At 30.4% G+C, this 58,031-nt stretch overlaps 2 protein-coding genes and 1 pseudogene across 2 annotated transcripts; 2 read left to right on the top strand and 1 right to left on the bottom strand.

The window, feature by feature from the left end:
• Positions 1-1,675: 1,675 nt before the first annotated feature.
• LOC105636273 (uncharacterized) lies at positions 1,676-2,536 on the bottom strand (annotated as a pseudogene).
• Positions 2,537-14,377: 11,841 nt separating this feature from the next.
• On the top strand, positions 14,378-18,999 carry CHX20 (cation/H+ exchanger 20). The gene is made up of 4 exons (XM_012219512.3): positions 14,378-14,624; positions 14,963-15,976; positions 17,452-18,381; positions 18,522-18,999. Exons 1-4 carry the CDS (start codon positions 14,445-14,447, stop codon positions 18,828-18,830), a joined length of 2,433 nt encoding a protein of 810 aa, XP_012074902.1. The 5' UTR covers positions 14,378-14,444; the 3' UTR covers positions 18,831-18,999.
• Positions 19,000-38,051: 19,052 nt separating this feature from the next.
• On the top strand, positions 38,052-46,274 carry LOC105636369 (cation/H(+) antiporter 20). The gene is made up of 4 exons (XM_012219628.4): positions 38,052-38,342; positions 38,865-39,878; positions 44,336-45,160; positions 45,795-46,274. Exons 1-4 carry the CDS (start codon positions 38,121-38,123, stop codon positions 46,143-46,145), a joined length of 2,412 nt encoding a protein of 803 aa, XP_012075018.1. The 5' UTR covers positions 38,052-38,120; the 3' UTR covers positions 46,146-46,274.
• The last annotated feature ends 11,757 nt before the right edge of the window (positions 46,275-58,031 follow it).

Below are 58,031 nucleotides of genomic sequence, written 5' to 3'. Positions count from 1 at the left end.
TGACTATAGAATCTATCTCCAGGTCCATTGCCTTCCTCCATTTGGCATACTTAGTTGCTTCTTCATAACTCATAAGGTCTGCGTTAGAAGCAAATAAAGCCAAGTTTCCAAGATTTTCAGCTAAATTCTCCACATCTTCTTCTTCCGAGAGTCTTTCCCCACTTTCAAAATCCGCCATCCAAACTGGAGCTCTTCTGTTTCTCACTTCTTGAATAGGTTCTTCTGGTGGACTTGAAGTGAGTCCATCTACTATTTCTTTGTTATTACCAGCAACTATTTCTTCCTGTGTTTCACCTGCCTCATTGTCATTTTCGATTTCTTCATTATCTCCCCAAGTCAGCACATCAAGCACTACCTCTTCTTCATTTCTTCCCCAGTCCCAACTCTTGTTTTCTTCAAATACAAAATCCCTACTAGTCACAATCTAGTTCTTAATTGGATCAAAGAGTCTATAGGCCTTTGATTCTTCGCTGACTCTAAGTAACACAGCCTTAAAACTCTTATCTTCAAGTTTTGTTCTCCTGGCATCTGGAATATGCACATGACAAATGCAACCATAGACCCTAAAATAATCAACATTGGGTTTCAAGCCACTCCAAAATTCTTCAGGAGTTTTCTCTTTCACAGCTACAGTAGGACTTCGATTCAAGATGTGCACAACCCACCTTGCTGCCTCTGGCCATAACTTCTTTAGCAGTCTCCTTTCTGTTAACAAACATCTCACCATATTCATAATGGTACGATTCTTCCGCTCTGCTACTCCGTTTTGTTGAGGTGTGTAGGCAGTTGTGAGTTGTCTCTTAATGCCATGACTTGCACAAAATTCGTTGAAATCATTTGAGGTGAATTCATTACCTCTATCTGTTCTAAGACAACGAATATAACATCCTAACTCCTTTTCCACCTTACTCTTAAACAGTTTGAACACTAAAAAGGCTTCACATTTTTTAGTAAGAAACTAAACCCAAAATTTTCTACTATAATCATCAATAAGACTCATGATGTACCTTTTCCCACCATTTGAAGTAGGTGTTATTGGGCCACACAGATCAGTATACACGAGCTGAAGTCTTTCTGTAGCTCTCCACCGACTTTTTCTCGGAATTGCATCTCGGTGTTGTTTACCAACCATGCAGCTTGAGCACACTTTGCTAGCAGTTTTGAGTTGAGGTAGTCTATCCACTAGATTTTTAAATTGCAAGGTTCAAAGATTTTTGTACCTTAGATGACCGAATCTTTGATGCCATAAATCCATAATGTCTTCAGTTGCTGTGTTGAGGCAGGCTGACTGTTGGGTTGTTATGAGGGCAAATACTACAAACATTCAATTAGTTGTCATCTTTGTTTCCATGATAAGACCTCGCCTCTTATGATAAACCTTGCAAGTTCCATCTTGGATCAAAATAGCTAGACCCTTCTCCTGTAATTGTCCAATACTAAATAAATTGTTTGTTAGATCACGAATGTAATACACATTGGACACCACTTGCTTCACATCTCTAATTTGCAATCTCACACTTCCCTTTCCCATTACAATCATTCTCATACTATTTCCAGGTTTAACTGAGTGTCTAAAACTCTCATGTAACTCAGCAAACGATTGTTTATTCCCAGTCATATGGTTGTTGCAACCAAAGTCAAGAAACCACATACCTTCTCGACTTGCATTGTTGCTTTAAATGTAGGCCATTAAAAGCAAGTCTTCTTTTTCATCTAGCTCGGTGTAGTTTGCTACTTTCTCCCATTGAGGACACTCGTATTGAAAATGTCCTAACTGATGGCATTTGAAACACTTAATCAATGCCTTGTTAAAGACTCTATCTCTGCCTCTTCCCCTTGCTGCACCTCTGCCTTTCATACTTCCTCATCCTCTTCCTCGATTGCCAGCTTCATATGAGATTTTAAGTGCTTGCTCATCACCTCCATCCTTTTGAAACTTTTGTTCATGTACCAACAAAGAGCTTCGTAGTTCATCAACTGAGAGTCCATTGATATCTTTAGACTCTTCTATCAAGCAGACTATGTAATTGAACCTTTCCGTGAGCGTTCTCAAGATCTTCTCAACTATTTTTATGTCTGGCATGTCTACTCTGCAATTTCTCATCTCATTGGCTACTGTCATTACCCTTCCAAAGTAGTCATCTACTGTTTCTCCCTGCTTCATCTCCAAGACTTCAAAATCCCTTCGAAGAATCTGAAGTTGTGCTCTTTGAACTCTAGCATTTCCTTGATATCTGATCTTCATGCAGTCCCATATCTGCTTCGATGTTTCCCTCTGTTGCAGGGTCTTTAGTACACTCTTGTCAATGGACTGAAGTAGGTAATTTTTCACCTTCAAATCCTTTAGCTTCAACTCATCTAGAATTTTCTTCTGACCCGCTGTCACGGCTTCTCCTTCAGCGGGTTCTCTATACCTTGTCTCTATTAGGTTCCAGTACTCCTTGGACCTTAAGAGATTTTCCATGAGCAAGCTCCAATATTCATAGTCTCCATCAAACTTGGGAATACTCAACAAGTTCTGCCCTTCATTGGACATCTCTCTCTACACTCACAGTGTTTCTCTCTCTAAACTCACAGTGTTTCTCTCCTCTCAATTTCAGGCTCTGATACCACTGTTAAGAAACTTAAACAAACAGAGGTAAAACAAAAGTGTTAGACAGAAACAAGATAAAAGCACAGTGTTAACTTAACAGTGGCTCAAAATGAGTGTTTATTAAATGACAAATGACCTTGCTTAAATAGCTAATACAAAATAGAAATTCAAATTGACATGTCTCAATATCCCTGAGATCGTGCTAAAGAGATAGTCTATCTAAACAAACTTGATTAAATATTTAACTGTCCTAAAACATAGCAGTTTTATTCTGAATAAGTAAAACAATCCTAGACCAACAGAAAAACTTATCTTAACAGGTGATGCAGAAAGAATGATAAATCCCATTATAATCTCCATTTAATGCTTCTCCACCTATCTACTTCTCCTTCCTCCTCAAGCTCTCACTGCCAATCAATAGCTCGCGATTGATTTAGAACCAGAGCCACTTGAACCGGCTGAGCCGATGAGGTACTTAAAAGTTTCCATCACTTTTATGTATTTTGCTTTAATTTTTTTCCCTTTCTTATCTTTTCTTTGGTTGTGATGCTTTGGTTTCACGCTCTCCCCGCTGTGTCCACAACTAATTGCAAGCCACTGCTATGTTGCCTAACAATGGCTTGCGGTGGATTTAGAACCAAAGCCACTTGAGATAAAGAAGAAGAGTCTGATGGATACGGAATACCGGTGATGGTAGAGGGACTAAAGGAGTTGGAATTTTATAATAGTACAAAATGGAGAATCCATTGAAAAAGGAGATGATTAACCATTTGTCATTATTGTATGATTGGAGTTTGGTGTTTGTCTTAATCTCTTAATTACTACAGTTTCTTACTTTAATTAATCATCAGGTATGGAATAAGATCTGTTTTTATTTTTCTAATATTAAAATAGTTAATTAGAAAATATCGGCAATTGATCAGTTTTTTCTTTTGTTGATGTGTATCATACTGTGTCTGTGGTTTTACCATTTTCTTTGTTGCTTATAACTTTGATAGATTTTGAAAACGAACCATTGATGGGCATTGAGAGCTTGAGGAAGAAGGAGAAGGAGGTAGTGGGAACCATTAAATGGAGGTTATAATAGGGGATTTACCATTATTTCCATGTCATAAATGGCTTATTTGGCAACTAGTCCAGCTCATTCTCACCAAGTAAGCTGCCACATCATATAAATTGGGTTTTATAAGTGCATAACCATTTTCCCGATTCGCCTTGTCATCTAGAGACACTAAAAAATTTTATAAATTTAAATACTCAATTATTGTCATTATCTGTTGAGACACAAAAATGAAAAAAAGGTAAAAAACTGGGTCACTAAAAGTATAATTATCCCTTTTACACCCCATTATGGATTAATTTTACCCGTATTAGGTGGAATCACATTATCTTACTTTAAATTTAATTTGTAACATAAATATGTATTAAATTTTATTAACATAACATTAAAATGAAAATGAAAATGACATGATACCGGAAATCTAACATACAATATTTTTGAAATAAATTTAACATTTATTGGCAGCTCTTTTTGCTTTCAAAAACATAATTTTGAATGGGATGGAACCCTCTTGATAATATTATTCCCTTTTCTCTCAATATTTTTCTTATTTTTTTATTTTTATAATTTCAATTCTCCTTTAAATGAAAATTTTATTTTCATTTTTTAAACAATAAAAAAAATCCTCCAATCTCAACTAGGGGTGAGCAAGATTGGTTTGGTGCAATTTAAAAAAATTTTCGAACCAAACCATAAATTACGGTTGATAAATTTTTCAATCCAAACCAAACTATTTAATAAACCAAATCAAACCAAATCAAACCGCAAAAAACGGTTTGGTGCGGTCTGGTTTGCGGTTTAGCATTAAAATAATTTAAGAATTATTTTAAGTATAATTGAACAACATAATGAATTCATATATGATATATAATATATAATATATAACATATGGAAAAAAAATATGACTAACAAAAAAGTGATCAGTTGTTTGATAACATAAAATATAACATATAAAATAAAACATCAATTTTTACAATTTAAATTTACAAAAATAATAAGATTATATATAATTAATATTCATGATGCACCAAAAATGTAACCTACCAATAAGAACTTATTTATAAAAAAATAAATTTATTTTAATACTATACCATTAAGAACATAAGAAATAACATCAAAAAGAGATTGTCATGTTCACAAGGTGTACTTTCAAAGTTTCAAATTAGATAAAATATATAATAATTAAATTAATAACACAATGACATGTTTGATTTGATTTTATATGATTTAATAAAATAAAAACCAACCCAAATTGTTTTGAAAGCGGTTTATTAAATTATAAACCAAATCAAACCATTTAAAACGATAAACCATTTTAAACTGACGGTTTGGTGCAGTTTGATTTGATTTTGCAATTTAAACCATTTAATGCTCACCCCTAATAACAATGCATAAACTAATTTTTTTTTCAAAAATTTTGTGTTCTTCTCCTTCTCTTCTCATTTCCATTATTGAATAATAATAAAAAAAAATGATAGTTGTAACACCATTGAACTCGATCACAAATCCGATGGTTGAACCATTGATCGATTACTTTAACAATAAACCAACACAACAAAAGGTCCCCAAATTAACAAATATAGAAAATAGAAAAACTTCAACACAAATATGCAAACAAATATAATGAAGAACTATCTTCGAAAATTTTCAAAATACTCTGAGTTTCTTTAAAATCTTTGGAAAGAGAACAGAGAGAAAGGAGGAAATGATCCATGGGATATGAGAAGAAAGTAAAGAGAGTAGAGACAAAATAGAAGGGAAAATAGAAAAGAGAGGTTTTGAAAGAGGAAGAGGATTTAGAGGGAAGAGAGAAAAAGGTCTTCGTCTTATTGGGTTAATGTTGGGATTGTAGAGTGATATGAATAGATAGGTGGTGGTCTACCATGGAGACTGTGCTACTAGTTATGATCGATGGTGGTGTACCATGGAGAGTAATAGTAAAAAAGAAAAAAAAAAAAAATCCTTCCAAAGCGTTGTTTGGTTTTATGAAAAATAAAAACTTAGGTGAATGAGAGAGAAGAGACGCAAGAGAGAGAAGGCTGTTCATGTAACATTACATAAATGTTTATTTTACGTTAAAGCTTTCCACATAAGAGCTTCGGTAGTTTAGGTTACTTTATGAGAATTGCGTATTGAGCTCTTACCAAACTTTTGCTTCCTATTAATTAGCCCTTCAACTTCGTCAGTTGTATAGACAACGCGCACCTTATTTAGCCCTCTAAACGTTGCGTTCACTCGCACAAACAGAAGGGTGTGTTTACCTTTTACTTATTAACAAAACATATTCTTTTGTCCAAAATGAAGCTGTTTTATTCCACTTAATCCCTAAAAGAGAAAAGAATAAGGAAAAAAAAAAAAAAAAAATCTTAACTCCCTCATTTCACCAATTCCATTTTTGCGTCCAATTATCGAAAAGCTTTTGAGAGCAAGCATGAATATTGCTCGATTTAACCTCTTTTATGCATCTCAGAACACTATCAAGAAAGCCTTTATAACCTCAGGGCCTCTATGGTTAATGCTGGTATTCTCTGTGCTGTTATGCTTGACACCAATCAATCAATATATATGTATATATTCATTTTTCTTGTGTTTGACTTTGTTTAGGATTCTTACAATTGGGTATACTTGTTTGTATGACTTATCAATATTGCACGTCTCTTTTTATCTCCAAAAACATATAAAAACTACTCTAGGCACTCCACAAGAATTCATCTTCTAGTTTTGAAGATGTTCTAGAGCTCTCAAATTGTGGAGAATAGAAAAAAGACGGTGATCTTCACTTAAACCTTTTCTTGCATGTAATCTCTTGATATTTTCTAATGTGTCAATATCAGTGGATTTCTTTTCCATTATCCTCTTTTTATTTTATTTTATTTATTATTTATTGTGTTCATTCAATCTAAATTTAGATGAAGAAATAAATAGAAGGAAAATAAGGGATTATAATTTAAAAAAACTTGAAATTTTGTCTCTACAAAAAATGCCACCAGCCATAGCTACATAAATTTGAAAAGGTGGATCATGAAGGTCGATTACAGACTGAGGCTCAGACTCAAACTCTAAGCTAAACTTGGAAATGAGGTATATCAATAACGCCGCAGAGATTCACTCAGACAAGTTCTCTCTATATTATCTTGAGTCTTGTTCCACAGTGGGCTTGTAGCCTTTCATGTTTTCCTTCTTCGGCTCAAATGAGTTTGTTGGGTTCGAATCCATGTGAAGTATGGGATATGTTGAAGAAAGTCCGATCCCTTTTCTTTTTATAAGAGCCAATAGTTCGAAGCAGGCTTGATGGTTGAGGACAAGATTGATTGCAACATTGGATTTTGGTGGTAGGATAATTTTGTCATTAATAAGATCTTGGATCTTATTCTTAGAGTTTTACACAAATTTATTTTGTGCCCGTCTTTGATGGCATTCGCAATACTCAGCAATATTTAAACCCTTAGAAAGATGAAGAGAGAGTACTTTTAGCACTTCGAACTTAATCAAGTTAGCCTTTAATACTTTTTTGTATACCGTGCTTAGTGGCAAATGCCCAAATCAGTAAAGGTCCTAGTAGAATATTATTGAGTAGGGGTAGCTTGATTTTGTTCTGAAGTGCAATATTTTCACCTTTTAACGAGAATTTGGATTAATGAGTGTTAATGACTTGATCCTTCACATTTACGAGGTTAAGACCATAAAGTTTCCTTAAATATTTATTAGATCATATCTATTGACTTCTTCAAAAATGGAAAAGTGTAATTTACTAATTTCTATTTCGATATTATTACGAGCCATTGGTACCTTTATATAGCTTAGATTGATTTAAAACATGTAGGATGGTGGGTGCTTTCTATGTAAGGGCTTATTAGACAAAATTGTCTTATTACTGTATATCCTTTTGAATTTATGACATGGTTTCAATGCGCAGGAGCTTGTCTCATTCTACATCTCGCAAAGAGCTTGACGATAAGAGCAGCTAACAAAGTGTTAAAGATTACCAAAAGGGTATAGATAATTTAAGTGATTTACCTAAATGGGCTTTGATATTTTAAGCTAGAGTTTTACTCAAATGGATATTGACAGTTACAGTTAAGGCTTAACTCAACTGTTTACTTAGTGAACGTTGACATAGTTCAAGCTAAGGCTTTACTAATAGGTACATGTAAGCCCATAATATTAAATTGAAAATTTCACAAATAAAATTTACAATAAACTACAAAATATAATATATTTAATAGAGCAACCATCTCAAAGCATAGAACTTGACCTAGTCCCATTGGAAGAAAACAACTTACACGTACCCCAAAATAATTCCCTGTAACAATTTTGGGATAGTACAAATTGTTATTTTCACAAAATAAAGATAAAAATTTTATTGTTCTACTACATATACGTGTCAACCGTTTTAATGGGTGGAATTAATAAGTACTATTGTTTTTTAAAATTAATTGGTGACTATGGAGAGTGTGGTCATTGCGACTACTAGTAAAATAAAGTAATACTATGTTAAAATATTGATTATAAGCAATTTAAAATCATTTTTAGGATGTATATTTTATTTAACGTATTTCAATATATATTTTTCTAAAATAACTAAATGAAATTTCCAAGGATTCTTTTTAAGAGAATACACGAAATAGATACACATAAATATATAATTGATGATGCTTTAAGTAAAACTAATTAAACTTAAGTTGGATTGAGCAACAAGCTTTTCGATAAGCTTTTATGAAAGCTGAAATAAAGAGAAAGTTTTAAGGATTCTATTTTTTTTTTAGAAAATTTTAAATTTTTTTTTCATTTTTTTTTTTATTTTGGTTGGCTAATTTTTTCAATTTAATATTTAATATATAATAATGATAATTAATAATTTTTTAAATTTAATCTAATCTAATCATCTAACTTAATCCAACTAAAACTTTAAAATCTCTAATCACCTGCATGCCTTTTGGGATTGGAACTTGATAGCCATCCACTTCTCTCTCACCTCTATCATCAATTGGTTTCCAAGAAAATTATTTTAACGTAATAATAATATTAATGTCCAAAGTAAAATAAAATATTTTGAACATCAATGATATGATAAAATATAATAATTATCCTTTTGAAAACAAAATCATTTCACAATCTTTTATGCATTAGCTAATGAAATTTATACATAACAAAAGTGTATTATTTTTTATTCTCAAAAAAGAAAAAAAAAAAAAGTGTATCGTTTTTTAAGATTCACCTTCTGTCCAATTCCATTCCAAACAATTGGGGCATTTACATCCGACACAAATGTATTGAGTATGGTCTTAAAATTACACAGAAAAAGTAGAAAAAATTCTCCAGCCAAGAACTTAAAAGCTACCATTTTCCATTCTAACCTTGAGAATGCAGTACCTCAACCAACCCAACAACGAAGAAGCAGCAGAAGTAACAGCTTGCAAAACTAAAATCCAGAAGTTTCAAGAAATGAAAAATCACCAAATAGCCAATTAAATCAAAGCTAGCATCGATGATTCTAAATCCACACTTTTCCTTGCTAAACTGTTAGCAAAAAATTACACCTATGACTAACGTGATTAACACTAACATGAGGATAAAAGGACATAAATACATCGAGTTTGTTGAACGGACTCCACCACCTCCAAGGCTTCATATCATTCTTATTTACCCAACAAATTAATGGGAGGTCATTACATGAATAGCACCTCTATCCCAAACTGCATGCAAAAGGGTTGGATTTTTTTCTTTTTTTTTTTTTTTTATTGAGTTGTTACTAAATAGTCAATGGACCCTCTTCAAATTTTGTTTTGGTGTGTGAATGAAGAAAATACAAACTACCCACAGAGCCTGGAATAGGCTACACCCTTAATATCATGACTGATCCATTCCTTCAAACCTACAAGACCCTCTTCAAATTTTAATATACTTATCTGTGCCGTAGCTACACTTGGATAACGAAGTCAATGGACCCTCTTGAAAATCGGAATAAGAAAAAAAAGAATATTTTAATTATTATTCCTAAAAAAAAGAAAGTTAAAATCATGCTTACTTTCTGCAACTTTTCTCTTTTCCAATTATTAGTTCTCATAGCCGATTAACTCTTAGTTTAATAACTATTGGCTTCTACTAATATATTATATATATATTTTAGGAAATTTAATAAATTAATTTTGAATTACAATATGAATCACGTATGTATCAGAAAACTTAACATGTACGATGTGTGTATAATCCGTATATATATATATATATATATATATTATGTTAATTTATAATTGATTTCAAATTGTTTAATATTTTATGAGTCAGGTTCACTAACATCAGAGTTGGTGTTTTCTTCTATTATATTTACAGATGCTTGAGGAGTGTCAGAAGCTATTTGTTGAATAGTTGCAGAACTAACCTGAAGTCTACTTAATTGATCTTTTAATTTATTTACAAATTCTTTTTTACTTGACTGAGAAATTTGGTAAGGCTTAAACATATGAGATTTTACTATTTCTTTACCTTTTATATTTTCCATAACTAAAGGTTTATCTTCGAGCATATGTTCTATGCGTTTTAATTGTGAGTTTAAACAAATTAGACTTGCATTACTAAAGTTATTTTGTTCAATTACCTTTTTATTTACATCATTATCTTGAGCAATTTTATAAGGTGCACAATTAATTTCATTGTCTTGATATATATATATATATATATATATATATATATATATATATATATATATATATATATATTATGAGCATATTGTTTTACCCTTAATTAAATGGTTAAATGAGTCGATCTTTGAAATGACTCATTTAAAATTCGTCTTATATACAGATTATCTCTTTACGACATAAATCTATTTAAACTGAACTCTAACTCTTTTAATTTTTGTGTTAGGTTAATTATTCTCATATCATAACCCATTTTGTCATCTCTAGACATTAGTTGGTTATGTATGAAATCCACATTATTAATTTAATGGTCATATCAGCTGAATTAAAACGATAATTACATTTAGAGTCAGAATTATTGTGAAAAATAAAACTATTGAAGGAATTGGGCAAAGTTAATATTTTTTATTTCTTTTTACTGCAAGATCTCCAAGAATGGACGTGGATAGAACAAGAACATTTAACGTGCCAAATTTCAACTGCAAAAGCAAATTGCTTCACAGAAATGGTGATGATATTGTACTTTAGGTTACGAGACTTTTGCAAGGTTCTTGTGATTAGTTAGCGACAGGTTTGATTTTTATGTTCAAAACAATTCATTTTATCATGTGTAAAGTTTTAGTCACCAGATGAATTCATATTGCATATCAGTTTGACATTTCGCTTCCAACTGATAGTCAAAAATCACGTTTTGGCTTTTCTAACAATTTTTTCTTTTTTTGAATTTGATTATTAATTATTGGTGAACAATTATTTTAAAAAAATGAATCATAATTCATTAAAGAACTTTATAAACCCTTTCTCCCAAAAAAAAAAAACTTTATTAACGTGTTCGATTTGATTTTTTGGATTAAAGAAATTTAAATCTCAGTATGTCTGCTTAGATTCAGAATCAATCATTAAAATAAAATCAATCTGAATGCATACTTAAGTCCAACATCCAAAATAGTAGTAATAATAATAATTGTAGTTTTTGTCTATGCATTTGCATTTATAAAAAAATAATTTAAAATTTAGATAGAAAATTAGACCATATCGTAATTTCGGGTTACAGAACATCAATTGAAAACTAAATTAAATTTCGATTTTAGTTTCAGTCAATTTTCAAAAATTACAATTCAAGTCAATCTCAGATAAGTAAGTTTAAATCCAAAATTATAAATATCAATATTTTAACTTCAGTCGACTTGATTTGATTTCAATTTAAAATCGAATCATGGCAGGTTCTATATACTATTGGCAATTCAACACTCTAATATAGTATTATTTAACCCAAAATAATTGACTTTATATGCATTATTTCTCCTTTGGAAGGTGAAGGTAAGTGATGTTAATCTGAAAAATGGAGGCTAACCTCCGATCCAACCTACCAAATCCACCTACACATCTGATCACAGGTAGCCCTTTAGTATGGCAATAATGGATAACAAGTGGGAAAAAGAAAGCTATCGCAACAATCCAATTCATAATTATTTTAATAAAAAAATAAAAAGCAGAATCCCTCGAAAATAACAAGAAATTTCCTCAAGATTCACCAATTTCTTTGTCAGAAGTCGACTGGAAACACCAAATATACCACAAGCTGATGTATGGAGAGGTACAGAAAATATATAGAAAAGCACCAGAGATCGACAAAAGCAATAAGAGGAAGAAAGATACTAATCCTTTCTCCCAAAAAATAAGTCGTTTAAGATTGTTGCACAAGGATTAAAAAATCTATTAATTCTCTTAATTATAACAGATTCAAGAGTAATTTGACCAAATTATTATTTATTTCAAAACCAATAGTTATTTTTGGAAGTATTTATTGTAACTAATTTAAACAATGGTAATATTGGAAAAACATCATTTATTACTCTTTAAAATATTTAAAACAACTTATATTTTAAGACAAAATAATCACTAAAAATTGCTTATATTTTGAGACAGAGGGAGTAATTTAATTCGATTAAATTACTTTTTAATTAATATAAAATCCATGTATCTAATCATATTTAATGGTATATTTAGTATATTCATGTTCTAATCAAGACATGTCCAATATCAAAATTTTGGAGAGCGTTCAAATCTTAAATCTTAATCTTCATAAATTATTTAAGATTCATGATTCATACAATTATGATTCATGACATATATAACGGAAGAAATTCATCGTCTCTTAGTTTAGCATTACGCACTTTGTCGTGTTTGTTGTAATAAAAAGGAAATAAGTATTTTTAAAAAAAAAATCGGAAATATGTATTTTTTTGCATTAACTTGAATTATAAAAGGCTTTTTATGGAAAATGGGGTTTAGAAAAAAAAAAATTACGGAAATGGTATTCCTCAAACAATATTTATAGATATGATGTTTTGTTGACATTTTAAAGACACTTATTACGCTTTGAATGTAGCAACTGTATTATTACATACATTATGGCCATAACAAAAGTAATAAAAATTTATTTATTTTTAATATTGTCCATAGTTTTACCAAATAAATATTCTATCTCACTCTCTCCTTGTTAAATGGTACACTTATAGCGTAACAATATCAGAATATATTTCCTGCTCTTGCATAGTTAAAATTTCCAAACAAATTCATTTGTGCTAGGTGCAATTGTTACGCTCTAAGTGTAACAACATTAAAGAAAGAATCTGGGAAAATGTATTATTGCTATTGTTACACTATATTTATATAGGTGCAAGTGTAACCTGTAAAGAAAGAATCTAGGAAAAATGTCTATTGTTACACTATATTTATATAACTATGAATCTTCAAATGTGATTTGTCAGACTTTTATGTGCTGAGAATTAGAGTAGTTGTAGTGAAAAATTATAATATGTAGTCTAAAGATATGACAAAGAAAGAAAATTAACAAAGTGATACACAAGAGTAGAGCACCCTTATAAGAGATCGGAGAGGTTTTTTTTATAAAAATTGAGTGTGATTCCCTGCACGATTCTAAAATTTTTGTTTCTGCTCAATACAATTTCCTGCATGATTTTAAATTTTTGTTTCATAGATTGTTATACTTATTGTGGAACAATATTATAAATATATTCTTCTGTTATCCATGTTTGACATTGTTGTATTGTAAGTGTAACATTTAATAAGGAATGAGGAAGAGTGAAATATTTGTTTGATAAAGCTGTTGGCCAGCATTAAAAAAAATATTGCTTTTGTTACAATTACAGTGTAATAATGTACTTATCACATTCAAAGTGTAACAAATGTCTTTGAAATATCAATAAAATATCATATTCCTAAATATTTTTTGGAGGACGCAATTTCTGTAATTAGTATTTTCTTAAACACCATTTTTGTAAAGAGTAATGCTAATCTTACTGTGTACTCCACAATATTTTTTCAGTCTATTGATGTTTCGGTGAATAAAATAAAAACCATTTATTTTTACAAATAAAAATTTAGTGTGTTATTACTTAAATTAATAGAGTGACAATAAAACTAACCCCAAAGCATGAATAGATTTTATTACAATAATTTAAGTCTGCTTCTCATAATATTTTAATCTCTAGGCAAAAAGTAAGGATTGAATTTGTGGGTTTATATCCCTGCTCATAGATCAAAATGAATGAAAATAAAATTTTTTAAAAATTAATTAAAAAAATTTTTTCCTCAAAATATAGTCATAAATATACCCGTTTCAATAAAAATACTCCCTTTATTTCCAATTGTTACATACATGATCTATTTTTATTTACAAGAATTAAAAAAAATTAATTATATAGTCATAAAATAAATTGAATATACTTTTTTTCTAATTACCTAAAGCGTAGAGATAATATTATAAGAAAGGGCATTTATTGTCCATAAGCCAACTGGAAACAAAGCATTGTAAAAATTCAATGTATACAGGAAAAGGAAAGACAAAACCGACTGTTGGAAATATTATCTTCTGATCGAATGTAAAAACACGTGTAAAGAAAGAAATAGAAGAAGAAGGAGGATAAAAAAGAGCGAATGTAGGATCTTTTGGACACCCGAAATACGTGAATTTACTGTATTGGCCAATCAGTGGTGACAAGTATTGAAAAGTAATCTTCTCTAGATCTCTATAAATTGCCAACTGGTATTAAATTTCTGTATTCTACAATCATCGCCTTCCTTTTATGTCAGGTCATTATTTCCATCTTCAGATCAGTTAATCATGTCCTTAAACATAACTTCCGTTAAAACTTCATCAAATGGAGCTTGGCAAGGAGATAATCCTCTTCACTTTGCCTTCCCATTATTGATTGTCCAGACTACCTTAATTCTTGTCGTCAGCCGCTTTTGCGCCTTCCTTCTCAAGCCTCTCCGCCAACCTAAAGTCATTGCTGAGATGATTGTATGTTCTCTCTCTCTCTATATATGTATATTTAAGGATTTAAATTCGAAATTTTAAGTTCCATTTACTAAACCGCAATAATATAAAATAGAATATAATGTAATTAAATAGATTTCTAAGATTTCAACATTATAAATTTAAAAACATATTTTGTGTTCATGTATTATATTAGCTATTTTTATATTATATTAATTAATATTGCGAGTCAGTTTTATACATGAATTAATCCATTTATTTTTTGTTTGAATATTGAGGGAGAAAATTTGAATCTGGCATCTGTGGCCACGTGGTATTTAATCTTTGTTAATTAATAATAATTCATAAATTTGCATTTTCAGGGTGGGATAATATTAGGGCCATCGGCTTTGGGACGAATTACAAACTACAAGAACTTGATTTTTCCAAATTGGAGTATTCCAATACTCGATTCTGTAGCAAGCATTGGTCTTTTGTTTTTTATTTTCCTTGTAGGTCTCGAGCTCGATTTATCATCACTTCGCCGGAGTAGCAAGCGTGCTTTTGGCATAGCTTTTGCCGGAATCTCTCTCCCTTTCGTCTCTGGAATAGGCATAGCCTTCATTCTTCGAAAGGCAGTCAAAGGGCAAGACCAAGTCGATTATGTTCCATTCTTCCTATTCATGGGAGTTTCACTTTCCATCACGGCTTTCCCTTTACTCGCCCGGATTCTAGCAGAGGTCAAACTATTAACCACTAATATAGGCCAGATCGCCATGGCTGCCGCTGCGTTCAATGACGTCGCTGCATGGATATTACTTGCATTAGCCGTCGCTATGGCCGCAGACAAAAACAAAAGTCCATTAATATCAATATGGGTACTTCTTTCGGCTCTTGCATTTGTTATTTTTATGTTAATAGTGATCCGACCCGCCATGGCATGGGTTGCCCGTCGCTGCTCGCCGGAACATGACGTGGTGGATGAAGCTTATATATGTTTGACCTTAGGCGGTGTAATGGTATCAGGATTTATAACTGATGTTATAGGAATACATTCGATTTTTGGTGCATTTATTTTTGGATTAACGATTCCTAAAGGAGGAGAATTTGCGGAGAGATTGTTAGAGAGGATTGAAGACTTTATTTCTGGTTTGCTTCTTCCATTGTATTTTGCGTCGAGTGGATTAAAGACAGACGTGGCTACGATTCGCGGTGGAAGAGGGTGGGGGCTTTTGGCTCTTGTTATAACGACGGCGTGTGCTGGGAAGATTATCGGAACGTTTGTTGTTGCGATGATGTTTATGATTCCGGTGAGAGAGTCGTTGACGCTCGGTGTCTTGATGAATACTAAGGGAATGGTAGAACTTATCGTCCTCAGAATTGGCAAGGAAAAGAAAGTGAGTTCCCACTCTTAAGCTTTATATACATTTTTGCCTTACTTTTTTATTCTTATATTCAAATTTCATTTTTATTACCCTAGAGTTAAAATAAATTATATGATAGTAATAATTATTCTTTTTTTTTTTTTTGTTTAAATCCTTATTGCTTACCTAGGATTTGGATATAACTAAATCTTAAATCTTAACTACTAGTGTACCTATGGCTTGGTAGTTTAGAAATATAAATTATAAGATTATGAATTCAAACTATTGGTAATTTGTTAAAAAAAAAGTAATTATTTGAAAAGTAGAACTATAGGTAATTGATGAAAAAAAAAAAAATTAGATATCAATAATTACAAACTTATAATTATTGTAATTTATACTTTTTTTTAAATCACAAATTTTTAAGAGGGGCACATCTTTATATATTATGAGTAAGATAAAACCCGGTTTAGACAAGTCAATCTCAAACTTTTTAGAACTAATTAAATTTAGAATACATAATCAATAAATATATTTTTGAAATTTAATTGTACTTAGCATATATTATGTCAAGAAATTTCATTTTTAGTCTATTATACTTTGATCCTTCTTTCACTTTTCTACACAATTGCCCTTATATGTTAACCATTTTTTAAATTAAAAGAAAAAGAAAGAAAAGGAAAAAGAAAAACCTTATGGTACGAAAATACCCCCATTTTCCTTGAACAAAAACAATATAACTTAAACAAAAATTAATAATTTTTTATCCATTTTCCAGTAAAGTGCGTTTTTCAAAAATTAAATTTATATTTTTTCTCAGAGATTAAATTTATATTTTTACAGATTAAAGTTTATTATTACCTCAACCAACTTGTTAGTGGAAATGACAGCCTTATCGTAAAGGGAAGCGTGAAAATGTAATTTAGATAGAGATAAATTTTGACTCTTTTAGATGCCACTTGTGATGCATGTATTACCATTAAAGGGTGATACCGACATTTCATATTAAATGAATAGGCAACTTGACGGAAAAACTAAATAATGTAATGCACTTAAAACGGAGAGATTATATAATTAAATCCTAAAAATAGAGGTACAAGAGAGTGTATTTAACTAAAACCAAAACTAAATAATCATTTGCTCTTAAATTAAAACTACTTACTAGTCAAAGTGCAAAAACAGTTTATTTGGTTAAAAAAACAATTATATCAAGAGAGAGAATTATGTATTTTTTTTGAAATAATTTTTTTTAGCATTGGAGAAAGGGATTCGAATCTAAATCTATTGTCAAGAGGTATATGCACTTATTACTAGACTATGATTTGGTGCGCTGAAATAATTCTTTTCAATTTTGATATTTACTTAATAACTAATTATCATGCAAGAATTTATATTATTTTTATATTTCGGATATGAAGGAATAATGTTAAACTAACAATATGACAAGCGGATTAATTATTAAACTTAAAGGCTAATATGGTAATAACCCGGCATCTCCTATAATACAGGTGTTAGGCGACGAAGTATTTGCCATTTTAGTACTAATGGCATTCTTCACTACCTTCATAACAACTCCAGCAGTCATGGCAATCTACAAACCGGCGCGTCGTAGCAATGCAACGTCCACACCCACTACTTGTCGCAAGCTGGGCGACTTATCTTCAACAAATAACTTCAAAGACGAGCTACGCATTCTTGCATGTCTTCATGGTCCAGGAAACGTACCCTCGCTCATTAGCCTGATTGAGTCAATTCGCAGTACAAAAAAATCCCAACTCAAACTGTTTATTATGCACCTCGTTCAACTCACTGAGCGATCCTCTTCCATCATCATGGTTCAACGTATGCGGAAAAATGGACTGCCTTTTATTAACCGTCTGCGCCGTGGAGTGTGGCATGATCGGGTGGCCGGAGCATTCCAAGCTTACAGTGAGCTTGGTCGGGTATCGGTTCGACCCTCAACAACTATATCTCCATTGTCAACTATGCATCAAGATATCTGCCATGTGGCAGAGACTAAAAGAGTGACTTTGATTATTTTGCCTTTTCACAAACAATGGAAAGCCGGGGATGATGGTGTGGAGGTTATAGAAAATGTAGGCCATGAATGGAGAGGGGTTAATCAGAAAGTTTTAAAGAAATCGCCATGTTCAGCAGCGATCTTCGTTGACCGTGGATTTGGGAATGGGCCCCAAACTCCAGAACCTAATGGTGTTGTGGCACATAAGATATGTGTTATATTCTTTGGCGGAGGAGATGATCGCGAGGCGTTGGAGTTGGGTGGTAGAATGGCAGCGCATCCGGGGATTAAGGTTAGTGTTGTGAGATTTTTGGAAAAAGAAGCGGTGCAGAGCAAAGCTACTTTGTCATTACCTTCTTCTCCATGGTATCATAGCTACAGCTTTTCTACAGCAACAATCAACCCAGAAAAACAAAAGGTACGTCCTTTTCTAGAGTCCAGTAATAATATATATATATATATATATATATATATATATATATATATATATATATATATATATATATATATATATATATTGCAACATTTAACTAATTTTCGCTTATTGAAACCTATTAGGAAATGGATGATAGTGCACTGGCAGAATTTCGAAGGAAGTGGGATGGAACAATAGAATACATAGAGAAGGCAGCTAATAACATTGTACAAGAGGTTTTAGAAATAGGAAGAAGCAAAGATTATGATCTTATTGTTGTTGGGAAAGGGCGGATTCCGTCAACTATGGTGGCAGAATTGGCACACCACCACCAACCAGAGCATGCAGAGTTGGGGCCAACTGGGGATATGTTAGCCTCGTCGAGGCACGGTGTTTTGTCTTCTGTGCTTGTAATTCAACAACATGTTTTAGCACATTCAGAGGAGGTCTGAGAAACATTTCAAAAAGGTAGTACTTTTCCAGCACCTTCTAGTAATAATATACATGAAGCTTATCAAAAAAAAAAGTTTATGAACTTTTAAGTTGTAATTCATTACAAAATCTTGTATGATATCTTTTAAAATATTTTAAGTATCAGTCTCGCATTGTGATTGGGCAACATTTCATTATATATATTTTTAATATTTAAGTTTCAGAAACCAAGATTTGTAAAACTAAGTTTTTTTTTTCCTAGCCTTAGTTTATAAAATATTTAAAAAATCAAAATGAGTTTTGAAAACTAGTTCGAAAATCAATTCCAAATTTAAGTGTTTTCAGGTTAGAAACAAGTTGATTTGCGGATTTCAAAAAAAAAAAAAAAAAGCAATGAAGAATTTATGTACTTTTAGTTTGGTAGATTTGTTTAGACTCCGTCTATGGGTGCATAGAATTTGTTTACTCAACTTAGGAAAAATTCTTGCCAACATTTTATATGGATAATTTCAAAAAGACTTTTTAAAAGAATATCATTTTTTTTTTCTTTTCTTCTAGTGGATGGTTAAAAATACTCTCATTTGAATTAAAATATTATTTATTATTGATTTAGTGTATAAATGGGCTTATGCACCAGATGTAGATATATTTTTGTAAACCGTATAATACATTGGAAGAGAGTATCTTTTGTTGTCGAGAATGGCAAGTTAAAAGGACATCGCTTAGACGAATTCGAGATAGTCGATCCAAAGCTCATTGGAGAAAGTTAAATTCATGAAGAACAATACAAGAAATTCGAAATAAGAGGCCACCCGTGAAAATATATTGACTTGTGCAAAAAAATTCCAAATCGATAAAAATAGAAATTTTTAATGAAACAATAATATTTCTATGTAAGGAAAAGGATAAAATATGAATTTTTAAAAAATTTTTATTTTCATTAGTTTGGTCCATAGACCTGTCTAAACAAGTATTTTTAAATATGAATTTTTGAAAAAAATTTATTTTTATTAGTTTGGTCCATAGACCAGCCTAAACAAGTATTTTTCCTGTAATTTACTGTCCAAAAGCTAAAAATTAAATTAGGTATTAACCCACATGCTAAATTAATGTGAAATGACCAGCTTTTGTTGACAAACATATTTCTAATAAATATTTGAATTAATTACTGAAAAACAATCTTATTTTAATCTTATCATACTAAATATGATCAAAATTTATTTATAAATAACTATTTGAGTAATAAACATGAAAACATAAATAATTAAATTATAGATAGAGTTCAGTTGATGTTCTATATCTTAAAATAATTTATAATAATATGGGAACACACAAGCGCGCACATATATATATATATATATATATATATATATATATATATATATATATGACATTCGATACAAAGTTTTGGGTCAAACTTGGAGGCTAAGAAAATATTATTATTTATTTTAATTTTGATTTGTTTAGTTAAAATTACATTTACACTCCGTTTGATATAAATGAATTTAAAATATTGAATTCATTTGTGAATGAATTTTTATGTTTAGTATAATTAATTTAAAATTTCTAATTCAATTGTATTGAACATAATTATGTACGGAATAAATTTATAATTGAAAATTCATTTATCTGCTTTTCTTTCTTAAAATATTCTTAAAATAGTAATTTCACAAAAATAAATAATTATATTTATGTTATGTTTTATAATTTTTTAAATATTTTTATTAAAATAAGTATATAAAATAAAAATAATATTAATACAATTATTGCATTTAATTTAGTGATACATGATATTTAACTTCAATCTCTCTTCTCAATAGTAAAAAAATTCATAAAAATATTAAAATAAAAGATGAAAAATATTAAAAAAACACAATAATAAGAAAATAATTTTGAAAAAAAAAATTTGAATGGTTTTGGTCAAGTTTGATAAAATAAATAAGTTAAATAAGTAAATAATAAAAAAAATTGGCTTTGTAGATGGTGAATGGTAATTTTATCATAAAAATTGGATTGCTCAATTTTATGAAATTCAATTGGAAATTCCACATATTTTTTTGTGGAATTTGGTGTATCATTCTAAATTGAAATCTACAATTTTTTTTATTTCAAATAAAAAATATAAATTTCTAAAGAAATTCCACAAAATTAAGTCGAATTCATTTATTCCAAACGACCGTTAAAATATGTAAATGCATTGATTTTTTTTTTTTTTTCAAGAAGAGGCTTTAAACTCGAGCATTAAAACCCAAACAAGGCCATTTGAATAAAGAAGCTCAATGGAGAAAATCTTTGTTAGTTAGTGTCTATGTCAGCCATATCAAACCTTCAACCACCACTCCCTTGTCCATCAAAAATCTCTTCAACCAATTTGGTCGTGTAATGGAAGTCTACCTACCCAACAACTCCCAAAAGAAAAAATCATTCAAATATGTATTCGTTCGTTTCAAAACCATAGAGGAAGCTTCGTTAGCCATAAAAAAGACAAACAGGTCACTCCTTGAAGGTTATAGAATTTATTCTTCACACGCTAGACCCTTCTCTCCCACAAAAATCCAGCAAAACTACACCCTGAGAAAGCCACCTTTGGAGGATTCAATACACAAAAATATACCTGTCACCACCACTCGATCATACAAAGATGCAGTGATTGGAAAAAACAAGAAAAATCACAAATCTGATGCATCTCATTTCGAAGAGACATGCGGGCTTGAATTTGTTTACAGTAATAATGAAAAAGAATGGCTAAAATTAAGCGTTCTTGGATATGTCAGATATCCAGAAATAATTCCTTCTTTACCGGAAAATTTCCAGATGGAGCGAGTCTTTTATGTGGACGTCAAACTTCTTAGTGGTAACATGGTTCTCCTAATTTTCAACACTAAGGACCAAATGGAGAGTCTTCTATCAGATGGTGTCGAATGGCTTAGCCAGTGGTTTGACGTGGTTAAACAATGGGATGAAGAAGACTTTTGTATTGAAAGATTATTCTGGATTAGATGCACAGGCATTCCCCTCCATGCTTGGAACTGGAGAATTATGAGTGCAATTGGAACCACCTGGGGAAAAGCTCTAGGCCCAGATGAAAGCACTGAAAGGAAACGAAGATTAAATGTGGCGAGGCTACAGTTGATCCAAACCCCATTAATCAAGTGTTGAAAATCAAAGTCGATGGAAAGATCTACAAGATTTTTAGTTCAAGAAGAATCAGCCACAGACACAGTTCATTTGCTTTCAGATTAAGATTTTCAAACCAATCCTAAAGAAAAAGTTTGAAGCTCCTATTTCTCCTAACGACAATGGTTCAATTTCTGCCTTCTCTCCAGTGAGCAATGATTGGAATTCTACTTTTTCCGACGAGGCTATAACTCCCAACATTCATGGAAGCTGGAAAGTCTCGGTGGGACAAGAGACAAATTTGAAATCTCCTTTGTCCCCTATTTCTGTCTCGGGTGATGTGCAAGAAATTTTTTCAACTGATAAAGAACAGCTGCATGCTAACTTTACAAATAATGCCATTAATTCCCCAATGATTTCCCTCTCCAGAGCGTCTTCCTTTTCCTCTATCCACTGTCAGAATCCTTCGCGGCGCTGCTCTACCCAGAAAGTTAGATCAAAAGCCTCTACCCCCCTAAAGTCACCTCGCAACAACGAAGACTGTTGGGCCATCATTCCATTTGATCTACATAACATCCAAGCCCAAAACTCCGACCTTTTTCAACACGGCTTTGATGATGAAAACCCCAAAGCACTAAAAGCATCTGGGTTGGCAAACAAGGGGAAAAGAAAATCAAAGAAGATTTCAGAAATCTTCCTCTCCCACAAAAATGGGCTTTAGTCCCTGATAAAACAAAAAACAAAAAATCCAGAAAAAGAAAATCCAAGTCTAAGAAACTCTCTCTAACCATTCCCATCCCTCAAACAACTACTTCCACATATTCTAGCAACACCCATGATTTCTCCATTACTGACAGTGGGATTCACAACAGGAACCAGGCTTTTAACTCTAATGAAACACAAGAGTGTGATCCATTAACAGAGGCAGAAAGAACTCGGGAGATTGCTGAATTCTTGGGTCTGACCGAAGGGAAAAACAAAGAAGGGAAAAACAGAGAAGATCTTGTTGATATTTTCAAAGGCCTAAATACCAGGGACCAATCTCTGGCCGCGGAGAAAACCCTTCTCAAATGACATTCCTATCTTGGAATGCGAGGGATGCTTCCTCCTTTATTAAGAAAAGGGAGCTCAGGGACTTCGTAAAGAAACTTCAACCTTTGCGACAGTTTTGACTTTGATTGGGTGGCTTCTCCTTCTTCAAACTCCCAAGGAGGGGTAATTACAATTTTTGATCCTGGTACTTTTAATATCGCTTCTTCTTTTACAGGTGAAAGAAACTCTCTGTACCCTCTTTATCTAATAAAGCTAGAGAATTTCTGGAATCTCCTTTATCCCTGGATGAAATAAAGAATGTAGTATGGGGTTGTGCAAGGTCTAAAACTCCTGGACCTAATGGTTTCAATTTCAATTTCTTCAAAAGCATGTGGGATGTCATTGGTTTTGATCTTTCTAAATGTGTACTTGCTTTTGCAAATCATGAGAATGTTCCAATAGAGATTTTCTCCTCCTTTATTGCTTTAATCCCAAAAATCTCAGGCACGAATAGTTTCAAGGATTTTCGGCCTATATCGCTCATAGGATCTGTTTATAAAGTTATCACCAAAATACTTTCCTGCAGACTTCAATGTCATATTAGTGATTTTGATTTCTCCCAACCAAAGTGCATTCTTGAAGGGGCGCCAAATCCTCGATGGTGTTCTTATTGCTAATGAGATTGTCGATTCTTGGAAAAGAAACAAGTTGGAAGGCCTTATTCTCAAATTAGATTTCGAGAAAGCTTTTGACTCTGTCTTATGGTATTATTTGATGGACGTTCTCCTTATCATGGGTTTCGGAAACAATTGGCTTTCTTGGGTTAAAATGTATCTCTCTTCCTCTCGAATCTCAGTCTTAGTGAATGGATCCCTCACCATTGAATTCCAAGCTAAGAGAAGCCTTAGACAAGGCTGTCCACTATCCCCTCTTCTTTTTATTATAGCTGCTGAAGGCCTCAATTCTTTACTCTAAAAAGCAATTTCTGGATCTTTCTTCCTCGGCTTCAAACTTGGAGACAATTTGCAATCCATATCTCACCTTCAATGTGCAGATGACACGCTTATCTTCTGTGATAGCTCATATCAAAGCCTCCTTAATGTCAAGGGTATCCCTCACTGCTTTGAAGTCTTGTCAGGACTAAAAATAAATTTCTTCAAGAGCAGCCTACTTGCCATCAATATCCAACATCATACCTTGAAGTCCCTTGCGGACTCAATTAATTGCAGGGTTGGATCATGGCCCCTTAAGTATCTTGGCTTTCCTCTTGGAGTCAATCCAAGAAAAATAAATACCTGGGCACCAACTATTCAGAAGGTTAAAGACAGACTAGCCGCATGGAAAGGGGAGCTTCTCTCTAAAGCTGGAAGACTTGTATTAATCAAGTCGGTCCTTAACAGTTTGCCTTTATATTTTATGTCCCTCTTTCGTATGCCTTTTTGTGTTACAAAAGAAATCGAAAAGTTACAACGTGATTTCTTCTAGAGTGGTTCAGTTGGTAAGAAAATGTTAGCTACCATTTCATGGGACCGTATTAAATCTGATAAGAAACTGGGAGGCTTGGGCATTGAATCTCTTCTAGAAAAAAACATTGCTTTATTATTTAAGTGGATTTGGCGATTCCAGTCTAATAAATCTTTGCTATGGGCTAATTTTTTTCGTATAAAATACTCCATCCCTTTGCACTGCTATTTTCCAACTCTCTCGCCTTGTACAGTAAATAATAGCTCTCTATGGCCTTCCATCCAAAGCTTATGAAACTTGGGTGATTTTAGATCTTGGGCACTCTCTAATATAAAAATCTTTATTGGTGATGGGTCTGACACTAGTTTCTGGCTGGATATCTGGGCATTCTAAGTTTCTCTTAAGTCAATCATTCCCAGACTATTTATCCTCTCAGCAAATGAATGGGGCAATATCAATCAATTTGGATATTGGAATGGTAACTCTGGGACCTGGTCATTTTCTTGGAGCAGACCTCTCTTAGACAGAGAACTTGCTGCTGTAAACGGTTTACTCTCGTTAATTAGCTCCATCAAGATCAAAAAGGATTTGAAAGATCGCCTCATTTGGACAGCAAATTCAAGCGGTTGCTACTCTGTTAAATCTTGTAGATGGATACGTTCTCCCTCAAATTCTCCTTCTTTTAATTGTTTTTGTTCAAATCTTGCTCCTCCAAAGGTTGACTTGTTCTTTTGGTTCCTACTCAATAATGGCTTAAACACAAATGACTCACTTGCTCGCAAAGGTATTCTTGATCCTAATTCAGTAAGCTGCCCTTTCTGTAATCTTTCTCATGAAACCGGCGATCATCTATTTTTACATTGCAATTTTTCTTGGAGCACTTGGTGCAAATGCCTTGCTTGGTGGGGATTTGTTTTTTGCGTGCCAAATAATCTTATTGATTTTATGATGCAATGGAACTCTTTATCATCGGCATTTTTCCAGCAAAAATTTTGGAAAACTTTATTTTTCTCTATCTTGTGGACCTTATGGCTTGAAAAGGAATAGAGTTATGTTCGAAATTCCAGTATTCGCAAAGACAGAATATTTAATTCATAATGTTTAGAGCATTTGTACGGGTCAAAACTACCAATCATGATTTTCCCTATTCTGTAAATCAAGTAATTTCTTCAGGCTCAGTAATTCAATCTTGGTCCTTTCGAAAGAATCTGAAAACATCCTTGCTCTGGTCTCCTCCTCCTCCCTTTCATCTCAAATGGAACGTTGATGGTTTCTCTCCTGGAAAACCTAGTCCGGCTGGTATAGGTGGTGTTCGTAGAAATCATGCGGGTCAAGTTCTTGCTTTTTTCTCTTGCCCAATTGGCTTCAAAGGCTCTAACCAAGCAGAAGTATTCACAATTCTAAAAGCTCTAATCTCAGTCTAGAAGAAAATTGGCTTTATGAAGATTTTATCATTGAGCCCGATTCTACAAATGCCTGCGGTTCAAAATCTTCATAATGTGCAATTTACGTTGTCCTGAGATCAGCTAATAGTTTTGCAGACTCTCTAGCTAAACAAGGAACCTCCAGATCAGAAAATTTTTATGCTTAACTTTGAGTATTTAGCTCCTACATACATTATCCCCTTTTTACAGCTATTTCTCACCTCTTCGCTGAGTCTAGTTCAGAATATTACTGTAGTTCTATTTTGGAAAATGTCGCAGATTTTATGTACAAACCTGTAACACACCATAGTGCAGCTGTTTTCTGTTCTCTATTTTTAATTTTAATTTTGTTGCAGCTCTATGAGTTTCTTGTTTCCAAGTCAGGCTTTGGGTGTTTTTGGATGAGTCTATTTGGCTAGTTGTAGTTGTCTTCTTGTTTTTCTCTTCGCCATCAATAAAGTTCTCCGCTTATCAAATATATATATATATATATATACACACACACACACACACATTGATACTGTTTTTATTATAATAATTCATGATAACTATATTTATGCAATGAGTATTTTTCTATGCTTGAATTAATATGAGCCCAAAGGAATAATTAATTTATTTTGTTAATCTCAAAACATTGATATATCTTGCTAACATTTTCTACTTGAGTAGTCTTTGAGAAATTGCAAGAAGACTGTAGTCATTATGAAATTCACAGAAGTCAAGTTACCCCAAAGTTTTAACTATATATTAGCAAAATGTAGAAATAGTCTTGAATTTTAAAAATTGGGGTTAATGTGTATACTTTTGCAAATACAAATAAAATTTATTGGAGAAAAATTAAATTTTTAGAAGTTTTGAGGAGCTATTAAACATTGCATGAAAATAGTCATTACTTGAAACTCTTGTTCAAAAAACCAAAAAGTAAACTCAAATATTATAATGATAAATATCTTAGTATTACATTTACTGACTAAAATTATCTCGAGAGAAATAAATATCCAATAATGTGTTATTGCATATTACATCATTTGGTCATTAATAAATAAATAAATATGTAATTTAGAAATGCAATTATCTCCTCATGAGATAATTTAGAAATCATTATTAATTTCATCTCAAAAAAAAAAAAAAAAATTAGACAATAATCAAAATTCAAGAATAGTAAATTAGCACACTAATTTACTTCAATACATGGATTCATACTGAATCCATATAAATATGATGTATCACAAGTGTGGTAATATAAGAAAATTAATATAATCTGACAAGTCTAAAAAATTCTTGACCTCATGTCATATACAAAAAAATAATATAGCACCAAGCTAAATTAAACATACTTCAAATGAAATTAGATAATTAGAAAACCACATTAATCCTCAAAACTTACTTGATTGACAATTTAATTATACATACATGCCTTTAATGCTATTTACTTATTAACATATAAATCAACATTATTAATGTCAACGGACAAAAATGACAATTCATATTTAATTCAGGTCCTATTAAAATATAAAAAAATATGGACAACACGAACATTATCATTCTTAGATATATGTGTATATGTTATTAATTTTACCCGTATTTCATTTGATAAAACCCTATTGATTTGAACATTTTAAAAAATAAATTATAATATTAATTATTTTTCCTTTTACAAACTAATTATCGAACAACGATAACTAACATAATTATTCTTTTATCATGAGATAACAATAATGGATAAAATTAATAATAAATAAGCATTATGATCATTGGCAAAATCAAAGTAATTTCTGTTACAACTTAATTTATCACCAAAATTAATTCACATGTAACATTATAATATTATATATTAAGCTTTTGCCAAGCTAATGGATATTTTCTTTGGTACAACAAAAGCAACAACTCGCCCTTTTTTCTTTTTTCTTTTTTTTTTTTTTTTTTTTTTAGTCACACGCGGTTATTAGCAACATACATGTAAGTATAAACATGCACATCCAAATAGATAACTAGTGTGTGCACATGATCATATATTTGTATAACTATTACAAGCTTCAAATACACGCATACAATAAAAAAAAAAAGTTAGTTAAACAGTCACATCTTGTTATTAAATTTAGTTACACAAATAATAAGTGAACGCAAATGATTTTAGGAAAATTCGATTATTTAGCCAATTTTCTGCTCATAACAGAGACATAAAAAAAAATTCATTATGCTATATATTAGTACATCCAAAAATTCATCATATTATATATTAGTTAATAGACTTGGTCCAATTCATGTGAGAGAACACAACGATATTCTTTTTTAAAGGGTTATATATTTAAATCTTTGCAAAACAACCTCAAACACGAAGATTCTAAAACTAACTTTACTACGGTGTCCACTACTGAAAAACTGTTTTTTTTTTTAGAACTGATTTAGTGGGCACTCTATTTAATATATAAAAGCAATCTTAAGGGCTTCATCCAAAAATGTCATGGCAAATCGCTCCTAGCCATCATGGTAAATAAATAAAAAATAATAATTGACTTTAATTGCATGTTTAATAATTTTACTATTAAAATAAATTATCCATAAATTTGGAACAACCAAATATGCAATTCACAATAGTATTTCAAATTATAAAAGTAGACCTTGATGCCATATGTTATATTTTAATACTCAAGATACTCATATATAAATTGAAATTACAGAAAATAATAAAATAACTTATAGATTGTTTTTTTGATTTTCATTGATGCAATCTTGATCTTTAACAACAAGTAGAAAAAAAAATTAAAACAACCACGTACAATTGTCCGTGGAATAGCTATGTATCTACAAGCTCCTAATGGGTAAGAATAATTTATTATTATGAGGGCGTAGACTAGAAAAAGAGGATATAACACACATATATATAAACTATTATGCTCTTCCATCATAACTCTAATAGAATATACAATTCTAATCCAGATTAGGATTTAACCACACTTAAAACTAAACACATTTAATTAGCTCATTAATTCTTTTAATGATCACTCTTTTGATAATAAATTTTAAATTAGAACTTTCGAACTATTAAACTTAATCCATATATTTTAGAAACCAAAATATATACAATCAATAAGCTCGATAGAAATAAAATTTCTAACAGTGATCACTGATAAGAGTTGGCTGCCCGCTGAGAAAAAGAGGGACGGCTTATTTGAAATTCGCAAGTATACAATTTCTTTTGTAATGCCTTTCGGTCTAATATTAGTCACGAAATTTTTTCAGTTAGGTTAGTTGGATATTTTATGTTAAGTTTTTTTTTTCATATTCATAATATTATGAGTTACAAAAAAAAAAAAAAATATTTATTCACTTAATCAAATTATTTATTTTATTATTTAGTTGAAAACTATTTTCGTTTACATAGGCATGCAATTTCAACATCAATCAATTATTGATGAAAATTTCCACTTATTATTACTTGTGCTAAGATAACCACAATTCATTGCACAAACTAACACTTCCATCTTTTTTTTCCCCAGTATTACTCATTTTTCTAAGATTCTAACCTATTCAGAATCTCTATTTCAATTTCAAGCCTCCTAGTCCTAGACAGAACTCTAAAATGTGCTACCTATTTCAAAATCCCATTTCTGATTTTTTTTTAAACTCATTTACTGAATATAATTACGAAATAATTAGCTTAGTTATTTGAAATAATATTAAATTTACATTGTAAATTAAGATACAATTATAATTTTGCTATTTCTTTAAAAGTATGGCAAGATGGAGAAATATAATAAAATAAGATAAATAATTATTTTCACATCAAAATTACAATTATTATTTGAGGATAAAGACTTGCCTACTCGAGAACATCGAAGGTAAAATATAAGGCTATACTTGAAGAAAGAAATAAAATATTTTAGAGTCTGAAATTTATATTTGAAATAAAATAGGGGTCAAAATTAGAAGATTCTAAAGTAAGAGACCTGAACTATAAAATTGTCAAACTAAAAGGGCTAGAATAGGAACATCAAAGGGTGAATAATTAGATGGACCATTAGATCTAAAGTTAACTAATCACCTGATAATAAAAAATAAAGTTTTTATTTTTATTTTGTAACTAAATTTTTATTATTAAATGTGAAAATAATATTTAAAAATATTTGATAATTAAACTGATTCATTTATTGTTTATGGATTATTTAATTTTATTCATGTGATGATATTTATTATTATATTAAAAATCTTGTTTTGCTGGTTCAAAGATAGCAATTCAAACTATTCAAACAGCAATAAATAAATACAGTATCCTTTTAATAAATAATTAACACAGAAAATATACTAAGCGAATATTTTTCCTCTAAAAGAAAATGTAGAATATATATTTTTCTGAAAAAAAGATTAATCATATAAATATTATTTTAAAATTTTTGTGATGCTCATAATAATTTTTGTGCATATTATAATACTTAATTAAAATATGACTCATAACCTGATTATTATACTAAAATTACTTTATAATGCCTGTAATTTTTGTCATTTAAGTTGAATTTTATACGTGCTATTTCAAAAAGAATCAAAATTTTATTTTATATATCAAAACTACATTTATAATCTCAAAAATGTATTTAATTAATGCAAACTTAGTATTAACTAAAAAAATGATGGAAACTTTTAATTATATCATTACCTATTTTATAAATAGCATAATATGTGAAACACTAATAATAATCTTTTGAATAATTGAAATTAATGCATATTTTGATTTGTATAACTCAAATCTATAAATATTTTAATATATGATATTAATTAAGATCATTTATAAAATTTTATTAAAAAATATTATTTATCTTGATTAAATATTTTCAAGAATTTTAATATTCATATTAAGACTTTTTTATTCATCTATGTTTTATGTGAAATCATATTATTATTTCATATAAATCACATGATATGTAAAATTTTCTTAAATACATAATCACAAAAATTTTTCTAAAAGTTAAAAAAAAATTGAAAAGAAAAAAGAAAAAATATACATACATAATCAGTTAGATTTAACTGCTACAATAAGTTGGCATGCCAAACTGCACCAAAAAAAAAAAAAAAAAATTGTATCCATACAAATACAAAATTTTTAAATTCTTTACTGTAGTAAAGCCCATATTGCAATATAAAAAAAATTCAAACCAGAGCCAAAATTAAAATAACTAAAGTTTCAAATATTTACGTATATTATATACTCCCGTCATTTTCGAATGCTTATCACATTTAGAAAAATCATTCAATTTGTCTAAATTATAATATATTATTGATTGGATTTACTACACTAACTTTAGTTTATCTAATTTACAATAAATTATTAAGGAATTAAAACAATCAATATCTGCCATATACAAAGAGTAGAAATAAAAAAAAAATTATCATTTGTGAAATCCACAAATGTAACAAGTATTTGAGCATATAATACTGTATCAAATGTAACTAAATATTTGAAAATGAAGAGAGTACGTAAGTTATAATAAATTATTAAGTGAATTGATTATATTACTCTTAATTTGTCTAAGTTATAATAAAATAATAAATTATTAAGGAAGTGAAGCAATCACCATTAATCATTTACAAAGGATAAAATGAAAAAAAATATATATATTATTTGTGAAATCCACAAATGTGATAAGTATTTGGAAAGAAAGAGAGTATACTATTATTAAAATAATTAATGGATATAAATCAAAATATATGCAAATTGTTATTAGTATTATTGGAAGGGCCAAAATTAAAACGTTGTGAAATTATATTTTAAATAAAAAAAAAAAAAAAAGAAAACAATCATCATTGCTTCCATGTATTTATTGGTTGATATAAAAATCTTTCTTTCAAGTTTCAACATATCTATATGACAATACAAGCAAGTGATCCCAAGCCTAGTGGCAAGGGTGATGCCCTCTTAGTTTCAAGTTTAATTCTCGATATTATAACATTTAATTCCTTCTGTATTGTTGTAACTGCGCGTATGTTTGACTATTAATACATTGCAGTTTCTTAGCCATACATAAACAACTAGTAGCACATTTATGCTATGCACAGTAAATATCTTTTTATCTATAAGATTAGAGATATTGTCCAATAATATTTTAAAATATGTAATTTAATTAAGAAAAAGATTTATTTAATTTCATATTTGTTAATTTTGTTGAAACTCATTTAAATTAAAGAACATCCATTTTAAATTCAAAACATTAGACTAATTATATAACAATTACTATCAATAATAAAATTGAAAAAAAGTAATATATATTTAAAAATCATTGAATTAATTTTAATTATTTAATACATATTAAAATGGTAATTTGAATGACAATTAATATTAATATTATGTAATTTTAATTAAGAAAGATAGGTTACAATATTATAATAATTATAATTATTTACTAATATATATTATGATAATTGAATGATAATTAATATCAATATTTATATAACATTATAACTAATCATTAAATTTTATGTGGCACTATCAAAATTTAAGATTCCGACATTATAGCCGTATATGGCATCACCAAAATTTAAGGATCTTCCACATGTCAACTTCTTGGAAAAAAAAAATGCTTGTTATATATATATATATATATATATATATAAGTATATATATATATATATCTCGATTGATTCTCAATTTTTTAAGGTAAACACTTATATCATATTTTTATTTAGAAATAAACCTTCATAAAGAAAGGATAAAAAACTCTAAATATGGAGACAAAATAATATTGACAAACAAAAAAGAAAAAGAACAAATTTGTTGTACAAAAAATATAACTGAATTTATTAGAGTGAATAAAAGATTAAAAGTAAAAGGATACGAAGAAAAAAAAAAAAGAAGAAGAAGAATAAGGTAGAGGCTACGGTTGATAAACAGTGACAGCTTCAAAACAAAACTAGGGTTAGAAGTCTAAAGAGAAGAGAAAGGAGATAAACTCTATTCACAATTCTTAATTTTATTTTAGTATGTGGCTTTTACTGAATATCTAGATTTGCTTTAATGTAGATTTATGTTGGGCATTATCATTCAGTATTATTGGAGTGCCTATTAAATATTTCAATTTCTAAAATAATAACTACTATTAGATTTGTGTAAGTGATAAAAAAATAATTGTATGTAATTATGTGTCCAATAAATATAATTATGTCCTCAATCATTATCAACAACCGCCCCATAAGAAAACTTACCATCTTGCCCCGAAAATATTTCTTCTGTAGTATTTATAATAATATTAACAATAATAATAAATATTGACTCCATTTATAACTGTGTTATATATATATATATATACGTTCAGAAAAAAATGTTAAAAATTGTATCAGATAACAAAGTTTAGCATTTTCCAATCATAAAACGTTTTTTTTTTTTTTTTTTTCTGAAAGCAAATTATAAAACGATTTCGAATAAAAACGGTATGATACCATTCCTAAACAAAATGGCATATTACTTTATAAAAGGTTCCCTTAATAGTTAGGTACTATTTCATGATGAAACTAATCATCTTTTTGTTTTATTTTTTTTTCAACAGAATCAATCATCAATTTTCTTTTCATAGAATCAAATCGTTTCATTTTCAGAACAATCAAACAATTAATTTAATATAATATATTTAGTGCACTATTGCTTATTTTGACCTTTTTTTTAAAGGAAAAGGGTAAGAGTGACCTTAGAAAAAACTATAAGTACACGTAAATAGCCTAAAATTGCCCCATTTTGCATGGACCACCACTATCTTCCTTACCTCTATAAAAACCTGCTAGTCTGTCTAAGGTAGTGTAGTTTTGAATGCCTCTAACAATTGCTATGTCTTCTGCAAGGAAGCTTATTTCAGTGTTTGGTCATCAACCAAGCATCTCACACAATTTTGTCTTTTTTTTATTTAACCATGAGGTTGAATTTCCTCCGGTCATAAAGTATAAAGTATTTTGCTCTCGAAACAAAGTGTGCATTTCCCGATGATTCAACTTGTATTCTCACCTTTAAAGAAATAGAGGTCGCTAATCACCTCAATCAACACCTTAGTTAGAATTGCGATAGAGCTTGACAAGGTGATAATCACCTAAACTACCTTCTTCCCCTATGATAGTTGCTATTTTTATATAATTTTTAATATAGTTTTTATTAGGATTTTTATTATTTTTAATTACTTTAATTAGTTTTTATTCAGTTTTATTTATGTTTTTGTTCAAAACTTTCTTGAATCATATTTCACTTAATCTTGAAGAATTCTGTAGAATTTTTATAGAAAATCAGCCAAAAATGCAGAAAAGACTGTACCCAAGCCGTACCAGATAGCACGCCCGTGTTGAAGACCAGATTTTTGCATTGGACTGAAAATGTCAGTTCCAGCACATACCGCTTGCATGGACCCGCATGAGATCCTTTTCTGATGTACCAATCAAGTTAAAATCCTATTTAACGCTGAGAGAGTCCTAATTTGGAAGAAATACAAAGCATAAACAGTTTCCTATCTTTAAAAGATTTCTTACTCAATAAAGATTCACTTTCCTAAACGAACACGAAGATATTCCAGAAAGTCTATATAAATAGAGAGACTAGTTATAGTCAAGAGGATCCGTTCATTGTATATTCCATCTTTTGTTATATTGTTTTCTCTCTCTCTCCAAGACTTCAAGTATTCAAGATTTGTGTCAAGATTCAAGGAAGCCGCCCAAGCCAATCATTAACTAGTTTTTATTTCTAAACTCTTTCCTTGTTTTATTTTCAATATTCATGTTGATTATGAGAATATTTACAAGTTTAATTGAATTTTATTTAATTACTATGTTGAACTAAAACTCTCATACAAGGAATTTAATGTAGCTTAATTTTGATTCCAATTTATAGTATTAGATTTGTTTTTCCTTGTTCATGATATAATTTATTATTGAACTTAATGTTTCCAGGCAGAGTTTCTCCCCTGGATTGATTTATTTCATTAATCACTATTGGGAGAAGGGTTTTTGGGATGAATAGGGTAATAAATTACATGAGAATAATAACTTGATGCGGAAGCTATATGGTTTGACTCATAGGGGGTTTTCATAAGTTAATGACCTTAAGTTATGAATTCATAAACAAACCATAAAACTTAATGATTTAATTCATGTTTGATTGCGCTATTGGAAGATAGGTAATTAGACCAAATTAAAATAGCTAACAAAACATCGGGAGAGCTTATTAGTGATTTTAGGGTTGTTTCCCCTACTTGAACAATTAAAATTGATTAACGAATTAATTAAATAAATCGGATAGAACTAAGTGAAGTCAAAATCCCTAGTAGCTTTAAATCCTTGATTTCTTTTCTTCAAATATTGTTGCTCGATTTCTTTTTGTTCTCTTTTATTTGTTTAATTTAATTTCTTAAAATAATTCCCCTTATTGCCGTTTAAATAATAATAGGTTAACATAATTTTGGTACTTAATATACAATCCCTGTGGATACGATACTCTTCTTACTCTATATTACTTGTTGCGATTTCGTACACTTGCGAAAATCACTGTCACCCTACCTCCTAAAGCCCCTTCGAAAACGTCGAGTCATTCGGATATAATTGTATGTTACTTATTACTTTTTAATTTTTTTATGATTTTTCCCCCAATATTACTCATTTTCTAAGGTTCGAACCTATTCGGAATCTGTATTTCAATTTCCAGCAACCTAGTCCTAGACCGAACTCTAAAATGTGCTACATATTTCAAAATCCCATTTCTGATTTTTTTTTTCCAACTCATTTACTGAATATGATTATGAAATAATTCAGTGCAATGCCCGACAACCTTTTTAACGCATTACTGGAACAACAGAAACGGCATCCACATAAAGTTGCCATTGCTACCTACGGTGCGATGCCACTTAATGCTGTTATCTAAAGTCAACAAATAATGCAAAATGAATAAGTAATAATATAATGGGAGTCGTCAGTTTTTATGTGCTAACAGTGTCTTTTTTGTTTTTTCTGAGAAATGCTAATGGTGCCTTTTATAATATAATTTCTGCATTATTGAATCAAAACTCTCATATAATATATATACACTATTGTATATTAAGAAAAATTCAAGATTACTCTCGCATATTATGTTTCATGGAAATGAAAACAAAGAAATGTGTAACTACGGAAACAATGCGAAAAAACAACATTTAAAATATAATTTTACTTAGAAAAACGGTACTTTATATGAAAAAAGAGGATAGAAACATTATCGGAACGTGAAAATATCCATAACTAGATGTTTTCATGCTTCCTACCTCACATTATAATCTAAATTATCTAATATTTCCACATAAGATATATATTAATTAGTAAATAAAATAATTCATTCTCATTCTTATAATGTAGACATAATAAAATCATTATAACCTTAGACTAAGTTTAGAAAACCGAAATAACCGATATATAATTTCCGCTAATTTGGTTCTACTTTCTGTTATTTCTAACTTTTCGATTTTATGAAATTTTAAATAAAATTCGATTTAGTTTCATTTTCCAAAAATCAGTTTTCTTGAATTCCGTTTGAGCCAAATGTTGAACCCTAAGGCCACCATTTTCTTTCAAAGGTGAAAGTCAAGAAGCAACATTTTATCAAAGGTTAAGTAACATCTCCTAATTAAAATGTCTCTGTTTGTAGAGTACACCTCAACTTCAATTTATTCTCAATTAGAAATAACTTTAAAATAAGAGTTTTATACCATTTTTCATTAAAATAGATAATAATAAAGTAATAAAAAGATTTATAAATTCTACTATAAATTAACTAATTGATTTTATGTAAACACGTGTGTATTTAAGCTGATGGATTTAAATATAGAAATGGAGCTCCATGTCCTTACGAGTATATCCTAATAGAACAGACATTTTCTAGCCCCAAGTTTGTTCGATATGCAGATATGGCAGTCAATCCATTACTGGATTCAAACACATATTTATAAAAATCTTATGTCTTAGTTAAGAGAAAAATCATCTCTGTCGTCCCATCTCAATTTATGTAGCAGATTATTCTCTTTTTGATTCACTAAATTAGTGGAAACTATTATGATCAAAGACGGTTTAAACTCGAAATCTCTTACTCCTCATACAGGTGATAAGACCAACCGGATCACATTTAGTTGTCTTACATGCCATTAATTTTACTATATGGGAAATATTTATTTCTTTAATTAACAACTAAAAAGACTTTTTATAACTCCCAAGAGTATAAATCCTATTACATGACATAAAATTTATTTTATATTAGCGATAATATATGCTATCATAAACATAGTTATTAAACTCGGTCCGATCCGATGGATTAATCTAGAGAATCAATGAACCGGTCTCAAAATCAGACTGGTTTTACTTTTGAACTATTTAAGAAAAAAAATTGAATCGAACCGATCAATCTATACAGGTCATCTGATTGATCTAGACGAGCTTTTTAATATTTTAATTCTTTTTATTATATTATAATTATTTTAAAATATAATTATTTAACTATTATTAATATTTTTTTCGATCCACTAATTTAACCATTAACCACCGGCTAAAACAATGACTCATTCACCTTATTTAGCTGGGTGGGCCGAATTTAATAACACTGATTGTAAGCATCTTCAAATTTCTATGTGAAAATGATTCTTTTAACGGTGTTGGTGATATGGCTTCTTGCATCCTTTCTCAATCTTTCGCACACAGAAATTTAGGAATTAATTATTCCAAACTTTATTTTTTGCACTCTGCTTTTTTATTATTATTATTATTATTATTATTATTATTATTCAATGACAGATTGGTTTAGGAAAATATATGAAAAAATAGATGAAAATAGCAATGACACTTTTTTTTTACTAATTATTACACTCTACCAGATTGGTTTTTTGTATTCTATATCTTTAAAAATAGATGGAAAGACCGATTTTCAACTTAAATTATATTCTAAATTTGGAATGAATCAAATCAATTGTTCTTCAACGAAATCAATCAAATAAAATCAAAACATTCATCCTCTAATAGCCATGACTCATAATCATCATTTGACCTAAAAGTTACGGAGCAAATTTTGTTTTCTTGTTACATACAGTAGAATTTAGTTGACTAGAAGTTTTTGTATGGCTGAGAAAAGAGAAATAAGGATCAAAAAAAAAAAAAAAAATTATGTCCACTCAAATCAATCGTCTATCACCTTCCTTGCCTCTATAAAACCCTGTTATATGTCCTGTCCAAGATTTAAAAATACAAGTTTGTAAGGAAAAGCTTCAAACATAGGCTGCAAGGCCATATCTAGCTACCATGTTTACAAGGAAATTTATATCACTTGATCAGCAACCAAGCATACCACTCAACTTAACCACCATTAAAACATCTTCCTCTGGAATATGGCAAGGAGATAATCCTCTAAATTATGCCTTCCCACTATTAATAGCTCAAACAACCTTAGTTCTCTTCATCACTCGCTTCCTTGCCTTCCTATTCAGGCCCCTTCGACAACCCCGAGTCATTGCTGAGATAATTGTACGTTAAGTTTCACTTGCCTATCTTAATTCTAATTCTTTTTTCTAAAGAAATGTCATTTCTCAACTTTCATGCGTACAGTGAACTAAATTACGTCCCATCAAAGGCAAAGCAAATCTACGACTTTCCCCTTTGGGGGCAAAGAAAATTTTTTTTTCTTTGTCTTTTCTTTGGCTGGTACACATGATGTTATGTTCAGTTTAGGTTTCAAATTTCTGTAATTATATATAAAATTTATCTGAAAATGCAATCTATTTCCATTCATCCAATTGCCTTTTGGTGGAGTTAAAGATTTAATAAAAGTAAAAGATAAGCAAAACCTTACAACTTCTAAATATAATTAGAATATGAATATTTTAAATAATTTATCATTTTAAATAATTTCAATTTTGAAAAATCTTCTATTCACCGCATGGGTCGGCCTCCAGTCAAAGGCATGTATGGAAATGCTATGAGATGCATAACTTTCCATATTATTTTATGCTTAATGATTGCTTTCTTTTTTGTATTCTTGCATTTTAGGGTGGAGTTTTGCTTGGACCATCAGCTCTTGGCCGGAATAAAGACTTATTTCAGATAGTGTTCCCTTCATGGAGCATTCCCATACTTGAATCGGTATCAAGTATTGGTCTTCTTTTCTTTCTTTTCCTTGTAGGTCTTGAACTTGATTTGAGCACAATTTGCCAGAGTAGCAAAAGAGCTTTTCGCATAGCACTGGCTGGCATCTCCCTTCCCTTCCTGTTCAGTATTGGAGTATCCTTTATTCTTCGTAAAGTCGTTCGCGGTGAAGAAAATGTTGCTTATGGCCAGTATCTCTTGTTCATGGGGGTTTCTCTCTCTATTACTGCTTTCCCTGTGCTTGCACGAATTCTTGCAGAACTTAAATTGCTAACAACTGAAGTGGGTCAGACAGCAATGGCTGCAGCGGCATTTAACGACGTAGCAGCATGGATCTTGTTAGCACTCGCTGTAGCCCTTGGAGGCGAAGATTCAAAGAGTCCGTTAGTATCCATATGGGTTCTCATCTCTGGGATTGCTTTTGTGGCTTTTATGATGGTGGCTATCCGACCCATAATGAATTGGGTTGCCCGACAATGCTCACGGAAAGAAGATTCTCTCGATGAAGCATTCATATGTTTAACCTTATCCGGAGTTATGTTATCTGGATTTATGACTGATCTTATAGGAATCCATTCAATATTTGGTGCCTTTGTGTTTGGTTTAACAATCCCTAAAAGGGGAAAATTTGCTGCAAGACTCACAATAAGGATTGAAGATTTTGTGTCAGGTTTGCTTCTCCCACTTTACTTTGCTTCAAGTGGGTTAAAGACAGACGTAGCTAAGATCCAAGGAGTTGAGGCTTGGGGTCTTCTATTGCTTGTTATTTCAACGGCCTGTGCAGGGAAGATTCTGGGGACATTTATAGTGGCAATGTTGTGTATGATTCCTGCAAGAGAATCTTTGGCTCTTGGGGTGTTGATGAATACAAAAGGATTGGTGGAACTCATTGTTCTCAATATTGGCAAGGAGCAGAAGGTGAGTTCTGTTTTACTATTTTTTACTACTCATTATTGATTCATATACTTGAGTTGGAGAACAAGACTTAATTATTATTATTATTATTTATTTAATATTTATTATTAAACAATAATATAAATCATTGAAGCCCAATAAAAATTTTAATTATTCTTTTAATAAACAATTAAAAATAGTATTGTGCAATTCCAGTTCCGGTACAATTTTTAAGAACTGAAATCGAACCAAAGATTCGATTCTTTTATTTTTAGGAACCAGAATCGGAATCAAAGGACTAAGAATCGGAACCGAACCGAACAAAATTTTCGGTATAATTTTTCTGTTTTTCGATTTTGATTCTATGGTTCTGATTCCGGTTCCAATTCTCCCCATTAAAAATTATTATATTTTTAAAACATATTAAAATGTTACTTTATATAAAAATATTCTAATATCAAAATAAAATTACAGTATATGCTAATTAAAAAAAAAAGAAAGAATCATACCATACTAAAATATGCATTAAAAGATGATGATCAATAATAAAATTTTTATTTTTATTCATTGCAAGAAAAAGCCCACGTCATCTTTCAAATTCTAAGCAATCTCCAAAGTAATAATATGAACATTCCAAATATCAAGAAATCAAATTAGCAATTGAATTCTATTGTCAATAAAAGGAATTTACCAAAGTAATAATATGAACATTCCAAATATCAAGAAATCAAATTAGCAATTGAATTCTATTGTCAATAAAAAGAATTTAAATTTCACGAAATTTGCAAAGTGATGTTACCTTCATTGTCACGCGATTAATGTATTAATATAAGTTAAGACTTTTTAAAGATAAAAATAATTTAAAAAGCACTTTTTATTAAAATTATAGATATAGTAAAATACTATATAAACATTATGAATGATCATATTGTTAAAGTATTATATACAGTGAGAGATGATGGAATCATTAGATATTAATTTTTTATGTTTTATAAATAATTTTTATTTATACTCCATTTGTATTATTCATTAAGAGCATCAACTAATAGAGATTTTGTTTTCAAATAATAAAATTTAATGTCTTCACAAATAACATAATATATTGAGACATTAAAGAAAAAAATACATGGACTAGTCAGTTTTTCAATTCGATTTAGTTCAGTTCAATTTTGGTATGGTTTCGGTGCGGTTCCAGTATGGTTCTTTTTAAGAACCAAAACTATATCCAAAATAATAAATTGCATTCGGTTCGATATGGTTCGACTCCTACTATCTCGATTCTTTTTCAGTTTTGATTTGGTTTAGTACGGTTCCTTGATTCAGTTCGGATCCCCAAGAACCATGCACACCCTCTAATTAAAATAAAAAACCATTTACTTTCCCTCTAAAATAAAATTAAAAGAAATATATATTTTCTTTTGAAAAGATTAATTATTTACATAATATTTCAAAATTATTATAATGCTCATAATTTAATTTTTGGATGTTCAATATTAATTTATAGTTTTAAAGAATACATCAAAAATTTTAAATTTTATAGCTTTTGTAAAATTTTGTTATTCAATTCGTAAAAGTGGTAATCAATTACCTTTGAAATATGATTTAAACACTTAATTTTATGTCAAAATTAATTACAGAATTCTATAATTTAAATCTATGAATTTTTAAATAAATTTATACTGATACATTATTTGTAAATTTTAATATATCTAAGTTATCAACCATTTAAAATATTATTTGTAAATTATTTTATGATATTCAAAATTATATATTTCTAAAGTGTCTAAAATTTTTTGTGTAGTGAATTAGATTCCAAATAGTGTTAATTAGATTGCGATATATTAAATAAAAAAAATCAAAAGTAAAAGGTTATGTGTTTAGAATAAATTTGTTATAAATTTTCATTTATTTAGATATTAAAAAATATTTTTGATATTAAATTAAGATGAAAAATCTTCAAATTTCGAAGGAAAAAAAGATTGTAAACAAAGAACAAAAAAAAAAAGAAAAAAAATAGTTTAGTAATTAAAAGAAATAATATTTAAACAATAGATTTTGTAACCTACTATAATAAGTTTATTAGCCACGAGTACAAAATTTACTTACTTCAAAATTGACTTACTTATATACCACAGTAAAATGGGTATAGAATTTAAAACGATAGGTATATCCATTAAAACACTTGTTTTATAATATAAGAATCTCGGCCCCTAAGAGCAAATTAATTAAATTCAATTATAATATATTAATATTTGGATTTATAATGACAAATGGCTCATTCACTCTTCTCATTGCATTCCATTTTCTTAGTTTGTGTTTATCCAACGTGGGATTACTTACATATTTCAACACAACCTTTACCCTGAAAAGATTTAATTAAGAAATGGAAGCCAATAAAAATCTAAACCATGAGCAAAAATAATTTTAGTTGGTTAATTTAATAGAGAGTTTGTTGTGCGATCCCCAGTTTATCTAATTTCTAGCTTATTTGTTCAAAGAATAAACTTGTTTGTTTGAGTTTAACTATAAACTTTTATTTGAATTTACAAACTTTTTTTTTTTTGAGTATTAGGAATGAGGAATTCGAATATGGATCTATTGTCAGATCGTATATGCATTTACTATTAAACTATACCTTGGTATACAACAAACCGAATTTTATCTGAATGAAATTTTTTTTTTTTTAAAGTTTAATAAACTATATAACTTATTAAATGATAGATAAAGCCTACAATTATAAAATGACATCGTATAACACTCTTTGAACATCAATAATTAGCTCTTTTTACTAATTCATAATCATTCAACTCATTAAATTATTAATTAAGATTAGACATTCAAAGTCAGTCCAATAAACCACCTCTTAATTTTAGAGATAACTTCAATAACTTTTATGTTAAACATCATATAGTTATAGTTAATATAAATTCAAGCACTTATATTTTTTTTTTATATTTTCAATTAAAACTTGCAATATGAAGTGTTTGTATGAAGAAATTGACAATTACTTTTAATTTAGCACGTGAATTGTTTTGTCTTAATCCAATTTGAAAGTGCAAAATCCATATTGGAGTGTATGGATACGTGGGAGTAATCTTTTTGCATGTCCACATCAACAAGTGGTCAATTGGTTAAATTGATATATATATATCAATTTAACCAATTGACCACTTGTTGATGTGGACATGCAAAAAGATTACTTAATCATAAATTGTACTAAGCCAATTGGGTTCATGGCATCTAAATTTGTGCATGTCAATTATTGTCAAAGCCACTCATTGAGGTGTAGACATTTTCTTCATTATTTATTTGTGAGGTCCAGAGACTATAGACTATAGCAGTGCGCAAGAATTTGTTTTCATCGTATATTATTCTTTGGAACCTTAAAAACGGAAAGAACAAATAAACATGTTCTCCTATTATATCAAAATTAATTATTTTATTTTTATATTTTTTAAAATACATTACTTTGTTTTTATATTTTGATTCTGTCCAACTAATCTCTCTTTCTATCAATATTTTTTATTTTTTTTCTTAAAAGGCTTATGAAATGACACAAATATTTTTACCTTCCTATTAAATTTGTGTTACTATATATACCTCTTGAACCAACCAATGTAAACATCTACATGGTTAAACTAAATAAAAATGAAAATAATCCCACTTGCAGAAAATCAAAGTGGGTTCTTAGCTGCAAATCTTATCTCTGCTCCTGAAATTCAACAGACACTTCCAATTTTATTAAAAAAAAAAAAAAATTGCTCCTTGCTAACAGCTCTTTGTTCGATTGTGTTACTATATATATATATATATACATTGTGTATATATGATTGTTGATTTGTTTATAGATTTATTTTTGTTTACAAATCTATTGATGAGTGGGAGACAAAAAGGGAAGGATGAGAGAACAAACGAGAAGGTGAAAGAAGAAAAGGTGGAATTCTAGTCTTTTCTTTAAACGATGGAATTCTAGTCTTTTCTTTTAAATTTAATGGAAAAAATTGAAAATATTAACGGAATGACAGAATAGTTAGATAGAATTAAAATATAAAAATAAAATAATATATTTTAAAAAACATGAAAACAGAGTAGTTAATTTTGATATAATAAAAGTAGTGTCATTGTTATTGGGTGTTCTTTTATGATGATTCTTTTTAATTTTTATCTTTAGGTTTATTCCCTAAAAATATTTTTATAAAAAAAAAATCGAATTTTGAAGAACTTGTAAGATTTGTAAATTTAATATTTATCTTGTAAAAACTAAAATGACGCTCTTTTAAATATATTGGAAATATTTAATCAGGGCGAGACTATCAAAATTAGTATCCCTAAACTCGTGTAATACGAGACACACACTCAACCAAAGGGAAGTAGCCTAATGGCAAATAAGGAAATTTAATTTAATTTGCTTTAAAAAATTAGTACTATTGAACTGATAGTTTGGTTTTTTGTTTTTGCTGGATATTGATTACCATGAGCAGGTTCTAAACGACGAGATGTTTGCAATTCTAGTGTTGATGGCACTGTTCACCACCTTCATAACAACTCCAACAGTAATGGCAATATACAAACCGACAAGTCGTATCGTTAGAGTAGGACGACAAGCACCACCAGTTAAAAACTCACAAGACAAAACTCTTCAAATCCTGGCTTGCGTTTATGGATCCCAAAATGTAAAACCACTGGTTAACCTAATCAACACAATTACAAATGCTAAAACATCCTCAGTCAAGCTCTACATTATTCACCTCGTTGAATTAACCGATCGCTCATCCTCTATTATGATGGTTCAACGCACAAGAAAGAACGGTTTTCCCTTCATTAACCGATTCCGTCGAGGCAGCGCCGCCAATGATCAAATAGAATCTGCGGTTGAGGCAGACGGTGGCCATGGAAGCCACCTCAAAATCCGCCACTCAACAGCGGTCTCAGTATTATCGAGAATGCATGAGGACATTTTCCACGTGGCAGAAGATAAAAGGGTAGCTATTATAATCTTGCCTTTCCATAAGCAATGGAGAGATGGTGATGGCGGTCAAAAAGATGAGGATGTGGGCCGTGGTTGGATGGAAGTCAACCACAACGTACTCAAGACTGCATCATGCACCGTTGGATTACTTGTTGATCGTGGACTTGATGGAGTTGACCGTCATGATGGTGCAATGCAAAGAAGGGTTTGTATTTTGTTCTTTGGCGGACCGGATGATCAGAAGGCTCTGGAGATTGGTTTTAGAATGGTTGAAAACCCAGCTATAAGTTTGACTCTAATAAGATTCAAGGATTCATCAAGTAACTTCTTAAAGGAGGTAGACTAATTCTTTTTCTTAGTTTTCTTGATTATTAGATCAAATTATTATTTCCCACCACTAATAAGTTTTAAGTTAGGATTATTTGAATCATCTTTTGAGAAAGGGCTTCGAGTTCAAATTAAAGTTCAAAAATATTTTTGTGGGTTAAAATTTCGCCTTCAATTTGTGAAGAGAAAATTGTGATGGGATAGATATATATTTAAAAAATTTACATTTTCCAAACTTAGATTATTCCCCCACGAATAAGTTTACCTGCTAAATTAATCAAGCAAAATTTATTATTTAGTGCGTCTAAAGTATATTTCTTAATCATGCGAAACTTATATTCTATAATTTTAGGATGAAGTTAGTCTAGATCCTGTAATTGGTCCATTTATAAACCAAATCAATGAAAATAGATATTTTTCAAAAGTTGTTTCTACTTATCTATTTTGTTTTTCATTAAATAATCAAAAATACTTTCGTTTTCAAAAAAATATATATTTTTCATTGGTTGGTTCACAGGGAGACATAAAACAGATATAGGCAAGTCATTCTGATAATTTTAAGTGGATCTAGAATATTTTCTAAAGAAACCTAGTTTGAAATTGAAATGGAACGTAATTCTCATGGCAACTTGTAATTCACGCAGGAAAGTGACGATGCAGCAGTGGAAGAATTCAGAAGAAATTGTATTAAATCGATGGAGTACATAGAGAAGGATATGAACAATGTAAGAGAGGAAGTGATAAAAATAGGGCAAAGTGGAGCTTTTGATCTTTTGGTTGTAGGAAAAGGAGCTTCCGCAGCAAAAATGGTAGAGACTCAAGCAGAGAATCCTGAATTGGGGCTTATAGGAGACATTTTGGCTTCATCAGAGAATGGCATAATAGGGTCAGTGCTAGTAATCCGACAAAACAACCCCCAAAATTCCAACAAGACCACCAGATCAAAAATTGCTGGAGACGAAGAATCTACTGTTACCAATGTCTCTGTTTGCTAAAAATAAAGAGTGGACTTTTACCAATGTTTGATAAATTGATGTTGCTTGCTGTCGAATTTTTTTTTTTACTCCTATGCTTGAATCGAAGTCACAAGTATAAATAATGAATAATACTCAAACTTTGAACAATACCCAATTTGTTTTAGTACTAAGTACTAACAATTATGGCTAAATGTTATGTTTTTCTCTCTTGTTCTTTTTCGTATAAAAGACAACGTTTTGTATTTATAACTTATAAATGGCGGTTAAATAATTAAGATAATGCACTTACCAGCTTATAAATTGCATTTCAATACGGTTAAGAAATGAGTTGGACTCAAAACATAATTGAGGGAGCTCATTTGCATAAGCTAAATAAATAGGAACCGAATAGAAAGATTCTTAAAAGTTGAAACCCTTAAACCTTAAATTAAGGTTAAGACCTATAATCGATTCCAATGAAACACTAAGACAGTATTTAACAAAAATTGAAAAGACTAAAACACTAAAAGCTATGATTTCAATGCCCATACATTTGAGGCATAAAAGAGTTACTAACCTTATTTAAAAAATGAGATACAGAGAATGGAATTGATGCTAAAAGAAGAGAATGAAGGAGAGGCCTAATAATTCCAAAGTTTTTATATTCTAATGCTGGATTTATTATATTATACAGTACCTCTTTTAACCTAAATATACCTCTTTTAACCTAAATATAAGGAGAGGCTAAGGTGAGTCGGGAACTCGAATCCGAGTCTCTTATGCCAAAGATATGAGCACCTTCCAGCTGAGTGATATCTTTCCATATATTATAAAATATTATAATTCCTTACTTACATCTTTTGTGAAGTTAATTTAGAGATTAAGAGGATATTTATTTTACTTGATTCATGCAGCTGATGGTTAATTCATATATAGATTATAAGTGTTTGATAAGTTTTTCAATCAGCAGTTATAGGTGATAAAAGTCCGATCAAAGTATTTTAGAATTTTTTAGTACCACTTGCTAATTGATTTTTTATATTTATATTATATTCATACGTGATTACCTTATAAAATAATTATTAATAAAATTATTTCTTTTCAAATTACTATTTTTGTAATCATTTATTTGTAATTGTTTAAAAATAATAATTTTTCTATCACATATTATTTTAAAAATTTATATTATTTTATATTTATATAATAAATTAAAATAAAAAATATGTTTTCTATTAAATATTATTTTAAAATTTTAAAAATTAATTTTATTTATATAATATATTAAAATAAAAAATAATATACTCACTAAAAATTTTTTTTTAAAAAGGTGTAAATTATGCATCATAATGTATAAAAATGATTATACCTTTAGTGCTCATCTCATATCTTAACAGCATCAGCTATCAAAAAAGTTTACAAAATGCCATTGTTTATCAGCTAATCACTATTGGCTACCAGCTATCAACTAGTGTAATCAAATGAACCAAACGAGTCTTATAATTTAATAGTTAATTATTTAATGAAGTTATGTTTGATTAGTCCTTTTTTCTTTAACTGAACATCCTTGAACCGATACTTCTTAATATATAAATAATATTTTTGAATCTTTTTATTCTCTTAGAACAAATATATTTTGAATCTTAATATATTTCATTATCCATATTAATTATTGTTATTATTAAATATTAGGAAAGTGTATATGCTTTTTTTTTTAGACAGAAAATATGTGTTTTTTTTATGCCTAATAAAAGACCTAATATACTATTTTACTCTCAACTTTTCTGGTTATTGTAATTTCGCTCTAAAATGACTTTTGTTCCACATGTACTCTAATTATGACCTTTAGTGACAATTGCACCCTAACATTAAATTAAAGCTAGATTTTTGAATATAAAAAAATATAAACGTTAGACCCATCTAATTGCCTTGCGTTGGCTTAACCCATCAACCAGCCTTGGGCGAAACGCACTATTCCATTGATGGCTATCATCGTCTTCTCTAACTCCATGGGAACTCTAAGCTCTATTGCCCCTTCATCTTGTTTTTTTCTCTTTCGGTCTCTATCTCTCTAAATATGCAATAAATTCATCTTCTCCATCTCGCATGTCTCTCCCGACCTTGCAGTTCCATTCCAAAATTTGCTTATTTAAGTATAACAAATAATTCAAGCAGCTTTGAAATAAGAAGAACTAAGAAGTTCCGAGAATCTTATTTATTTCTAAGAACAAAAATCATGAGTTTGGTTGTGCATAAGCATGTATTAGCGGTAATTTGGGAGAAGAATTTATCAATTTTAGTTATTTTTATGGTCATTGAAATGATATATTTAAAAGACTAAACAATGTTACTGCAACAAATGATTCTTATTGATGTAAACTGTATGTATTTATACAGATTGCCAGCAGATTGCTAAGCCTAATTTGAAAATCAAATCCCACTATAATAGAGATACAATAATATTTACAGATATTCTTTCCTAACAAAATTCGTCTACTAATAGAGTATACAGATGGGCTTGGGCTTGGCTATTACCCACCCTCAAGCTTAAGGGCAATTACGAAGCCCTAGATTGGTATTTGTTCGTCAAAGATAATGGCAGACAACCACACTTTACCAGCCTTCTGATTTGAATGAATGGGATAGGAATTACATCACTTCTGCTGCGGTAGCTACAAGTCTTCCTTACTTAAGAATTCTTTAACTATCAAAGCTAGGCAGTAAGCACAGTTGCAGTAGTCCATCCTCCAATGCTCCGTTGAATAAAAGATTACAAGTGAACAATTGGAAGTAGTTTCGACCCCATTTCAAGCAATAGAATACACAAAATAATCTACAATGTATCATTGTTTTCCTCCTCCAGGGCATTGACAAAGCCCTAGCTTGGTCTTATTCTTCAGAAACAGCAAGCGAGATAAGGATTTAGTGAGCATATCGACTGTCTGATCAGCGGCAGCCATATGAGAGACACGCAAAACTCCTGACTGAACTTGCTCTCGAATAAAGTGAAAGTCAATCACTATATGCTCCATACAAGAGTGAAATACCGGATTAGAGCTCAATTGTGTCGCACCAACATTGTCGCAATAAATCACAGGGCGATTCTCCAATTAAACCTTCAACTCAGAGAGAAGATGCAATACCCAGTTTAGTTCAACTGTTGTATTCGCCACTGATTTATATTTAGCCTCCGTTGAAGAACGCGCAACTAATCTCTATTTCTTAGAGCTCCACGAAATCAAGTTGCGACCAAAATACACAACAAATGCTCCTGTCAAATGGTAGTCATCACGATCTCCTCCTAATCTGCATCAGAGAAAGCATGTAAGACAGATGGAGAATCTTTAAACAACTTAAGTCCATCATTCAAAGTTCTAATCAAATACCGCATAAGTCTCTTTACTGCTGCCCAATGTTCTGTTGTGGGTTGATGAATAACTGAGAAAGTTTATTTACAGAGAAGGCAATGTCTGGACGAGTCAGAGACAAATACTGGAAGCTTCCTATAACTCTTCTATATTCTGCCGGGTCAGACAATTTAGTACCTGTAGTGAGCGTCAATATAAAACTACTTGCCATTGGTGTTGATACTGATTTTGCATTGCTCATATTTGTCTGCTCAAGAAGCTCTAAAATGCATTTGCGTTGTGACAACAGTAGCCCTTGCTTATTTGGTGTAACTTCCATACCCAAAAAGTAATGTAGTGAGCCTAAATCTTGTAAAGAAAACCTCTTTGCCAAAACAGTGATATAATCTTGAATAAGCCTTGTACAACTACCCATTATTATAATATCATCAACATACATAATAAGTAGCAAAGTACCTTTTGATGACTAATTTATAAACAAAGAAGCATCTGATAAGGAATTGACAAAACCTGTATCCAGTAGATGTTGTCGTAGAGCTTGATACCAGGCCCTAGGCGCCTGTTTCAACCCATAGATTGCTTTCTGTAAATGACAAACATAATTGGGTTTATCCTTGTCTTGAAACCTTTGTGGCTAGGCCATGGATACATCTTCTGTCAATGGCCCTTGTAAAAAAGCATTGTTAACATCGAGTTGACGTAGTTCCTAACCATTAGTAACTGCTATACTAAGGACTAGTCGTATAGTTATTGGTTTAACAACCGGACTAAATGTTTCATGAAAGTCAACACTGGGACGCTGATGAAAGCCTTTTGCCACTAACTGGGCTTTGTATCATTGAACCATACCATCTGAATTACGCTTGATCCAAAACACCCACTTGCAGCCAACCAGATTCTAAAAATCAGTTGGAGGAACTAATTTTCAAGTCCCATTATGCACCAAATCATCAAATTCTTCAGAACAAACTTGCCTCCACTTAGGATCTTTGAATGCTTATGACACTGTGTGAGGTTCAGTGTCAATACTTGATGTTAATTCACAAGAAAGATTGAGCTTTTGTATTGGTTTATGAATATTATTTTTTCTTCGTGTGACCATATGATGACTATTTATTACTGCTGGTTGATTAATACTAACATCAGAATTTTGCTCTTGATTTTGAGACACAGGAGTTGGAACATCAGCATTAGGCACATGAGCTGTAACACTAGCTGTAACATCAATATTAAGCACATGAGCTGGAACCTCAACACAAATAGCAGCTGATATGTCTATTCTATCAAGGATTCTCTGAGTAGTGGAAACCTCTTGTCTAGGTGCAGCAGGTACCATAGGCGTAGTAACACAGGAATTTCAGTAAAAGCATCAGCATTTGATGAATTTATCCATACCGAAAGTGGAGGCGACGATGAAGACACTGACTTGAAGGAAGTAGCAAATGGGAAAATAGTTTCAACAAACTAAACATGACGAGAGGTATAAATTTTTGAGCTTTTGAGATCTAAACACTGATATGCACTCTGAGAAGATGAATAACCAACAAAAACACATGGTTTAGACTTAGGTTCTAATTTATTATGTGTATATGTTTTGAGCTAAGGATAACACAAACAACCATAGATCCTGAGTTTCATATAGTTTGGATTAGAACCAAAAATATAGAAATATGGACTTGACATGTTCAAAACTTTAGAAGGCATTCTGTTAATAAGATAAACTGCTGTAGAAAAAGCATATGGCCAATAAGAAATAGGCATGGAAGCATGAGATAATAAAGTTAAACGTGTTTTGACAATATGGCGGTGTTTTCTTTTAGAAATGCCATTATGCTCGGGTGTGTGTGGTGGAGTACTTTTAAAAGAAATACCATTTGTAGATAAAAATAAGGCTAAGGCAATGTACTCACCACCATTATCAGAATACAAAGTCTTTATTTGTCTATCAAAGAATTTTTCTACAAGAGCTTTAAACCTAATAAAAACTGATTGCACTTCAGATTTCTGTTTTAAGTGATGAAGCCACGTATAATGAGTGTAATGATCAACAAAAATGACATAGTATTTGAAAGAAGCAATAGAGATTACAGGAGACGTCCAAACATCAGAGAAAATAATTTCTAATGGTTGAGTAGACCGAAGTGTAGAAACAGAGAAAGGCAGTTTACGATTTTTATTAACCAAACATGAATTACATTGAGAAATAGATTGGACTGAATTGGAATCTAATGGAATAGAATTACTAGAAATAATCTTTTTGAATGTCAATAATATAGGATGACCTAGACGAGAATGCCAATCGATGGCAGAAGCAACAGTGGATGAAAAAGCCAGCAAAGGAGTTGATGTTGGTCACTCATAAACTCCATCCTTAAGTGTGCCCCTGAGAGGTAGGTTCCCCGTCAAGAGTTCCTTCACAAGAAAGAAATAAGGTGAGAATTCCACTGAAACATTATTACTCACACAGAATTGATAAACTAAAATTAGATTCTTTTTCATTTGTGGAACACAAAGAACATTTTCTAAAGAAAGTTCTTTATTTGTTTTTTTGTAGAGTAGCACTACCAATGTGACTGATACATAAACCTGAACCATCTCCAATCATCACATCCTCTATTCCCGTGTACGGGCTGTGTAAAGACTGATTATTTAGGTCAACGGTAATATACTGATTAGCACCAAAATCCAGCAGCCATGGAGTTGATGAGGAAGAAGAAACTGAAAAAAAATTGGCTTGTGGATGACTTGCAACTGAAACAACTCGAAAGGAAGGACACCATTTAGCTGAATGACCTTGATTACCACATATTTGACAATGACCAAGGTAAGGTTTATGACCAGATTACTGATTATTCTATCCATGGAGATTATGATTGATGTGATACTGAGAACCTCTGTTGTTCTGATTTCCTTGATTATATAGCTGGCTGCTTTGTTGATTGGCTTGGTGATTGAAATTCTGTTTCCAGTGATTGTTACTACTCTTATTTTCAGTTCTCTATGAATAATTTGCAGTGGATGGAAAATATGTTGGTGTAGCAGAAGGAAGAGCTACCTCAAAAGTTATGAGTTTTTCATGTAACTCATCAAAGGTTATGGCAGAATCACGAGCATTGATTGCCTGTATGATTTCTTTGTAAGCATCTTCCAAACCTTCTAAAATACGATCAGTGATGTCTTCCTCAGACATAGGTGAGTCTTATATTACTAGTTCATCAGTTTTCATCCGAATTGCCTGCATGTATTCTGTAACTGTTGAATTCCCTTTTGTGATGCTTTTAAGTTGAGCTATGATTTGTTTGATTCTACCTCTAGAATGTTTGGCATAGGTAGTCTCAAGAATATCCCATGCTTTTTTGGATGTTTTGGCTTTTGCAATGAAAGGAATAAGAGAAGGTGAGAGAGCACCAATGAAAGCATTGATGAGAAGATGATCTTGTCTAATCCAATGACTATATTCTAGATTGGGAGTAGAAGTTCTAGAAATAGTGGGAGATGGACAAGGACGAGAGCCATCTATATGGCCAAGAAGATCATAACCTATTAACAAGCTTTGAAACTAAAGTTTCCAAGCAAGGTAATTTGATCATGTGAGCTTTAGAGGAGCTTGTGCAGCTACATTAAATGTTACTAATTGTATAGATGTATCACTCATTGTGAAAGAGAAGAAAAAGAAGAAAGAAAAAGGATCAAGAGATGTTTGTCTTGGAGCTCTGATACCATAAAAGACTAAACAATGTTACTGCAACAGATGATTCTTATTAATGTAAACTGTATGTATTTATACAGATTGCTAAGCCTAATTTGAAAATCAAATCCCATTGTAATAGGGATACAATAATATTTATAGATATTCTTTCCTAACAGAATTCATCTGCTAATAGAGTATCAGATGGGCTTGGGCTTGGCTATTAATATTTGTATTTGTTGGACTATATTTACTAGATTTTTTAGATTATTTAAATATTTAATATAATTATAATTGTTGGTGGAATAATATTATATTAAAATTTGCTTAGAGTTTTATTGATTGAAAAAGAAATTTGAAGTTCTTGCTTATTATTATATGAAAGCGATTGTACACATGACACATCTTGCTTCAAGTCTTTATAGTTGGGTTTCAATGTCAATAATATGTAGTGGAATAATACAATTATAACAAAATAATTATACCAACAAGGATCCATTTAAACGATTAAAGTAATAAAAATTGTTTAGAAGAATATCTCTTTTGCAAATTCTTCGAAACTTCGATCTACGCGACTACATTGTCGCAACAACAAGTCGTCCAAGTGTTTGGCTTCTAGTAGTATCCACACGAATGGACAATCCAAAAACTCTAAAATTATTTTAGAGGGTGAGAGGTTAGAGCGCATGATGGTGCTAGCTATCGTAGGCTCTATGTTTAGTTTTGTGGCTATGAGCAACAACTCGATGTATTAGACTGTATCTTAAACCTTATATATATGAAAACCCTAAGTTATAAATAAATAAATTATAATTATTTATTTGAACCTTTTAAATAAGTAAATTATAACTAAAATATATTTGTGCATGTTTATTTATTTAGACAATTTAAATAAATAACTCATAATACATATAGTAATAGGATTTTCAATTTAATCAATTATATTTATGTATTTAACTATTTAAATAAGTAAATCATAATTAAAATATTAGATTTATTTAATCTAAAATTTAATAAATTTTAGACATAAATCAATGAAGTGAATACTTAATAATTTAGGTAAAATTGTAATTAAATATAAATTACAATTTTTGCTCTTAATGTCCCAAAAGTAATTTGTAATCAAGCCATACTTGATTTGATTTCTTGTTTTCACTTTCTCATTTCCATTCTTATGTGTGTAACCTTTTAGGTTCCAAATATGTTGGCAACAAATATAAATTAAATTAATTAATTAATATTTGAAGGTCAAGTACATTGTCTAGCAACATGTCAAGACTACCCAAATATTTGAAAGTCAAATTAGTTTAACTTAACCTTTCAGTGCATGGTTTATCAGTGTAATTAATATCCTTCATCATTGATGTTTTGATTTAGTAATTAGGCATAGAGTGTGTCTGCTTTACTAAATCATATTGGTTCTCTTGATCTTAGCCATTGATCGTTTGAATGAAATTCTAAATCTAATTTGCTAATTTCATTTTACCTTGCGTAAGGATTTTTTAATCAATACTAGTAGAGAACAATTAGAATAGTTTCCTTGATTTACTTAGGGTGATGAATCATCTCTTTATTACACAAGTATCTCCATACAGCTCCTTCTATGTCCAAAAAATCATTGCTTATTATTGATGAATGAATAATGTGAATGAAGAATAAAAATATAGTCCTCCCGTACAAGATAGTTTAGTAATTTCAAGTTAAAGGAACACTTACACAACAATCACTTGAGTATTCCATAGACACAGGTAACTCTCCATATGGAATTCTCATGCAGGTCAATTCAGTGAACTTGTTTAAATAACAAGCACATACATATTTGTTCTAGATATCACATATATCTCAGCTTATGAGAACAGCTGCTTCCTTAAGGAAATAACATATGTACTGGCCTTAACAGCTATGATCATTGTCCAATAATGAGGAGAATATAGACCAATAATATTTAGAGACATTGCTTTAATGCAAATATAAAACTCATAATTATAATCACATTATAATTTATTTCGCAAAACAGTATTGTCTCATGGACTTTATCTTTTACTAAGATTCGATCAATAGAATATAAAAGATAAATAAATGTCTTTTATTAATAATAAAATATTTATTACATGAAATATTATATCCAAAATATAACCAATCAAATTGGCTATAGGACATATAACAAACATTTTCTTGGATCATTGCAACCTAAACATCATTATCATCATTACAACAACAAAAACAAATCCAACCTTCAATAACAACTGAGTTGTTAAAGTCGAAGTTACGAAGCGTTCACCTATATCAGCAGTGATAGACATGGCCTCACAACTGAGTTGTGCTTTGTCAATTCAACTATGCAGACCCTACACTACAAAAAAAAATATGGTTTTGCGACCGATTTTTGCCACCAACATAAATCGGTCGCAATATTGCGATGAGTTTGCGACCGATTACAATGAATTTTGAAGTAACAAAGATTAAATATTTTCCAACGGATTTGCGATCAATCTGCGACAATATTGGCAATGGAATTGTGATCGACTGTGTATCTGTCGCTAATTCTAGTGCTAATAAATTTTGCGACTAAATTGAGATGAATTTGCGACCACATTTGCAACGGATTCGCTACTGTTTTTCTGTCCTTTGCTAAATTGCGCACTGCAGTTCCGCGCCAAATTTAGTATCTGGTTTGCAATGGATTAGTACGGATTTGCGATTGATTTTTGCGACCGAATTCTTTGATCACAAGTCGGTCGCGATTTGTTTGGCTAAATTGCGTGCTGCAATTCTGCGCCAAATTTAGTTTCTGGTTTGCAACGGATTAGTGATGGATTTGCGACCGATTGTTTGCGGCCGACTTCTTTGGTCGCAAGTCGGTCACAATTTGTTTGATTCTAAAACGACATCGCATGATTAAAAATTGCGACCAATTTTTAAATGAATTTCGGTTGCAAAAAATTAGGACTTTATAACCCCTTGGTCCCCTTAGGGCAATTGCAGCGCACTGGAGAAGCTCCTGTGGCCGGAGAAGCCATGTCAGTCGCCTAGTTAGGTAGGTGCTCTTACCCTTTTATTTTATTTGCATTTTTGTTTTTATATATGTTACAAAATAATTTATATTTTATTTTATTTTATGTTGATTTTTTTTTATTTTTTGTAAATTGTTTTTTATTTTGTGTGAATGTTGGTGAATTTTTTGTTGTAATTTTGAATGGATAATATTTTGTTGTCATAAATAGGATTTGTTTGAAAATTTGAAGTTTTTAAGTTTTGTTCTTTATGTATTTGCTTTTTTTATAGAATTTTTGTTTGTTGTAATTTTGTATAAATGGATAATATTTTTTATTGTAAAATTGTATTAATGAATGGATAATAGAAAAATGACCTTAAGTCTAAATTGTAAAAAATAATGCACAATTATTATAAATAATTGTAACTTGTAAAAAAAAATTGATGAGTGTAATTTAATACTAATCAAATTTTATAGTATTCAAATTAATAAGTTTATTGAAATTTATTTTTTTTGAAATTACTTGATATGTAATTAATTATTATATATAATTTTTCGAAAAAAAAATAATAATTATGAAAAGGGACTTAGAAGACCTAAAGATTGGATTCTTAACCTCTTTTCATTAAATGAAACATTGAATTATGATATGTTAATTTCGTTGTCCCTAGCAATCAATACAGCACTATTATATTTGCATCTTATTTTGGAAGAAAACCTCTGTCAATTTTATCACATAATTTTCAACAAAAAGGTTTATATTTCAACCAAAAGTATGTTCTTTTTTTATTTGATGTGTAAAACTAAACTGGCCATTGCAACCAAAAGTATGTTTTTTTTATTTGATTCCTATTAAAATTTTAACTCAAACTTTCTCAGGTCTAACGACCATCTCAACACCACTAAACTACAAGTCGTTTGCTAATTTGTTATTATCTTTGACATAAGGCTCGGGCAGAAATTTTGGTAAATACAGTATCATCCTATTTTGGTAAACACACGCATGCATGTCTCACTAATCACACCTGGATCATTTTTATTGAGTGAAAATCACATGAATGATATGTTTGATTTAGAGGTCTAGTAGTGGCCATTTTTACTTTGGAAATACGTTGGGATTATATATAAGTGTTTATGTGAGTGTGTTTTTGACTTGAGATTTGATTATGTTATGCCGAAAGTACTGCCGAAATTTTTTTAAAAACTGAAAAAGGAGGAATCGTACACTTATTGATATTATAGTAAGTTTATATATATATAGTTAACCTTAGTTAGAAATAACCTTAGTAAGTTTATATATATATATAGTTACCCTTATACATATTTATACATATGTACCACATGTTCTACAATTCATATAATTGTATATATACATATATATATTCTATTATCTATATTGCGGATGGCTAGAGACAGGGCGGTTGACTTAGATGCCTCCGGCAGTGGTTCGCGTGGAGGTCGTGGCCGAGGACGCAGTACACATGGACGAGGATGATATTTCTTAGATTGTCGTTATTTTTTCATATTTTGAATAGTACATTACATTTACAGTTCTTTCTTATATTGTTATTGTTTCTGATGATGCTTGTGATATGTATATATATGTCAATTTTTGACAATGGAAAAAATTATGGTTTTTAATATTATTAAATTTTTTTTTTTGGTGCCCGTAATTATATTTTGCGATCGACTAGCGACCGAACTGCAATCAAATTATAACCGTTAAATTTAAATTTGCGACAGATCGCCAACCAATTAATTTCAGAATTTATAACCGATTTGCGCCCGCTTTTGATAAATGCGACCAACACTTTGTGCGATCGATTAATCGGTCGCTAATTTGCAACCAATATTTATAATTTTGCGACTAATTAGTC

Source organism: Jatropha curcas, chromosome 2, assembly GCF_041381405.1.
Source record: "Jatropha curcas cultivar XTBG-Jc1 chromosome 2, XTBG_Jcur_1.0, whole genome shotgun sequence".
NCBI lineage: Eukaryota > Viridiplantae > Streptophyta > Magnoliopsida > Malpighiales > Euphorbiaceae > Jatropha > Jatropha curcas.
The sequence above is the reverse complement of the archived record's forward strand: the minus strand, read 5'-3'. Positions and strand labels throughout refer to the sequence as shown.

Coding starts and splice junctions, on each gene's coding strand:
- CHX20 (XM_012219512.3), top strand. CDS start 14,445: ATGTCCTTAAACATAACTTCCGTTAAAACTTCATCAAATGGAGCTTGG. Junction 15,977..17,451: donor GAATTGGCAAGGAAAAGAAA/GTGAGTTCCCAC, acceptor CCTATAATACAG/GTGTTAGGCGACGAAGTATT. Junction 18,382..18,521: donor TCAACCCAGAAAAACAAAAG/GTACGTCCTTTT, acceptor GAAACCTATTAG/GAAATGGATGATAGTGCACT.
- LOC105636369 (XM_012219628.4), top strand. CDS start 38,121: ATGTTTACAAGGAAATTTATATCACTTGATCAGCAACCAAGCATACCA. Junction 39,879..44,335: donor ATATTGGCAAGGAGCAGAAG/GTGAGTTCTGTT, acceptor TACCATGAGCAG/GTTCTAAACGACGAGATGTT. Junction 45,161..45,794: donor CAAGTAACTTCTTAAAGGAG/GTAGACTAATTC, acceptor TAATTCACGCAG/GAAAGTGACGATGCAGCAGT.